Raw genomic sequence first — 72,089 nt, forward strand, 5'->3', positions numbered from 1 at the left:
CCAGACCAAAATAAGTACTTCAGAACACTGAAGAGGCTAATAACGCTGAAAATGAAATCATTAGGAAAACTGCAGGCTTTGACGGATGCTGTTTAAACACACTGTTTGTCACACCAGATGTTTGAAGTGGAAAGCAACAATTCACACAAGAAAGAATTTACACAGATTAACTTTATGTCCAAGTCTTATGAAGCAATGTTTTTTTTTTTTTTTTTCTTAAAAATAATAGCTTAAGAACTGAAATCACCAAGCGAAAAAAGGGAGGAAATGACTCAAATGAGAAGTTTATTTGTCACTTATTTTATCATTCAGTTATTTCAGTTTTATTTAGTTGCTAAAAATACATGTTTTGAATGTTTATCATTCAATTACCATAAAATACCCATCATCATAATAACACAAGCAAAACTCTCAAATGAAGTCACACTACATAAGTCTTTTAGGGTCAATTTTCTCAAGGTGCACCAGAGGTTTCAGCTGTTCTGCGAAGCTTCTCATGTCCTCAGACACAGTGTCCTGTCCCGCAGGAGCCAGTACACTCAGCTCAACAAGATACGACAGAGAGAGTGGCTCTGTGTTCTCCGTGTTTCCTGTCGCCAGGACACGTAACAGTTTGCTCACTACCACCTTCATGGCACCCTTCCGGAACATTTGACCCTTGGCCACAAACTCATGGTCCATGCGGAAACCCATCTCGTTGAGAAACTCCGGTAAGCTGTGCGAGGCAGCCACATCCACACAGTTGCGCACCAATGCATGACGGCTTTTGTCGCCCACCTCAGGCTGACCTAGATAGCGCAGATGCCAGGGGGCAGTGGGGTGAAGAAGCGAGCGGCGCGCACGCAACATGAACGGGTTGCCCTGTTGACCCTTCAGCAGATACACCAGCTCATGATCGGCAAAGCTCTCAGGCTCCATGTTATCACACAGACCTCTGAGTCGATGTAGGAGACTCTCCATAGACTGATCCAGTACACTGCCTGTGTCGAAAAAATCAACAAAACAGTAAAGTTAGAAGATATAACTTTACAAATCTTGAAAAAAAAAAAAACAGTGACACATTTATGGGAGTCTTTTATTGTCATGGAATTAATAAATAAGAAGGTAATTGCAGTTTATAACTCTGTTACAATTCTGTGTTATAAACTTACAAACAATTCTGACTTTTTTCCCCTCATAATTCCAAGTTTACATTTCACAGTTCTGAGTTTATATATCTCAAATAGTTTTCAACCATGATGGAATAAAAAAAAAAAAAAGCCAAGTTTTTTTTTTTCTTTTTGTGTGTGTGTGTGTGTGTGTGTGCAATTGCAAGTTTTTTCAAATCTGACTTATCTTCTCAGAATAAAGAGACTCAAAACTCAAAATTGTCAGAAAAAAAAACGTCTTGTAGGACTTTTTTGAAGGAAAAGAAAAAGAAATGAAAATGAGAAAAGAATTGTGAGATGAAAGTCGCAATAAGCTTTTTTTTTTATTATTATTTTTATTTCCATGCTGGAAACAGGCTTCCATACATGCTTCTGTTCAAATGTTTCTTTATCAAATTAAAATCAACAGAATGATTACCAGTAATCCCTGAAATTTGTGCAGGAGTTAAAGCAAAAAAATAACCTCACAAAATGTTTTTGCTTATAATTATTGTAATGAATTATTTACATTTCTTTATTTAGCAGACCATTTTAAACAAAATATTTAGAAATGCGAAATACAATACAATGAGTGATTTATCATAAGGAATTACACAAGAAATTCTCATACAACAAAGTTTCAAATACTCACCAGATAACTATAAACTAGATGGCTGAGGGATATAATAACAGTAGTGAGGTTATAATAAAGAACTGGTGTTTACCTTGCAGAAGATACTCCATCATATTAATGGCTCCACCCGTGACGGGCATCACAGTGACCGGAGGAGCCTCCATCACTCTGAAACTGACTCTTCTGGACACTTCAAGTCTTTTAACACTTTAACTACCTGAGCTTTAAACGAATCGTATATAAACACACACAACAAAAGATCTGGAGAAACAGTAAAATATTAACAACAAAACACCACCAGCCAGTATAAACCCTGAATAATAAATGCAAAATAACGTATGTTTTACTTGTTATATGAAAGCAAATTCCAAACAGTTTATGCGTTTGGCTCCTTCTTCTTCTTCTTCTTCTTCTTCTTCTTCTTCTTCTTCTTGATGGTGTTTAATGGCGGATGGCATACAACTTAATTAGGTGCATTACCGCCACCTACTGATCAGGACCTTTATCTCCACTAAATTATTATATGATATAATTCCGTGTTCTTTAAATAATTCATTCAAATTAGTTTTTCCGGTTTTATTCCCTAAAATATTAATGAAATTAAGTTTTTCTTTATTTTCCTTGAGAACATCAATCAGTATCTTTCTTTCCTTTCCGTATCTTTGACATTTAATCATATAATCTTCCTCCATTTTACAATATTCACATTTTCCAGTTTCACGTCTCCCCATTATGCTTTTGTCTAAAATGCCATCAACATCCTGTGGCTCAGTGGTAGAGCATTGCGTTTGGATTGGGTAAAAGCATCTGATAAATGCACAAATGTAAAATGTCACTCGGCTGCCCCAATGTGCAAAACGCGCACGCGCAGTGACGATTGACGGTTTTTCCCGTTCGTTTCGCGCCATCTATCGGACTTAAAGGGGTCTCTTTTTCATACTAACGTTTATAACATTTACGACTCAAATGTATGAAAACTGAAATTCCGCCAATAATAACTCAAATTATGAATTGAATGAAATTGCAATTCTAATTTTGGTAAATGTGTTTTGTTTATGTGAAATAATAATAATGTGTGACATCCCTATATATATATATATCCCTATATATATATATATATAATTACTGTAAACAGAACTGTGGAATGAACGCATAGATTAACTGCGACTTTTATTGTGAAAGACAATGACAGCGTTTAACGTGTAACGTTAGAGACTTTTATTTTGAAGGTACGTGCCATCTTAGGGATACATGACACCGCTTGGTGTTAAAAATGAGCCCAACGCTTCCTGTAGACATCTAATGAATGTAATTTGTTATTCTGTTTTCTGTTATTAATGTGTGGATACAGTAGTTTCTGAGTTCGAGGCATTCTGGTATCGTTAATAGTTCCAGAGGTGTCTCGTCGTGTGTAATGTTGTTCTGTCAGTTCTGTGTTTCAAACATGATCATAGTTACAGTTTCACTAATACCTGATTATATCAGACGGTTTTACAGTGTGTCGATTTAAAGATTGTCATGGTTCTTCTGTATGCCATAAACGACGTTAATTTACATGATAACACTAGACCCAATGTTAGCAGAGCTAATATTTTACTTATGATTACATTTAATTTCCTCTATTAATAATTATTTCTGGAGTCATTTAGACTAGAAGCTGTTTTCTCATTCTGAGATATGGTTTTCAAAACAGTAGAAAGTATTAAATAAAAAATATAAAAACGAATACATCAAATGTACAATTCGGACAACCCTAAACCTTTATTTTATAAAGTCATTTTCTAATCTCAAATGTTTCATCAGTAGTAAAAATAAATAAAAAAGTAGTGGAGTTCGTGAAAATTAAAGTGGTTAACTATAAAGCAAACACATTAGTGGAAAAATGAATATCAATTTTCAGAGATATTCCAGGTTTTTTTAGGTTACTTCCTGATGTTGTCTATGTTTGTCTGTTTCTGAACTGCTGAATCTCAGTTCCACCCATCTGATGTTAATCAGAGGAACAGATAGTGCCAGCCCAAACGCAGGTCACTAGTTGAGCCAATGCATTCATTAGGATTTTTACTTACATAAGACTTACTTTTAATTGTTTTCACAGTTGTAAATGTATTTCATAATATTCAAACACTTACTTAAAATCACTGAAGTTACTATCAGAACTGCTTGGTGTTATGAAATATTGAAGTTCTTTGTTCTAAACAGCTCAGAAACTGAATACATTGTATGTGTCACCTAGAGAGGTAATAATAATGGCAGATGACAAGGATGTCCTCCGAGATGTGTGGTTCGGCAGGATCCCGGCCTGTTTCACCCTGTCTCCAGAGGAAACCACAGAGAGAGAGGCTGAACCCTACTATGTCAGTTAAGAGTCCGACTTTCTTTCTTTCTTTCTGCTGTAGAGCGGTTAGTCTCATGTCACCTGACCTGTGCTGTTTCTCTCTGTCAATCTGTCAGCTGCTCCTCCCACGGGTCAGTTACCTGACGCTAGTCACTGATAAAGTCAAGAAACACTTCCTCCGAGTCATGAAGGCAGAAGACGTGGAGGAGATGTGGTTAGAATACGAGGGAACGCCTCTCAAATGGTATGTTGAGCTGAAAGTGTGTTTCCAAACCTCTTGTTTAATCTAAACAAACTCATTTTCACATTCATTCATTTTGCGGGTGATTTCATCCAAAGTCACTTGCACAGCTACTCAACTAAGTGAGGTCCAGAAACAATTAAGGCTGAATGCAGGTCACTTATACAAAATGCATATGGATATCATTATTCCAATAATATGTCTTGGGAAGAAGATATTTAAATACTTTGTTTTATGATCAGAACAGAAGTCTGTAGTTTCAAAACAAATAATGCAACGCAATACATTGCACCGACCATTACAAGACTAACAGATACAAAGTTGCCTGGATGTGAGAGTTTTAAAATCTATGAAATGTAATAAATCAGATCTAAGTACTAGTGCTGGATGTCAATAAACACATATATGCATCAGCTAAGAAACCACCCTAGTACAAATGTGTGTTCCTCAAAAGCGTGATGAATCATTCATATTTGATACAGTTCTTTTTATTATTTTTTCTAATGGATATGGATAATCAAGTAATTATACAAAAACATATATTATGCACGAAGTTTTTTTTCAGAAAGTGTTCATCATGTTGATCATTTAGAGGCTGTTTACAGTACTTTCTCGATGGCATTTTCTTAGCTGATGCATATATGTGGTTACTTATGTCCAACACTTGTACACAGATCTGATTTATTCCTTTTTATAGATGTTTTACACTCTTAAATCCAGGCAGCTAGTTTTAGTCCATTAATGGTGTGAGATATAGGTTTACTTTTGTCTTGTACCACTAGGTGGCAGGACAAAACAAGGCTTTTGGATGAGATCTCTGCTTGCTTGAGGAACGAGAGCTGTTAGATTTTTGCCACATTTTGAGTAATTCCCTGATTGGTTTTGCTAATGCCTTATGTTTTCTTGATGGACTATAAATGTGTTATTTTCATCGTTTTAAGGCACTATCCCATTGGCGTTTTGTTTGATCTCCACGCTTCAAACACAGCTCTGCCCTGGAATGTCACAGTGCACTTTAAGGTGCGTAGACTCAATCATTTATTTTTCATGAAGTTATTAATATCCTACAGTTGTAATTGCCTTTATTTTGTAGAACTTCCCAGAAGATGACTTGCTTCACTGCGCATCGAATTCTGTGATAGAAGCGCATTTCATGTCATGCATTAAAGAGGCAGATGCACTCAAACACAAAGGCCAAGTCATCAACGACATGCAGAAGAAAGACCATAAACAACTGTGGATGGGTCTGCAGAACGGTAAGAACTGCTGACATATTTGATACTCACATTTTTTTCTTTCTTTTTGTAAGTTAACCTACTACAACCCTCTAAAATGATGCATGGATAATAAAGTACTATACAAAAGCCTGCTAAAAAAACATGAATGGATAATTAACCCTAACCGTAACCCTAAGTTCAGTAAGTGTTCATCTTGAAATATTACTAACAATTTTAAGTTTATTCTTACGTTTAATATATAAAGATCAGTATAGATTTTACAAAAAAAAAAAAAAAAAAAAAAAAAAAACCCAAACAGTACCTAAACCTGTAGGTGGTACTAAAAAGCCATTTCTTTAAACAGTCAATCAAATGACAGAAAACATGTAGGACGTTCATATATCCGTTTTGCTTGCACTCTTCATGTGCATACTCTGTAAGGCAAGATAATACATGTGGGAATATTAAAATAAAATATAACTCTATACTTCCTTAGTTGGATAATCACTATAAATTAAAACAATTGATTTTTATGAAAAGTTTTCTAAAAAATGTTAGGTTTAAATAATAATAATAATGATAGACATTGTTTAATTTAATATTAGATTTTGGATAACTCTTTTATTGCTCCATAATTCAGGAAATACTGTCAACAGCTGGGAAATATTTAGAAACTAGCTGTGTCTTGCTTTAAATGGATAAGCTACCCCAAAATGAAAACTATCCTTTACTTGCCCTCAAGTTCTTTCAAACCTTTATGAATTTATATATTCTGTTGAACACAAAAAAGTTGGCCTATTATGAAGAAAGCGGGTAGCTCCCCATATTTTTTTCTTCCATACTATGGAAGTCAATGAAGACCAGCAACCGTTTGGTAACCCACATTCTTTAGAATATCTTCTTGTATGTTCAACAGAAGAAAGAAACTTTTGAGTGTGAGTAAATGATGACAGGATTTCCTTTTTTTGAGTGAACAACGCCTTTAAAGCTGGGATACACTACTCAACTTTTGCCCATGCATTTTGCCCCAGTTTCCCGACTGAATGAGTTGACGGTAACTGCAGAAACTTAGGCCATCCTTGAAAATATTTTGGTTTGCAGTAACAGTAATAAAAAAAAAAAGGGTCGTTAGGTCAGTCTATTTTTTTTTTTCAAGTTTCAATGTAAAAAAAAAAAAAGGAAAATTTTGGTGATGGTGATGACGTAGGTATGCATTTAAACAAATTAGTATCGTGACGTCACTGACTGGGTCTTCAACCCGTGCCTTTGGGTGCATAATTGCAAACCTCATTTTGATGCAGGCTATATAGACCACAAACGAAATAAATTTTTTTTGTCAAAAACATGTTTATTACATGAATATCAGTTGAGAAGAAAAAAAATGAGGTACTGTTTTACTAGCATCCACCACTAGGTATCAATGCAACCTACAAATGAGAGACTGTTTACTTTGCTTTCTTGGGTTGTCACTGTAGTGAAAAAAATCCTGTTTGATTTGAGTGACAAGTGTTCATTGAATCGATTGTAAAATCTAAATAAGTTATATACGGCAAATAACACCAAAAATAGGTAAATCAACGGACAACAGGCAGGACGAATGTAAAGACCAATATTTCTGATGATTTATTGGCATGAAGTTACGTGCACAATGACAAACAGGAGTGCAACATTTTCGAAAAACAATAAGCAGGGTGGACTGCCATAATGCAAAACATTTACTGTAGGCTTCAACGTGGCTGTGTTTTCGATTAGAAATGTCAACAACAACAAAAAATCATATAGGCGATTCTAGGACTGTCAAAAAAAACAAAACATCGAATTTCGAATTTAAAATAAAAATCCACATTCGAATTTTAGGTGTGCATTAAGGAAGCTGCATTATGAGCCTCGGTACTTCACAGTCCGTGTTCCATTCCATCTCGCCGCAGTAGCTGCTGTCTCATCTTTCACCTCGTGTACGCGCACCGTCCACTCTGTCTCAAAAAATGCCCGCATGTGGATGATGAAAAGGACATAATGCAGACAGTGTACGGATGGCCGAAGTATACTTGATCTTTATCAGTGGCGCACGAGATGCAATGACGATGTATGTGGCATTGCATTATAAGGTTATGTTAGCCTACCCAGTTGAAGCCACTACAAAAAAAAAAAAAAAAGAAGAAGAGAACATCAACGTGGAGAAGATCTTGTTCACATCAAAACTGAAACCAAGCCATTCACACAGAACGCATATTTCGTGAATTTTCTAGTGGGACACCGTTGGACTCGCGTCTCACACGAGATCCACATGTTTAGAAAGACATGTAAAATTAATGTATTTCATTTAATTTTTAAAAAATATCTTGAGACTTTATGTTAAGTTTTTGTTCCCCATCCCACTGCATTTCATGTTTTTTAAACAAAATACATTGCGCCAAAGCACTGAACAACATTCATTTGGAAAACAGTGTCTCAATAATGCAAAATGATAGTTATGATAGTTAAAGGCAGTTCATCATTGAATTCAGTTATGTCATCTCTGTTCAGTTGAAATAGTGTCTGTTTTAATTTGCAATCAAGTCAATGATATCGCTGTAGATGAAGTGACCCCAACTAAGCAAGCCAGAGGCGACAGCGGCAAGGAACCGAAACTCCATCGGTGACAGAATGGAGAAAAAAACCTTGGGAGAAACCAGGCTCAGTTGGGGGGCCAGTTCTCCTCTGACCAGACGAAACCAGTAGTTCAATTCCAGGCTGCAGCAAAGTCAGATTGTGCAGAAGAATCATCTGTTTCCTGTGGTCTTGTCCTGGTGGTCCTCTGAGACAAGGTCTTTACAGGGGATCTGTATCTGGGGCTCTAGTTGTCCTGGTCTCCGCTGTCTTTCAGGGATGTAGAGGTCCTTTCTAGTTGCTGATCCACCATCTGGTCTGGATACATACTGGATCCGGGTGACTGCAGTGACCCTCTGATCTGGACACAGACTGGATCTGGTGGCCACGGTGACCTCGGAACAAGAGAGAAACAGACAAATATTAGCGTAGATGCCATTCTTCATATTTAAGTAATCTAATGTACATCTAAAGACTCATCTTTTTCACCTGCACTTAACCTACTAACACCAGTACTTTTCCTTTTCTTGTCTTTTTCATTTAATAAAAAAAAAAAGAAAAAAAAATTATATACACCTGGCTATGCGTTCTATACTAGACTAACTGAGACTTGTCATGGCACTTGTATTCTGTTGTTGTTCTCTTGTTGACCTGACTGCTTCTATTGTTCTCATTTGTAAGTCGCTTTGGATAAAAGCGTCTGCTAAATGATTAAATGTAAATGTAAATGTAAGTAAAAAATTGGAATTTAGTTTTTCAGCTATTTTGATAGCCCTAGGCGATTCTAGCCCGAATCTGTATCTGTATGCATGAGACTGTCTGAATACCGGCAGAATTCACATTTCTGTTGTTAAAAAGAGCAACACTGTGTAGAAGTATTATTTGCTGTTATGAGTGTGTGTCCGAAGCTGTAGTTGCTGTGTGACGCGTGTTCCAAAACAAACAAAAAAACTGGACGCGCTCCAAAAAAAGGCAGAAGCTCTGAGAGAAGGTCGTTAAAATGAATTTCCTATTTTCGTTTTCAAAACTTGTGTTGGTTGGTCCAATCGATTCGTGCAATAGATTTTCGAACATAAAGTGACAGCCGATATGGTCAAGGTTTTAGACTAGACAGGAGAAGGATGGGAAAAGGTCTGGGCACAGTTTAGGGCTGCACGATGTGTCGTTTAAGCATCGATATGGCAATGTACGAATCCACGATAGTCACATCGCAGGATGTGCGATATAGGCTGTTGTAGTTGATCCGTTATTCATTAACTGTTTGGGCCAGCTGCTCCCGGGCCCTTGACGTATGTGATTCGCGGATTAATTGCACAGCTAAACCATCCTAGAGTGAAAGTTTATCATTTGCATGTGTTTTTAAGTCCTGTCAGTTTAACAGGGCAGAGAGAGAGAGCGCGCGCGAGAGAGAGAGAGGGCGGAAGAGAGAGAGAGAGTGAGAGAGAGCGAGCGAGCGAGCCCCGGCAACACGCTCACCGTCTTCAAACAACACAAGCGCTGTCTTGCTCTCTCTCCCTCGTGCATATTAATCAATTGACACGATGGTGTCGATGTTTAAATCATTTAAAATCAGAATGTAAGTGTGCTCACCCCATTTTTATTCATATCGCACCCCATTAGATTTCATATCGCAATATATAATGCAGAAAAATAAAATATCGCAATGTCATTTTTTCCCAATATTGTGCAGCCCCTAGCAGTTTTTCCAGAACTTTGTGCCAAGTTAAAGCGGTGTCGAGCTGTTTTAATGCAGTTTTTAGATGTACTATGGTGCCTGAACCCATATGACTTTGAACAGTGACCGCGAACATTTTGTTTACAGCATCCGCAGCCGTCATTACCAAGCACGAACCGTTGACTCTGACAATGAATGAGAATATGGGACGAAGCGAACGCACAGGCCATAGTGTGACATCCGTTAACCAATAGTGTAAACAGATGACATCAGAGGGTTTTTTTTAATCAAGGAAGATAGCCTTCGTTTTTATGTAGGCCTAGGAAATTTATATATTTACAATACTTACTTAAATATAATTAATATTATTTTATTGCTTTTGTATTAGTTGTTTGAAGAGTTCGGTTTTAACGCAAATTTACAATTGGCAAGTCGGTTGGACTAAAAGCAAAAAATAAAATAAAGGATTTTTTTTAAAGGAAATTTTTAAGGATGGCCTTATAGCCAGTTTAGAGATTTTTAGCTGTCATAGTTGACAGATTTCATAGAAAATTACATACTCTGATATTTAGACTATGATTCCATCCAGTCGGAGGACATAAAATATTTTGAGATGATTTTAGAGCAGATATTGTATTAAATTTTCATGTGTCTCCTAGCAATGAGGCGCATGCTTTTGCTTGAGTTTGTTGTGTTTGTGTGATCCCTTGTTGTTTAGTTTATGAAGTCCACTTTTTTCCTCTGTAACCGTTTAAGTTGGAACGTGTATGAATAATTAGAAAATCTGTTCAGATTTTGAAAAAATAGTTTTCCCAATTTTTTTTTTTTAAGTGTAAAAATGCTGAAAATGTACTCATCCTCAGGCCATCCAAGATGTAGATGAGTTTGTTTCTTCATTCAAACAGAATTGGAGAAATGTAGCATTATATCACATGCTCAACAGTGGATCCTCTGAAGTGAGCTCATGACGTAATGCTAATTTCCTATAAATCTGCCCAAAAAATCATGGATGTCCCGAGAAAGTTTTCAGCAAATTTTCATCTATGGGTGTAATAGTTTAAAAGTTGTGTGGTGCATTCTAGCTTTGAGCTTTAAAGATAATGTCTTCAGTAACTTCAAACCCACACTTTCATCTGAGAATAAGTGTGTGTGATGAAGGCAGTGCTTAGGCAGTGGTTTCAGTAGTTAATTTAAAGGTGAAAATGTGAAGCTCTGCAGATAAACTGAGAGAGGTGTAAGTTTCAGAAGCATAGATGTTTTGATAACACACTGTCACAGCTGTGTGAGCAGAGAAAGTAACAATTTCTAAGCGGATGTTGATTTTCACCTGCACATGTGAGAACGCAGCCAGCATGACAGAACACACATGGCTTAGCTCAGAACTCATGCCCGTTTATTCCAAAGTTATCAACTGTAACTATAACATTTTAATAATCATTATAATTCTATTAGAATAGGGAAATCCACAACTATAATTCACAGCTGTAATGATACTAACACAGAGGAATGGTATCAGTGGAATCACTTTCAGAAGGTTTTTTTCCAGCTGAATAACAGTAAATACATGTGCTGTATAAATGGCAGCCAGGTAGAATCTGTCCGACTTTAAAGTGCTCAAGCATTTTAAATGGCAGACAACAAAACAGCATCATGTGCTCATAATAAACAGAATGTTATTGGCCATTGCTGTGGATGCTAATATAGTATAGTATTTTGTTCTTGGTGTGAAATGCACCTTTATTTGAAATATGTAAATCTAAATTGTTTTCTTTCTTCTGTGAAGCACAATAAGAGATGCTAGACACATGTTAGGGACTGACTGCCGTAGCCACTATTCACTTTCATTGAATTTTTGTTCCATACATTGAAAGTAAATGGTTACTGAGGCTTCCCCATGGAAGAAAGAAATTCTAATTGTTGGTACAATACTGTGCTGCATAATTTGAGAAAGAATCATAATGAAAGATGAGTTATTGTCATTGATTAAAACAATTTCTTTCTTTTATCAGATAAATTCGACCAGTTCTGGGCCATGAATCGTAAGCTCATGGAGTATCCTACCGAAGAGGGAGGCTTCCGCTATATCCCCTTTAGAATATATCAGGTATTTCCTCATGCATTTACTTTCTGCAGTCATGTACTGTACTGTTAAAATGAGTTCCACAATAAATAAAAGTATATGAATAGAACAGTCTTAACGTAAACCATAAAAAAAACCTGCTTCTTGAAAATGAAAATGATTTAAACATTTACTTAAAATGAATTTAAGAGAGTTTAAAAATAGAAAATGATTTTACATAAAATACAGTGCAATACATAAAATATAGTGTAATCAGTTCGGACATCGCATAGTCCTCATTCAATAAATGCACAGCTAAACAATGAGCAATAGCTACATTTACTATAGAAGTAATTAATCTTTGTAAAAAAATACAAGTCTTAGTTCATGTTAGCTCATTAAATAACACAGTTGCAACTTTCAATTTTAACAATGTGTTATTAAATATTGGAATACAAAAGATTAATGAATGTTCAGAATTTTTTTTTCATTGGCAGTTTATGTTAACTAATGAAGCCATAATGTAAAGTGTGAATGAACAATAAAAGATCAAAACACTTTCAAACAATATCTAAGGCATTTGTAGTCCAGATAAAAAATAAATAAATAAAAAAAATGAATGTTTGAAGATAAATAGCCTATTAAGTCTAAATATTTCAGTAGTTGGCTCTGTAATAAACACCATAGGGAAAACACAAATCTGAATGGTTATGTAAGATTACCGTATTTTCCGGACTGTAAGTCGCACTTTTTTTCATAGTTTGGCTGGTTCTGCGACTTATAGTCAGGTGTGACTGACTCATTTATCAAAATTACTTTGACATGAACTGACAGAAATGGACCAAGAGAAAACATTACCGTGTACAGCCGCGAGAGGACGCTCTATGCTGCTCAGTGCTCCTCTGGTCTACACTGAGAACATAGAGCGCCCTCTCGAGGCTGTAGACGGTAATGTTTTCTATTGGTGCTTGGTTCTAAATAAATGCGACGTGTGCACCGAATGACCGAATGCAATATTTTGTGTGCGGAACATAGGTACATTTTCATGCAGCTGATTCTAAAGTTTTCAAAAGCTATCACGCAAGTGTGAACATTGCTACAACTAGGGAAAAAAACGGCCGTAATTCAAACGCAGCTCCCATCGGCATTTAAACAGACTTTTGCTCTTTATTCCAATCGGGCCAACAAAAATAACGAAATCTGAGCAGGTCTTAAAACTTAAAGTGTTGATGCTGCACTTTACACTTTGGAAAAGTTATATATATATTTTAAATATGAGCAGGCCTACAAGCTGGGATTGGTAATGCTGCACTGTAATCATAGTTCTTTATTTATATTTTTCATTATATTTTATTATGTGATATTGGTTTGAGACTTAGAGTATTTTATTAAGTGGAGAACTTTGCAGCAGTGTTTAAAAAAAAAAAAAAATGTAAACAAATTGTTAAAAAAAGTTTATAGTAATAAACAACCTGCAGTTTAATGTTTCATTTCTTTCCCTTACTGTACCGAAAATGAACCGAACCGTGACTTTAAAACCGAGGTACGTACCGAACCGTAATTTTTGCGTACCGTTACACCCCTAAGGGTAAGGGCTGCATTTAGCCATCTGCTGTCAGAGAGTGAATGTGCTTTCATTCAGCGCGTCTCTCACGTGTTACTTTATGTGCTTCTCATCTGTGCTTGTTTACATCAGAGCGCATGCTCTCTTTCAAGCAGCATACAGCGATGTTGTGCATTTTAAACAGCTGATGAGAATACTATTCTTAAAATGCATTCCAAATTATAAATAATTTGTAATGTATATTTATTCACGGTATTTAGAAGTGCCCACGATAACAATATCGTGCATATTAATGACGGCAATATATCGCATTACCGAATACCGGCACAAGTCTAATGGTACCTGAGCACATTACTGGCAAATCATCACCTACTGATCAATAAATATGACAAATAGTTTAAAACATCTGAATAGTTTGGGCTAAAATCATGATATTGAAACTTGCTAGGTGTCATCATGTTTTGAAAGTAGCTGAAACATTTGGGGCAGAACTACTTAATGATCAAAATGTTTCCAGATGCTTTGGTTATTGCTTTTGATCATCTAGTGTAATGCATCGATAAATATAATGGCATAATGTTAAAAAACCCTTCATGAATATAAAGCTCTAGGAATATAAACATTATTATTTTTTTATGAAATGCATAAATTATGTAGCTGTTTTTTTTTTTTTTTTCAGGTTGAGGTCTGTCCCTGTTAAAATAATTCCCATTTTCTAATTCCAAACTAATTAAAAAAAAAAAAAAATATATATATATATATATATATATATTTTATATATTTCTGTTGTTATAGCTGTTAGCTTTCTAAAATGATCCGCAGCACAGACTCTCTATTTTTATAAAAGCTCCCTAACAAAAATCATTAGGCTATTATATTTTGATGATAGGTTATGCTACGTGGAGCTAAACTCAGACAAGACGTCAGATAAAATATGTTACTGAATAAATACACAATTGTGATAGAGAATAAGAAGCTGACGTCTGATTTCTCCAAGTGGTTGCATTTACCATGTTTACTATGGTAACGTTAATGTTTAGCGTACATAGGCACGATCAAGCCCCGGACGTGACAGTGGAAACGCGACTGGCCCTGGCACGCATTAGCACACCCTGTTTAAGCTCGCCAGCAGTGGTGGACAGTAACGGAGTAGCTTTACTTCGTTACTGTACTTAAGTACATTTTTCAAGTATCTGTACTTCACTGGAGTAGTTTTATTTTGAGCAACTTTTACTTTTACTTCACTACATTCCAAAGCATAAAATCGTACTTTTTACTTCACTACATTTCATAAAACATATCGTTACTCCCTATATCACGTGCTCCGACACGCAGAAGCGGTGTCTGATTCATCATGAACGAACTGAGTCTTTTCAAAATAAACTTTTAAATCGGATCGCGAATCGCACCAAACGATTCGTTTACGAATTAGAATGATCCGATTGCAGCTGTTCTGGAGTCGACCACTCACTGATTCAAATGAACCGTTAAGTGCGAGTCTACAGAAGTAAGAACCGGGAGATCTTGTGAGCGCGCGTGCATCTGATGTTGCTAAAAGTAAGTTATGTCGAAATTTTGGATTAATTATTATAACATATTTAGGTCAAAACTGTCAGTTGTTTGGGAACTAAATCCGTTGTAAAGAGAGATCTATTTAAGCCCACTGAAATGCTCGAGTGCAGACGATGCAGACACATCAATTTTAGGTAAAAAAAACAACAACAACAAAAACCTTAAAACAACACAGATTAAATACAATAACTCATGCATGTTCAAATTCACCGCTGCCGTAATGTTAACAGTTTTATTAAAATGTCCTATGTGACGTCTGTTTTTATATTGTTTATCGACAGTAACGTTATACATATGTATATTGTTTGGATTAACTAGACGAGTAGACAGACATGAATGTTTATTCATAACCGTACTGAAAATAAGTAAATATTGTTAGCTGATGCTAACTGTCTAGCTAACAAGCTTGCTGGTGCTAAGTTGATGTAATTTTTATAAATGTCCAAATATTTTTATTCAGCCATATATATATATATATATATATATATATATATATATATATATATATATATATATATATATATATAGATAGATAGATAGATAGATAGATAGATAGATAGATAGATAGATAACATCTGGTTAGAAAAGAAAGGATGTGATGTTCAGAACATGGTAACTACAGTAATTATCAAAGTGGGAAGAGATGCACCCCATTTGGCCAGGGGTGTTTTTAAACCACAGACAAGATTTGAGAAGGAAAAAATCATTATGAATTTTTTTTTATTATTTTTTTCCTTAAAATGTTCTTCCTAACTTCAGGCCTTATTATCATGTCATATATACAGTACAGACCAAAAGTTTGGACACACCTTCTCATTCAAAGAGTTTTCTTTATTTTCATGACTATGAAAATTGTAGATTCACACTGAAGGCATCAAAACTATGAATTAACACATGTGGAATTATATACATAACAAAAAAGTGTGAAACAACTGAAAATATGTCATATTCTAGGTTCTTCAAAGTAGCCACCTTTTGCTTTGATTACTGCTTTGCACACTCTTGGCATTCTCTTGATGAGCTTCAAGAGGTAGTCACCTGAAATGGTCTTCCAACAGTCTTGAAGGAGTTCCCCGAGAGATGCTTAGCACTTGTTGGCCCTTTTGCCTTCTGTCTGCGGTCCAGCTCACCCCTAAACCATCTGGATTGGGTTCAGGTCCGGTGACTGTGGAGGCCAGGTCATCATCACTCTCCTTCTTGCTCAAATAGCCCTTGATGCCTTCAGTGTGACTCTACAATTTCATAGTCATGAAAATAAAGAAAACTCTTTGTATGAGTTTTCCAAACTTTTGGTCTGTACTGTAACTTTGATGTTCTGTAAAACAACAAACTTTAAAATACTTTTTTCTTACTGGTGAAAATCAGATGGTCATCTCTGTTTTCTCTCAGGTACATCACAGTGTAAGCTTCACAGTGAACATTACTCTAATCAGCGTAGTCCATATCAACAACAAAAATATATCTTGACTCCATATAGTGGTTATTTTGGAAAAAACCCCGGGTATTTTGAGCAGTAGGATTATAAAAAAATGTGCTAATATAAAATTAAATTAAGTAGCCTATGTAAAATTGCAAACATCTATCTTGCAGTACTTTTTTACTTAAGTACATAAAAAATTGAGTACTTTTGTACTTTCACTTGAGTAAAATTGAAAAAGGAGTACTTTTACTTTTACTGGAGTAATATTTTACCATATGTATCTGTACTTTTACTCAAGTACTTGATTTGTGTACTTCGTCCACCACTGCTCGCCAGTGAAAACGCGGCTATTGTAGTCCCTACCAGATGTAGTCCTTAAACAGCAATTCCTTTAAAAGAAAATATTTCCCTTTGCATTGAACTCTGAGCGTTGTAACTTTGCAGATACTTTATGCTCTAACAGCAACATTACACTAACATTAACTAAAGTTCGAAAAGTGAAATCAGTTAAATTAATTGGCCCAGAATGCTATTTTCAGCAATTTCCTTGCCTTAATTTTGCAGTCAGTTGTTTGAATGCTGGATTTGACAGCTCGAATGTCCAATTGGAGAATTCAGTATGCAAGTATTTGAATTGACAGTTTGAATGTTATAAATTCATATTGCAAATGTTTGTAATTTGAATGATTATTTGATTATTTTAATTCACCATTTGAATATTTGTTTGTTTGAACAGTTTGTATATAATATATATATATATATATATATATATATATATATATATATATATATATATATATATATATGTCTTTTTTAGCACGTTGGATTGTTATTTGACTTAATATTTTTCATTCATTCATTCATGGATGAATGAAATATTTTTCATTCATTGATTCATTTCATTTCATTCATTCATTCATTCATATTTTTTTTTTTTTTTTTTTTTTTTTTTTTTGTATATTCAAATGTTTCAGCAGTTGGATATTTTTAGACTGCACTAATATTGTTTGGACTTTGAATTGACAGTTTGAATATTCAAATGTCATGGATGTTTTAATTTACTATTACCACTCATGTCTTTAGGGGAAGGCTCAGGGGGTACCTGCTTCCCTTAATGACTTACTTTGTCTTTTAGACTCCAATTATTGCTTAAAGAACCTATAATCATCTGCATACTCTAAAGAACAGCCTAGCCTCTGATCATGAGCACTGAGACCGGAGAGCATCTCTTTTCTCTGGCCTCTTGCTTTTGGAGAAAGGCTAATGATGTCTGTTGTGTGGTTCATGTGCTGGTTTGCCAGCTAGGGTGTCAGGGGAGTTGAAAAGAAAGTGTCGGCACCAACAGTATCACACTTCTCATCAGTATCAGGAGCCTTTTGGATAATGCTGGGGTCAATAATTAATGCTGCCGTTTAAAAATGCAACGAAGTAGCTGTCACTTCTCACACTCTCTCTTCTCTGACTCTGGAGATGATCTTGGTCCAAGTGAGCAGTGAGTCAGTTTTTCTGGTAACCTGATCGAGGTCGTAGCATCCTGAGACACCTTCTCTTCCTGAGACCTGGGGGTGTCGGTGTCAGCTGGACTACCTGAGCCGTTGTGTCACCAGTTTCCTTTTCACAGTTCCAAGATTGACTCCTATTGTTTGTCAGGCCACTGTTTGTCACCACAGGTCCAGATCTTACAGAATGATACCCTCTATCACTGACCACATGCAAGCTGTGTGTGAAAACTGGATCCTGTTCAGCATTCGACACCTCGCTCACTCGCTCAAGGCCAAAGGAAAGACTAAGCCGTGACTGCCGGCTGTTAATCCCCTCAATATCTTATTCAGCAATTCACAACATTATACCCAACTATTGTGGGTTACAAAAACAGCTGCTAGGTGACAAGATATTAACAAATTAATTATTTGTTGTTAGCGCTCTATAATTGGTGTGAAAAGTGGGTACACTGAAATGACATAGATGCCATTTCTCCCAGCTGTAGTCATGTATGCTGACTGGGTAAAGATTACATAAACAGTGCCTTGTGAATGTGTTCATACCCTTTCATTTTTTTTTTTTTTTTTTTACGTTTTGTTTTGTTGCTGCCTTATGTTATTAAACTGCTTTAAATTTGCCCACCCCCACCAAAATCTACACTCCATACACCATAATAATAAAGCATAAAAAAAAAAAAATATATATATATATACAGTCTTGTTCAAAATAATAGCAGTACAATGTGACTAACCAGAATAATCAAGGTTTTTAGTATATTTTTTATTGCTACGTGGCAAACAAGTTACCAGTAGGTTCAGTAGATTGTCAGAAAACAAACAAGACCCAGCATTCATGATATGCACGCTCTTAAGGCTGTGCAATTGGGCAATTAGTTGAAAGGGGTGTGTTCAAAAAAATAGCAGTGTCTACCTTTGACTGTACAAACTCAAAACTATTTTGTACAAACATTTTTTTTTCTGGGATTTAGCAATCCTGTGAATCACTAAACTAATATTTAGTTGTATGACCACAGTTTTTTAAAACTGCTTGACATCTGTGTGGCATGGAGTCAACCAACTTGTGGCACCTCTCAGCTGTTATTCCACTCCATGATTCTTTAACAACATTCCACAATTCATTCACATTTCTTGGTTTTGCTTCAGAAACAGCATTTTTGATATCACCCCACAAGTTCTCAATTGGATTAAGGTCTGGAGATTGGGCTGGCCACTCCATAACATTAATTTTGTTGGTTTGGAACCGAGACTTTGCCCGTTTACTAGTGTGTTTTGGGTCATTGTCTTGTTGAAACAACCATTTCAAGGGCATGTCCTCTTCAGCATAGGGCAACATGACCTCTTCAAGTATTTTAACATATGCAAACTGATCCATGATCCCTGGTATGCGATAAATAGGCCCAACACCATAGTAGGAGAAACATGCCCATATCATGATGCTTGCACCTCCATGCTTCACTGTCTTCACTGTGTACTGTGGCTTGAATTCAGAGTTTGGGGGTCATCTCACAAACTGCCTGTGGCCCTTGGACCCAAAAAGAACAATTTTACTCTCATCAGTCCACAAAATGTTCCTCCATTTCTCTTTAGGCCAGTTGATGTGTTCTTTGGCAAATTGTAACCTCTTCTGCACATGCCTTTTTTTTAACAGAGGGACTTTGCGGGGGATTCTTGAAAATAGATTAGCTTCACACAGACGTCTTCTAACTGTCACAGTACTTACAGGTAACTCCAGACTGTCTTTGATCATCCTGGAGGTGATCATTGGCTGAGCCTTTGCCATTCTGGTTATTCTTCTATCCATTTTGATGGTTGTCTTCCGTTTTCTTCCACGTCTCAGAACAGCCTATCATTTTTTGCACCTCTTTATAGGTTTTCCCCTCTCTAATCAACTTTTTAATCAAAGTACGCTGTTCTTCTGAACAATGTCTTGAACGACCCATTTTCCTCAGCTTTCAAATGCATGTTCAACAAGTGTTGGCTTCATCCTTAAATAGGGGCCACCTGATTCACACCTGTTTCTTCACAAAATTAATGACCTCAGTGATTGAATGCCACACTGCTATTTTTTTGAACACACCCCTTTCAACTAATTCAACTAATTGCCCAATTGCACAGCCTTAAGAGCGTGCATATCATGAATGCTGGGTCTCATTTGTTTTCTGAGAATCTACTGAACCTACTGGTAACTTGTTTGCCACGTAGCAATAAAAAATATACTAAAAACCTTGATTATTCTGGTTAGTCACATTGTACTGCTATTATTTTGAACAAGACTGTATATATATATATATATATATATATATATATATATATATATATATATATATATATATATATATATATATTAAAAGATTTATTAAAAATTTAAAAAATACAATTTTTCCATTGCATAAGTATTCATACCCTTATCAGGGACAGTTCAAATTTATCTCAGGAGCATTCATTTCGCTAGTAGATGTTACTACATTTTAAGTGAAGTTAAGGCAAATTCAATTGAATGGGTATGATTTGGAAAGGCACACACATCTTAATAAAAGGTCTAACAGCTGATAATGCATATCAAAGAAAAATCCAACCACTGAGGTCAAAACAACGGCCTGTAGAGCTCAGAAACAGGTTTGTGTGAAGCCACACAGCTGTGGAAGAGTTCAGAAAAGCATTCTGCTTCATTGAAGATTCACTGAAGCATATAGTCTCTGTTACCCTTTATGGAAGAAGTTTGAAACAAGCAGAACTTTTTCTAGAGCTGGCCAAACTGAGCAACTGATGGAGAAGGGCTTTGGTTAGACTGGTGACCAAGAACTTGATGGTCACTCTAGTTGAGCAATTGAGCAACACCAATCCAGTCTTTATGGCGGTGTGGCCAAACTCAACCCTCCCTTCAGTTAAGACACATGAAAACTAGGGTTGGAAAACTAGGGTTTGAGATTGTCCATTGCTGATGGCTGATAGACATAACGATGTTGCACCAGCATCATGATCCCTCATCCCATCCCCTTTTTGAATGCATGATCGCTTTTTAGTTTCACTATCACTTTAGAGATTCGCGATCACACATACTCTATACTATGGAGCGGCAGTACTTCAACACATTTTGCAAGATTATATGTTTGTCAGTGGTACTGAGGATCTGCAAATCATTCACCATCATCCTCAGTCATCTCTTCTTACACAGTCTCTACATTGGACACGACAGTTGTTGTGTGGCGCCGCGCCACATCAGCTAAAGACTCTACACTGGACGTGACTAAGCGACGGTGGAAAATCATTTGAAAGCAATTTACTGTCAGGGATTTGTGGTGTCATGTCATGCCACACCCAATGTAGACAGCGGATTTTACTGAGTTGTGTTGACTGATCTATATATAATCAATCTCTATTATAGATCAGTGGTTCTATAGTGTTTTGTCACGTCGCATAGCACCGATTGCATCCGGTGTAGACACGGTGTTAGAAAAGTTTAGTTGTTTTCCCTTTTGAGGATTCACGCTTTTGGAATAATTGCCAAATGCTGATGAGCAAAGCTTGTTGCAGCAAACAAAAAAGACTTGAGAATGTAAAGGTGCTTCAGCTAAATATTTATTTATATATAATATAAAATACTTATGTAATGTACTTATTTCAGTTTTTTTATTTTAAATAAATGTACTAAGTTGTGACAATTCTGTTTTTGCTTTGTCAGTATGGTGTATAGAGTGAAGATTGATGTGGGGAAAAAAAAGTAATTTAAAGAAGTTTATCATAAGGCAGCAACAAAAATAAAATATGGAAAAAAATGAAGGGGTAAAGAATACATTTGCAAGGCACTGTAAAAGAAAAGAAAATCGAGAAAGCTCAAAGGAAAAGTGTACTCCCTTCAGTGTAGGTGGTTGGTGTATGTAGTCATTGTGTTAGGGTGTGCTGTATCTGCGTCACTGGACTTTGCTGGGGTTGTTGTTGTTTGGTGATTCTTAGCTTTCCAATATTCTAGTATATACTGTACATCCACCACACATGCATCTGTTTCATCATCTGAAATAACTCTTTTTTTAAAAGTTTTTTTTATTATTATTAATAATTTATTTTTATTAAATATTGTTAATATTCAACATGAAGTTCTCAAAAGAAACCCCATTCTCACTTTCTATTGTACAAAAAAAAAAAAGCTAAAATAATCGTATGTTAGTTTGCAGTAGGGCTTGCATAGACTAATCAAGTAGTCGAGTGATCAACTACTTCAATCACTAGTCGGTACTGTCAGAAACAATCGACTACTCGAGCATGCATTAACAATAATGCATGCACAGAGTTTGCAAGTACGATGTGAATTTTAGGATTACAATATTGCATGTAACTGTAACTTTCTATGACCTTATCTATGTTTAATGTAAAATTACAATGTGTAATTTAATAATTAGGAGTGTGTCCGAAGCATACCTTATTCGGAATGGCATGGATAATGGCTTCAAAAACGAATAACGGAACAGGAATAATTCTGCCTGAATACTCGGCTGAAGCTGTCAGGTGTTTGCTAGATAACAGTTGAGCCAGGGGATCAGCGCAATATGATACACAGACCTCTAAAGTCATTCAGTAGAGTGTGAAGTGAATGAAAGTAAACTTTATGAGTGAAAAGAGCGCAAATCAAACACTGCATTGCTGTTGCCTCTCCGTGCATCTCTCAGAAGTCAGAGCTTGGTAAGAGTAGTCACCTATAATAATACATCATACACATTCTATTATTTGTATATATTTAAAAGGCAATGATTTAAACCTTAGGCTACGATATGATAGGAATGAATGGAATAAGCACGGTGCGCTCACCAATCAAACAGCCGTGTTGCGCTTCTCAGTCTCAAGAGTACGCTAATAATCAACTTAGATACATTTTCTATTTGGCCTACTTGTTTGCATCTTTATCTTTTACTGGTTTGCGTTGCACACACACATTTGTTTAGGGAAGTTCACAGAAGGACTCGCTTATGTGCGCATTCAATTGATTCAGTCGAGTTCGAATGATCACTAAACGTTTGTCATGACATCTCTCTGCTTGCATGATAAATATTATTTTTTAGAAATTAAAAATTATTTTAGTTTAACATGGCATACTTGTTCAGTGATAACTATGAAAAAAAATAGAGTCATAGCGTACTTATAAAGTAACTGTACGATGCTGTATCCAAATGCAGATAAGAATTTTTTTTGTGATTGTTAAAGATACAAATACAGATGTAGCTGTTAAATAAAAAATTTAATATTTAATGTCATAATTATAAGGTTTTGACAATTTACATATGTAATAAGTGCTTATAATAAGTGTTTATTGAGAATACATATTTAATGTCTTTTAATTTACAGTAGCATGAACCACGAGTAGTCGAATAACTTGAGTGTTTTTTAAGTAAGAAATCAACTAGCAGAAATCAGTCGTTTGCAGTTGATCGTAAGAAAGTAGATGCATGGATGGATTATTAATTTGGGATCAGTGCATTTAGACAACAGAATTTTCACTTTTCACAAATGCGGACTAGGACCTTTCTGAACTTTTCACTTTCTATGGTTAAGGTTGTTATTTGTTTTGGAACTGCCAGAAACACAACTTTTGTAAAGTGACCTATCAAGCACAATCATGCAAAATCTTTATTTATTTATTTATTATTATAATTATTATATTAATGCTATCAGAATTTCAGCTTATGGAGCAAAGATACACACTCTGCTGTTATCTCAGTCTGCTGTTAAAAATAAATAATCCACCCTTCAATAATAATTTATATGACAGAGTGTACAAAACAGGAACAAATAGCTCAAAAGTCTGTTAATTCACGTTTGTTTACTTATCTGTCTATCTGAGATGTTGTTGCCATTACGCAACATTAGTTGCTGTGAGTTGCATGCTCATGTCCTGCTCAAACAAGCTCAAATTTCACCGTCAATGACAATGTGAAGTAGAGTGTTCATTTCCCAGTCTTGTTCATAAATTGGTTGACACTATGCAGACACTGTTTTACAAACTAAAATGGCTAAAACAGTAGCCGCATTCATTTAAAGTAGTGTTTAATTTACTGTTATTTACATACTTCATACTAAACATGGCGGAACCCACAATTTCCTGCAGTCGGAGTTCCTCTCCTAAAAGTAGGAGTAAAGGCCAAGTACTTGTTTTACCAACATAATTAATACCAGTATTATTCAGTGGAACTGTCGTAGAGCAAAGGCAAATTTTGCAGAACTTCAAAGACTAGTTATGATTCTCAACCCTTTTGCTTTTTGCCTCCAAGAAACTCATTTGTCACCAGACAGTCCTTTGTCTTTGAAAAAGTTTGTTAGCTTTAATGCATATGGTCCAAACATACATCGACCTTCTGGTGGCTCAACTATATTAGTTCAATTTTAAATCAAGACATGATCAAGTTGGCTTTACTAGGTGTAGACTGGGGCATTCAAGACTTACCCATGGGTTTTTATTAATAAGCGAAGTTCCTCCTTTATGTCTTTCATGTTAAGTTCCTTTGACTATCAAGCATATTTTGCTGAATTGTAATTTTTATGATGCTGCTAGAAAACGCTTTTATTCAGAAACATGCTTGCATGGAATATTTGAAAATGTACCACCCAAATGTATTTTAGATTTTCTATCTTATGTTAAGTTGAAATGTTTTATATAATGTAAATCTTATGGATGATACTGAACCTTTTTGCCATGTAAATAGCCATGATGCTAACATGGCGTAAAAAACTTAATAAACAAACAAACATACTTCATACTGATATACAGTTTACTGTCGACTATAAAGAAACTGTCATAGTCATTTAAATATAGACCAAGTGCCACCTACAGGATCTGTTATGTGAAGAGTAGGCTGTTAAATTTCTTTATCACATGAACACTTTTGATAATTATGCAGCAATAAATAATTGGGTTTTAAACAAGTTCACATGTTTGAGAACTTTACACTGTGATTCTACTAATATAATCAGTCAAATGGGTTTCATATTTGTCTCAATTTAGACGATGAGTGACAGACCGTTCATCCAAAAGCTCTTCCGACCAGTGTCTCCTGAAGGCCACACGCTTACGTTGGGAGACCTGCTGAAGGAGCTGTTTCCTGCTGCCATATGTGCGGAAGGTGAGCTGAAAAAATAATTCTCACACATATTGTTTGACAAAAACGTGTTTGCAGTTTAGACTTCTCTCTCACAGGAGGTTGGCATCAAAGATGAGAGGCAGAGACATTAGAGGAAAACAAATCTTTAACATCTCGAGATTTACAAAGGAGATGAGAAATAGGGAAAAGAAAGAAAAGGACAAATCAGGGTTGGATGAATGAAATCCACAGCCAAAACATGGGCGGTCTTGGTTTCTCCTGAGAGGAAGTAGATAAGCAGACAATAGCAGTGACAAACGGAGCACCTGCAGGCAGACATGCCTGCATGACGGAGCACATCTGTGCTGCTTCCAGCCCAATTCAAGACCTGCTTGCTTTGTCTGAAAGGCCTGGTGGTTTGGTTGAAGAGAAAGTGGCACTTTGTGCTTCTCTTTTTGTTATCGTTCGGTCTCTTCCAGATATGTGGGGTTTGCTTTGATAGCAGCGCAGAGCAAAGTGTTGAGATTACAAGGAAAAATGTGTCTACTTACTCAACCTGAAAAATACCTTTTCTGTGTCAGGATTTTTGTTTATCACCATGTCGGCTTGATTCATCTCAATTACACATGAGTGAAAATCTGCATTTTGTAACTTTAAACATGTTGTTTTATCAGCAGATGAGGTTTTCTGTTTTATGAAAGGCTTTGATGAGTTACAGTACTGTTATGTTTGCAGTGTAATGGGGATTCCCACAAATAAAAATAAAAAGCATATGCCAGACTGACATGTAATGTCCCTGCCATATTAAAGCCATCTGTATGTCTCGAACACCCAGCAGTATGGAATCTATCACTAGATATTCACCACTTCGGGGGTAAAAATGGAGACATGCTCAAACGGTGTGGTCTCTCCTACGCTTTTCACAATAAGATGAAGATTTGATATATCAAAATGGCAATACATGGTACTCTAAAAACTTTCCCATGTTCTGCTTAAGAAGTCGGTCAGAATCGTAAGAGGTTTTATAGTAAATAAGAGGTGTGTGGTGGTATTATTTCAAATAAATGAATTGCACAGAAAACCCCCGCCCAACAGCTCTTGATGTCAACCCACGCTGCGAGTGGGGAAACCTCCAGCTGGCCCTCCCACCTCCATCACCACCAGCACGTCTCACTACTCAACCTGTGGCAGGCACTGAAATATCACTTTTTGATCACTTTGTCTTCTAATGTGGTGAAAAAAAGGGTCATTGACTCTGTAGAGTCAAATGATGAACTCTGTAGACTGATTCATTTTAAAGTTAGAAATCAGGCTTTTAGACAGATAATGTCAACTGTGTTTCATATGTTGGATATAAAGGCTTCTGGGTAGTTTACCCAGTAGTTAGTGTTCATGCAATTTTTTTTTTTTTATAAACTATATATGAATGTATAAGGAAATGCATGTACATTAGGTCAGGTTTTGCAATAATTTTAAACTTTACTCTTGCTTTAAAGGGATACTTCATCCAAAATTTACTTACTCGTGTCATTCCAAACCAATAAAACATTTGTTCATCATTGAGACCCAAATGGAAATATTTTAATCAAACCTGAGAGATTTCTGTTTTTCCGTTAAAAGTCCATTCATCCAAAACTTTGTGTTCATAAAAACATTGTAAAGTAATCCATATAAAATTAGCCATTTAATCCAACTCTTCTGAGTAGTCATGATTGATTTATATTCTGAACAGACTCTGAGTGTTATCTGTAGCCCAGTTGGGCCATGTATAATCTTGCATAGGCACCAAGTGCAACCCTCTAGCTCAGGAATCTCCAACCATTTTTACACCACAAACTGGTTTTGTGTTACATTTTTTCTTGTGGACCAGCTGGAGGGTCCACGAGAAGAAATATTAGTGGTTCAACGGATGATATTGTGGTTTTTGAGACTTCACGGTTCATATGATTTTTCCTTTTCAGAAGTATTTAAAGCACAGAGAATGAGAATTTCAAGAAGGTTTTTTTGACATAATTTTATGTATCTCACATGCAAGGAAACGACACACATAGAGCAAGAATTCACATTTGAAACAAACATCCATTCCTTCTTAAAAGTCTGTGGTAAAAGAGAGCTGCCTGTTGTGCTATTTAATTAGGCCTATTTCTGTAGCCTATAGTTCTAGCTCCCTTTATTTTTAATTTGTATATATACTGTTTGAATGACAGCTTGGGAAATCTGTTGGCGATCAAATATTCAATATCGCTGTTCATAAACACTTGGTAAATTATCAGCCCGGCCGCTATGGGAGGCGTTCAGACTAATAGCACACATAATTTACGTCTCTATGATGATTGGTTGATATACCAGAAGGAAGGCAAGCCTCTTCTATGATGTTCCTTTTCCCAACACTCCTCAGCGCAAAAAGTGAACATTCAATGCTGATTGGCTCATGTTTTTTTTAACAACGGAGGCACGAGCACTCATCTCTCCCCTTCTTAAAGAGGGGAGAGATGTGGCTATATTTGTTCCTGTGGCTCAAGTGGTAGAGCATTGCGTTAGCAGCGCAAGGTTGTGGGTTCAATTCCCAGGTAACACACGTAAGGTAAAAAATGTTAGTCTGAATGCACTGTAAGTCACTTTGGATAAACGTGTTTGCAAAATGCATACATTTTATTTAATTTAAATTTACTTTAATTACATCAGCAGATTTGGCACATTCCCGATAGAAAAGCGCCACTTTCACGTAATGGTATTACAACTGTGAAATTACAAACAAAAATACTTAAATTCTAAGACATGAACTGAAATGAATTGTGAATTTTGGGGAAGCTGTGCCTCCCCCAACGAGCTGCCACTGGAAATCAACTCTGCATTCTGGCACTGTCTGAAACACATCTCTGTGAGTCAGAACAATCAGTAATTTGCTTATTAAACATTTCATTTAATTTACATGAAAATGCATCCAACAAATGAAAATTCATAATAATTAGAATAATCTTTCGTATGCAATAAATAACAGAGTGTCATATCTATACACATTTTTCCCAGAACATTCTTGCACTCTGGTATCAGCTCATCCACGGCCTGGTACTGGTTCGCAATCCGGTGGTTGGGGAACTCTGATCTAGTTCAGAGAGTAGAGTATGGCACTAGCAATGGTAAGGTCACAACAAAGGATATGAATAGTTTATTAGCAATCATGTAGTACAAATAATAATACAAGAATTGATTAAATATATAGTTTTTTGGGTTTTCATTAACAGCTTCTTTCAAATCTGGTAACGAAAACCCCAAAATTTATATTTTTTCAAAAGTTGGTCTTCTATCAAAGTTGGTCTTGGTTGAGTGAAACTCTCCAAGGTGGCAGAAGTCCAGAGCCGACCCATGCTAGGGCTTTGTGTGGGCGTTTGTCATAACTGCCGGAAGAATGCAATGTTGTGTTCAATTACTATATGAGTTTGTGTTGTTTGAATTCCCCTCGCATCATTCTGAGAGTTACACTGGGGACGCACCCACCTTACACCCTTACAAACTCCACGGGGGCAGACACACACACAGGACTTCAAGGAATGAGTTACTTCTTCTGCTCATCACGCTATTACTGTGTGACTTCAAAATCAGGGTCAGTTGATTGTTTAGTCCTCTTTCTGAGATGGTTTTTGTCCAGATTGACCGTTAACAATTAAAAAAAATCAAGGTCAGAGGTGTTCAGGGTTTTAGACGTCAAACTCTATTATGCAAAGGATTATACAGTTTTGTTCAAAATAATAGCAGTACAATGTGACTAACCAGAATAATCAAGGTTTTTAGTATATTTTTTATTGCTACGTGGCAAACAAGTTACCAGTAGGTTCAGTAGATTGTCAGAAAACAAACAAGACCCAGCATTCATGATATGCACGCTCTTAAGGCTGTGCAATTGGGCAATTAGTTGAAAGGGGTGTGTTCAAAAAAATAGCAGTGTCTACCTTTGACTGTACAAATTCAAAACTATTTTGTACAAACATTTTTTTTTCTGGGATTTAGCAATCCTGTGAATCACTAAACTAATATTTAGTTGTACGACCACAGTTTTTTAAAACTGCTTGACATCTGTGTGGCATGGAGTCAACCAACTTGTGGCACCTCTCAGCTGTTATTCCACTCCATGATTCTTTAACAACATTCCACAATTCATTCACATTTCTTGGTTTTGCTTCAGAAACAGCATTTTTGATATCACCCCACAAGTTCTCAATTGGATTAAGGTCTGGAGATTGGGCTGGCCACTCCATAACATTAATTTTGTTGGTTTGGAACCAAGACTTTGCCCGTTTACTAGTGTGTTTTGGGTCATTGTCTTGTTGAAACAACCATTTCAAGGGCATGTCCTCTTCAGCATAGGGCAACATGACCTCTTCAAGTATTTTAACATATGCAAACTGATCCATGATCCCTGGTATGCGATAAATAGGCCCAACACCATAGTAGGAGAAACATGCCCATATCATGATGCTTGCACCTCCATGCTTCACTGTCTTCACTGTGTACTGTGGCTTGAATTCAGAGTTTGGGGGTCGTCTCACAAACTGCCTGTGGCCCTTGGACCCAAAAAGAACAATTTTACTCTCATCAGTCCACAAAATGTTCCTCCATTTCTCTTTAGGCCAGTTGATGTGTTCTTTGGCTAATTGTAACCTCTTCTGCACATGCCTTTTTTTTAACAGAGGGACTTTGCGGGGGATTCTTGAAAATAGATTAGCTTCACACAGACGTCTTCTAACTGTCACAGTACTTACAGGTAACTCCAGACTGTCTTTGATCATCCTGGAGGTGATCATTGGCTGAGCCTTTGCCATTCTGGTTATTCTTCTATCCATTTTGATGGTTGTCTTCCGTTTTCTTCCACGTCTCTCTGGTTTTGCTCTCCATTTTAAGGCATTGGAGATCATTTTAGCTGAACAGCCTATCATTTTTTGCACCTCTTTATAGGTTTTCCCCTCTCTAATCAACTTTTTAATCAAAGTACGCTGTTCTTCTGAACAATGTCTTGAACGACCCATTTCCTCAGCTTTCAAATGCATGTTCAACAAGTGTTGGCTTCATCCTTAAATAGGGGCCACCTGATTCACACCTGTTTCTTCACAAAATTGATGACCTCAGTGATTGAATGCCACACTGCTATTTTTTTGAACACACCCCTTTCAACTAATTCAACTAATTGCCCAATTGCACAGCCTTAAGAGCGTGCATATCATGAATGCTGGGTCTCATTTGTTTTCTGAGAATCTACTGAACCTACTGGTAACTTGTTTGCCACGTAGCAATAAAAAAATATACGAAAAACCTTGATTATTCTGGTTAGTCACATTGTACTGCTATTATTTTGAACAATACTGTACGTGTGTGTGTATATATATATATATATATATAATTCCAATTGCCCAGTTCCGTTATTACGTGGCTGTTTTGTTCATGGAAGTGTTTGTGCTTGTGTTTGAAATGGTCATCATGTTTAGTCATATTAGCGTACCGAAGCTTCAACCCCGGTGTGCTTGTTGCTTCCATGTTCTTGGTATCTGTGGGAGGTACGGCTTCAACTTTTTCCTGCTGAGCAAAAGATAATTAACATCTAAATTAACATCTAACTGTCTCAAGTTATGAAGAACACGTACAATTTACACCTGCCAAATGCTCAGGTGTTTTTCATTTTGATGATTTTATTAAATGGGCTATTATTCACTAACAGGGTTCATGAAATCTTTGTTATAACAAGAATATTAATGACCACTAATTATCTTAAACAGACAATAGCAACATATTTATACAAATACCAAAAAAAAAACATACACAATGCAAAATAAAAAGAAGTCTTAGGTAATGTCGGAGCAAAAAATATGCCGCAGAAGAAAAAAAAAAGAAAAAGAAAAAATAACACTAGTAACAAAAAAAAATCCTATTGTGTTAGATGTGATTTTTTACTAGAAATATAATGTGATGATTTATATAGTGAATTTGGGTTTTTATATTTATTGGTCAAAGATCATAAATCATAATACAGATTGAATACATTTTTACCATGTTACAGAAGACATTCATTAAAATGTCATTTAGTGTAACAGTGGTTTATATACCAGAAAGTCTTGTCAGGCACATTTAGAACAAGAATCATTATATTACATCACAACACTAAAAGACTCTATTTAAGGACCACAGTGTAACCCCAAAAAGTAATTTACTGTAAATGAATCTTTATCAGTATTTGCCATTATCCTTTAAACCACTAGGTTTTTACCCGTTTATAGGGTTTGTGTGTGTGTGTATGTATATAGCGCTGCTTGAAAGTTTGTGAAACTTTTAGAATGTTCTATATTTCTGCATAAATTTGAAGCAAAACATGATCAGATTTTGAATTCACAAGTCCTGAAAATAAACAAAGATAACCCAGTCAAACAAATGAGACATTTTTCATTCATTTATTTGAGAAAAATGATCCAGTGTTACATATCTGTGTGGTGCAAAAGTATGTGAATCTCTAGGATCAGCAGTTAGTTTGAAGGTGAAATTAGAGTCGATCTGTTCAGAGGTGTTTTCATTCAGTGAAATGACTATCAGGTGTCATCGCCTGCCTTGTTTTATTTAAAGAACAGGGATCTATCAGTCTGATCAAGTTTGTGGAAGTGAATCATAGCACAAACAGAGGAGATCTCTTGGGACCTCAGAAAAAGAGTTGTTGTTGCTCATCAGGTTGTAGATTGGACCCCACACATCCAAAGTCAGATTGATGTAAAAATGGAGGAAATTCAAGATCATTGTCACCTTCCCCAGAAGTGGTCCACCAACAAAGATAACTCTAAAAGCAAGACAATGTAATAGTCCACAAGGTCGCAACGAAGGGCTGTCTCACATTGGCTAATGTTCATGAATCCACCATCAGGAGAACAATTAATACCCATGGTGTGAATGGTAGAGTTGCAAGGAGAAAGTTACTGCTGTCCAAAAAGAACATCTGATGCTGCCCGTCTGCAGTTTGCTAAAGTGGAGAAGCCAGAGGGCTATTAGAGAAATGTTATATGGATGAATGAGACCAAAATATATATTTTTTGGTTTAAATGAGAAGCGTTTTGTTTGGAGAAAATAACATACTGCATTCAAGCATAACAACCTTATCCCATCTGTGAAACATGGTGGTGGTAGTATCATATTTTGGGCCTGTTTTTCTGCATCTGGGCCAGAACAGCTTGCCATCATTGATGGAACAAGAATTCTGAATTATACCAGCGAATTCAATGAAATTCAGGAAAAAGTGGGCCATGCAGTAAGACAACAACGCCAAGAACACAAGTCATTTTACCAAAGAATGGTTAAAGAAGAACAATGTTAATGTTTTGTAATGACAGAGTCAAAGTCTGGACCTTAATCCAATTGACATTCTGTGGACTGAGCTGAAGCAAGCAGTTCAGGAGGAAACCCACCAACAACACAGAGTTGAAGTGGTTCTGTACTGAGGAAGGGGCTACAAATCCAAAATCCAAAATCTGATAATGTTTTGGGTCATATTTAAGGAGAAATATAGAAAATTACAAAGAGTTTACAAACATTCAAGCAGAGAGTCGGACTGAAGGTTGCGGGTTCGAGTCTCAGGTCCGGTGGGAATTGTCAATGGGGGGAGTGAATATATGTGTTAGTGTGTATTTATATATATGTATATATAAAACATGACAAAAATCCCCAAGTGACTGCAATCATGCAAAGTAATGAAGCTGCGGGTTTATAAGAAATAAATCAACAAGATATTTTTATATACAAAAAGTTACATACAAAATACTCAAATGTCATTAGATTTTTCTTATCTAATGACATTTGAGTATTTTGTATGTAACTTTTTGTATATAAAAATATCTTGTTGATTTATTTCTTATAAACCCGCAGCTTCATTACTTTGCATGATTGCAGTCACTTGGGGATTTTTGTTTTTCTTATCTATATATATATATATATATATATATATATATATATATATATATATATATATATATATATATATAATTCACCAGAAAATAGAGAATCTATCCAGTTAGGTTTAAGTGTTTCCATTAAAGTAAAGGTGGAGAGATGTAATTGTTTCACGCAGAAATAGGAAAATACTTGTATTTTTGCCCTTATTGACAGCTATGCCTAACGAAAGCGCAAATGATGCATGAATCTAGTTAAAGATCATTGAGCTGACAGCGGTCAGAGGGAAAGCTGAGGCCATGCCTTTTTGACCACTCATTTAAGAAACAAAAGAATGCATTAATGTGAGAAGTTCCTTCCTTCGCCCATGTTATCTGTGTCCCCAACCTCTCCAGCCCTGAGCTACAGCTCATCAGACTCATGATAAATGGAGTAAGTTGAGCAGGCATGATGAATTGCTTTTGTGTGAGTTTGAGAGAGAGTGTTTACTTGTGCCTTTTGGGTGCTACGGTGAAACTTTAGGATTCTTCATGGGGAGATTCATTCAGTGAGATTCGGTGCTGTTTATCTGAAAGTTTTTAAAGGCCAACCAGCAAATGCTTGCTGTATGTGCTTTTATGCAAATGATCTGGTAGGTCATGATGCAGTTCAGTAGTGTGAGAAGGTCATCCAGCGCACACGCTGATGCCTGAACCATCACTTGCTGTCAAACTGAAACTTCTTCCCTCCAACTGCATTAGCCATTTAACCTCCATGGGTCAACAGGGTAATGTTACTGCCTCTAGCGTTTCCTTCAATTTTCCACTCGTATGTAACTAGCTACGCAGCGTGAACTTGGTCAATTTGTTCTGTGCAGGAGATGATAAAGTAGTGGAGAACAGGACTAATTATCATGCTGTGCTTCCTAACAATAGAACCTCTCACATGATCTGGTCATGTATTTTACACAGTTCACGGAATAACAATTTTAAAATGTCAAAAAATAAAAAAGTAAAATAAACAAATAAATGCTTGGATATATTTATGAATGTGATTTTTTTATTTTATTTTTATTTACATTTAAATTTCAGTTTCTTTTGGTCATAAAGTTCACCCAAAAAATTAAAATTTGCTTAAACTTGGACACTCTCAGGCCATCCAAGATGTAGATGAGTTTTTTTCTTCATCTTAACAGTTTTGGAGAAGTTCACTTTCTCACCAGTGGATCCTCTGTAGTGAATGGGTGCCGTCAGAATGATAGTTCAAACAGCTAATAAAACATCACAATAATCCCCAAATAACCCTGAAAATATTCCATGATAATGCTTCTTTTATTGAAGATGACCATTCCTGTTTTTCCTCTCATAAATCCACCCACATATCTGTTTATAATTTTCAATTGTAAGCAGTGCTTTGTCTTTGCATAATTCTTTGCATGATTCAGACGAGACAACTTTCTCACTGGAGAAATTAGTAATTACTAATTACTAAAGTAATTATGGATAGAGGATTGTATATTAGCCAGAAGCAACAGTTTGAAATTAAGTTAATTTAGCTGATCAGACATTCTGACGGCACCCATTCACTGTTCCGATGTAGAAACGAACTCATCTACATCTTAGATAGCCTGAGAGTGAGTACATTTTCTGCAAATTTTTATTTTTGGCTGAACAATTACTTTAAAAACATTCAGACTTAAAAGTTTGTGCTTAAATTAGTATGGTCCTTTATGTGTGTGTTTATTTATTTAAAAAATGTTTCTGGTGATTCAGAACTGATTAAAAAATGAAGGGTTGGAGTGGATTGTGAAGAAAAAAAAAGTCAAGTGTTCAAAATAAATGGGAACTTTTTGATTGATAAAATGCCCAGAGTGTGAAGAGCCATTTTTCATGACTATCTAAAATTGTAAAAATAAAGTTTCAGTAGATGTGCCTTGACTGGTAATGAACATCTTAGGAACTAGGAATTCCTAATGCACCAGTTCCAAACCAAGATCATCTTGCACTTTCTGTGCAATTTTTAACATATATTTATATACATATATTTTGCTTGGCATGGCTTTGTAAAGTTCCTGGTGTATCCAATCATGTAATTAGTGCCAACAGCTGTTAGATGTTACACATTTCAGGGGTGTTTCTTGCCTTTGACCACTTCTTGGGCACAAGTCTCCCACCTACATGTTTTATGTTCATTTTCTAGGGGTTAATACAATTTATGATGACTGGGTTTCATTTTAAAGGGATAGTTCACTTAAAAATGAAAATTCCTCGCTTTCATCTCATTCTTAACCCATAAGACCTTTGTTCATCTTTAGTGTACAAATCAAGATGTTTTTGATGAATCCGAGAGCTTTCTGACCCTGCATAGACAGCAGCACAACTACCACGTTCAAGTCGCAGAAAAGTAGTGTCTGGCATGGAAGAGAACAAATTGTTCAATAAAGTCAATATTTTTGTTTCCTTTGCGCACAAAAAGTATTTTCTTAACTTCATAATATTATGGTTGAACCACTTATGTCACAAGGATTGTTTTAAAGGTGTCCTTACTACCTTTCTGAGTCTTGAATGTGGTAGTTGCTTTGCTGTCTATGGAGGGTCAGAAAGCTCTCGAATTTCATCGCAGTGTGGACTGTGAAAACAGAGGCTTTCAAAAATGATGATTTAATGTCACGCTGTCATGTGACCAATTCAGCTAAAATGGTGGACAACATTGTACAGCAGTTGTTTTGGATGCTCTCTGTTACTGTTCTTTGAAACGGTCCAATATTTCGGCACGTTTGTTTTGGCATGTCTCCCAGTCTATATTCTACTCATTTTTGCAACTTTATACTCCTGTGTTACTCGCAGCAACAACTCCACCTCACTGTCGGTCCATTTAAAAAAACTTGGTGCTTTTCCTCAATATATTGCGTTTCAAAGTAAATAAATAGAAGACGCAGGTCAAAGCGTCTACGTTTTACACATGCGCAGTACAGGGATGATACATCCACGCATACAGTGTGGATGACCAACTTTTGGGAAACGATTGAAAGCCATAGTGTGGATGCGGAGCATTTTTAAATGTATCCGCATTAGTGTAGACGTAGCCTCAGAAGCTATGTTGCTCTTTACAGCGCTGTGTGAAAAGCTTTAAGATGTACCATAATACACAAGTTTTTTTTTGTTAGTTTTTTTGACATAGCTTGAATAGTACTTCCCTTAATGCTCAGTTGTGACCTTTTCTCTCTTTCACACTCCTTCCAGACGAGCCAAAGAGATTCCAGGTTATGATTCACGGCATTGAACCACTGCTGGAAACACCCATCCAGTGGCTGAGCGAACACTTGAGCCACCCAGACAACTTTCTCCACATCAGCATCATCCCAGCGCCAAGTGACTGATTCCAGAGGATCCAGTCGTTCGAAGTAGGCCTAAAAGATCTGCAGAGACGTTCTGATGGCACACCATTTCTTCCTGTTTTCTCATTCTCATCCTTGCCAGTGGCCTTATCGAGCGACAGTCATCAAACAACAGAATCTTGTGCACTTCACATGAAGAAGACGCTCTCAGTTTATTTAGAGCTCTCAGATGGGTCCCATGTTCTTGCTGCCTTTAAAACTCTTACATTTGCACAAGCTTGATGTGATTGTACTCTTTGACACTCCCGTTCCCACTCTCTAATTTGTGAGTAACGTACACTTAGACTCTCAGATCTGGTAATTATTAGGAGGAATCCTGTTTGGTGTTTAATGAGGCCACTAAAGTGCTGTACGTACTAAATGACTGCCATGGGGCTTGATTATCAGCATGTTTTATGGATGCATCCAGGTCAGATGAGGTGTAAAATAAAGATGGAAATTCTTGCATAAAAACTAAAGCAGAAAAAAAGTTGACTTCGGGATTTGAGGGGAAAATATCGGTGACTTCATGCACTGGATAACATGTGTCAGTGTCTGGTTTTGGCAGCTGTGTAGGGGGTCACACAGCTCAGTGGAGGTGATGATGCCGCGAGCTGATTAGTCACAGTCCCAGAGAAATGTTGGTGGGATATAGCACAAATGAAGCTCCCCTTTCCCGGACACTCTTAAATATATGGTTTGCTTTATGTTTTTTTTGTTTTGTTTTTTTTTTGTTGGGGGGGTTCCATCTGCTTGGAAAAAGGTTTTCATTCATTTAGAGCAAATATTTGATCTCTGAAATGGGTATGTATTGTATAAAACATAAGTTAGAGGCCATACAAATACATTATTATATCACTGTTAATTAACCTTACAGTATTTTTCCCCCCTCCTTTATTTACAACCTGTAGGCAGACTGGCTGTCTGTGTTTAGGGGGATGTGGGGACTGTAGATCAGTGCTGCAGACGACACACAGCTGAGAGTGATTATTCGTTTAGAGGAATCGGTGAGTGTTTTACCCCAGACCGAGACAGAGAGACAGCGGGCAAAACCGCAGAGCATACGCCGCCACCAGGCCACTTCTCGGCAGACTGTTCTTGAGACAATGCTGTTTGTGTACAAACTTTCAGATGTTTATATCATTCCTTGAATGACTTGTATAAAGATGCTGCAACTCCTCACTACTAATAACACGGTTAAAATGATAATAACATGGTTCAAATGTGCATTTTCTTGCGTTATTTTAATTGCAGTGATTGCTTTTCTGTCTTTGCTAGATTAATTTACAATGCCTTTAATTAAAACAATATTTTATAGCTATGCAGTGTTTGGTTGTCCTTTCATTTTTCTGAATGAAATTCAAATTCACCCTATATATATGATAAAATGTGTATCATTGATCTGATTGTAAACAATTTCACTGTTCTTTTTTTTTTTACTTCATCATTTTAAATCAAAATGTGAAAATCGTCCGGTGATTAATCATTTAAACTGCTTAAATCCCAGCCGACAATCGACAGCCGATTCAAATCTGCCTCCGTCCAGATTATTATTTTATTATCTGTTTAACTCGCATGTTCGTTGAAATACACAAGAAAAGATCCGTTGCTGCTTCTGAAATGAGTCAAGAAGGAGATTCGAAAAAATTCAGAGAGGTCTGTTGTAGCTAAAAATCATTAACTCTCAGCATTTTCATTTCATGAAAAAAAAATATATATAGTGACCACAAATTATGAATTCGTTCAAACAGTTTATTAACTTGTGTCACTGTTTTAGTGCAATTTTGGCCATGTTCTGTCCATTGTTTTCATTCAGTTAAACTGTGTCCACAATCTAACTTAAATAAGTGAAGGAACGATTACACTGTGGCCATGATTAATCTAAAACTAGCAATTAAGTCATGGGAATAAAATGGCCACAATATCTTGTTTCCACCTACATCCGGTTCATTAGTCACAGTTAAAATGGACAGTTTGGCTGAGTGCCTTACACTGTGGGACGCTTGTATACTGTTGGATACTTCACCCTTTGGCAAATGTTGTAGGTATTCTTTGCATTTATAAAATCTACATGCTGTTATAAAGAGGTTGGATTCTTTTCATTCCAGATTTGTTTTTGATACTGATTCTGAAATTTGACCAAGATGTCTAATAATAATACTCAAGGTCTAAAGGGTTACATAACAATAGCTCTGATTGTATCATTTCTGTATTGTTCATAACCCCAAATAATCTCCAGTGTATCTAGTTTCTCCCATGTGTATTGTTTTTTTTTTTAACCTATAGTTCAGTCTCGTTGTGTGACGTGGTCTTCAGCTGGGGGCAGGGCTGAGTGCCATTAGTTTTCTCAGGCACAGGAAGAAGGCTGGGAAGCGGTCTCCTCTGTGTGGTGGTGCAGTGGACATCAAAGTGAAGCCGAGCACTCTTCATGTCTTCATTAAATAAAGAGCTATCCTAGACCCACTCGCTGATTCCAGTAAACCCCTCACTTAAAAGATCATAGGAGCCACTCTCCTCCTCTGCGTCTTCCTCTGTCATCTCTCCTTCAGACATTTGTTCCGATGCATGTCCTAAGAGCAGTAAAAACTACTGCTTCTTTTTTTTTTTTTACTAATTTCTTAATTTCCTTCATTTCAGAGCGTTTTAGGCAGTGAACCCTCTTTGAAGTTAATTTAATGAGGAAGCGGACAGGGTTCATGTCTCCTTCAGCTCTCTCATATGTGTTTTACAGACTTGATCCACATTACTCTTGTGTCGTCCACTCCCCTACACTTGCTGATTGGGATATAAAAGTAAAACTTGAAGACCATAACTCAGCCAGGCCCTGTTAAGTTATATGAGGTGTCAGAAGACAACTTTCCCCTCTGTCCGATCAGAAGGGCCTTCTCGTATTCAGAAATACACCTGGAACTGGGCTGCTGAGTGGAGGGAGGGGGGCGATCACTGAGGAACAAACAACAAAACTCTCTCTTCTCTAACGTGAGCTGCCCTCTAATTTTCTTCAGACCCCCTTCACCCTCTCGCTCACGAAGAGCCAACCTATCATTAACCTCGGCTCCTAATGGGCAGGTGCTGAGGGACCCCGAGGCGCTGTGATCGTTCAGAGGACAATGATGATGACCCCTTTCACACAATTATTTTATTTTCCTTTCTATACCTTAGTTTTGTTTCCATTTACTTTTAAAAAAATTTGGTACTTTTTCTGTTTTCTACCTTTTCCCCCTTTGTTGTTTTATTTAATTTTTCTTTCTCAGCAGTGTCATGCTATAGGCCCTGTATACGGCAGGCCTGATGTGTGGTTTTGTTCACACTGGTTATGTAAAGATGGTCATTTGTTTTATAAAAGACTTTCCTTAACATTTAGCGTCACTGAAACCACACTGACAAGAGCTAAATCCATTTGAAAACATCAATCAAATTTATTATAATACTACTTAAAATGGTGTATTGGGAAAACATGTCTACGATATGATGCTACATTGCTTCTTGTCGTTTTTGCGACACTTTCAAATTGAACAGTCCAGTGAGTGGCGCTAAAAGAATGTTCAGTTCAACATTTTATTACGTTAGTTGTATGTTCCGAGGCAGTTTGAAAATGAAATGTCTTAGTGAGCAACGCTAAATTACTAATATTCAATCATGTTTGAAAATAAGGAATCATTTTGTTGATAAATGCAATAAAACAATTACTGAAGATTTTAGCTTGCTTCTGCAAGTCTGAGCTTTTCTAATGTCACTCGTGTTTCATGGGATTCGCACCAGCGTGCTACACATCGCTGTGAGCTATAGCATGTTTACTACATCAGAAAAGCAACATATGCAGCTGGTTACGTGATGCAGACTTCAAAATGTATTCGTTTAAAAATTGTGCATGGTAAAAGTGTTTTGAGATCATATTGTGAAGGTTAGCAGGTTAAAGTCTTTACTAATTGATATTTTCTGCTCCCTGCCATAGGGATTTAACGATTCACTCAACTCATGATTCGATTCACAAATTTGATTTCATGGTTCGATTCAATTCACCATTTATTTATTTTTGTTTACAAAATTAGATTTAAGACAAAATATAAATTGAATTATAAATTGAATTATTATTATTATTGCTTGGACAAAATGCTGCACGTTTCTTTGTGAGATTGAAAAGTAACACTATACTAATATAGCACTTGCATATTATTGCTCTTTTGTTGGTTTTGATTGCTTCTTTTGTCCTCATTTATAAGTCGCTTTGGATAAAACAGTCTGCTAAATAACATAATTTAAATCTAATGTAAATGTAAAAAACAAAACTAAATAGAAATTTTAAAACAAGATCAAATAAATAAAAGAAATATCTTCATATAAACAAAGTAAGGCTTTGTCTGTGCTTTTTCCATTTAAAATTAGTGGCAACCAATGCATTTTAATCATTATCCAGACAAAGATGCTGCATACAGGAAACATCAGCCATTTTTTTTCCATCTAAATTACATCGTATAATTTTGAAATCTGGAGCAAAAACAGGATGGTTTGACTTTTGTGAAACTATGCATAAAAAAATATCTGCATGAAACAGAAACAGCAGACAAGCTGAACGAGATGCAGATTCACTCTCTGCCATCAGGTGGCGCATAAAGCGTTTCCTTGGTTTTCACTGTAAACAAAGCAATTTTTTTTTTTTAAATAGGCTCATTTTCCAACTCCCCAACAGTTAAACAGTTTGCATTCAGCTGATTTCTGGGTCTGACAGGAGCACTTTCAGCTTAGTTTAGCATAGATCATTGAATCTGATTAGACCGTTAGCATCTCGCTCAAAGAGTTACCATATTTTTTCCTATTTAAAATTTGACTCTATGTGCAGTGATATTTCGCAGTACCTGAAAATATTCCCTATTTGGACTATTTTCAGGCGCGGTGTAACATCATTGTGCTTGCTACACCCATGGTACGGCAGCAAAGTTCCTTGATTACTATGCCAGAATGAGAGTATAGTTCCTAGTCATATCCGCCTAGAAAATTGCAACTTCAATTTCCGTCTGTCTTAGTATACGATGTAACTACAGAAAAATCAAGTTTTAAATAGGAAAAATGTAGAAACTCTTTGGTCATTTTTTAGCTAGATGCTAACGGTCTAATCAGATTCAATGATTTATTCTAAGCTAAGCTAAAAGTGCTACTACCAGACACTGGAAGTCTGCTGAATGTTTTCGTAAACGGTAAAACTCAACTGCTTAACTCTAGGGTAGTTGGAAAATGAGTGTTCCTTTAAGAAGTTATACAGAGGCAAGAGGAAAGAAAAAATGCCATTGAAACTTCTGCTCAGACATGCATTCATATAAATTCCTACCCCTCACTGAATCGCGATTTGTTTAGCATCTCAACCGATTTGAATAGTCACATAGTTGAATCGATTTTCAACCGGCTCACGGTTAATTGTTACATCCTTACCCTGTGTGTTCATTTAAGCTGGAATCCAGTTATTTTTATGTATATATATGTTTTTTTTTGTTGTTGTTTTTTATATATTTAGGTAGAGGCTTATTTTTCCAATAAGCCTATTTACTTTATTTTTATACTCTGGTTTAAACAGTATGACCACATCATTAGATTCTGACTTGCCGTTCTGTCCATTCACTTTTGCCAATGTTCTGAAAACAAGCTTGTTTCTGTAACTGTGTGTTTCCCCTTTTAGCTTCAGTGATTCAGACATCATCTCACAGCGGGAAATGAAGAAAGCCAATTATCGTATAATTCACATGCTCACATGGGACCTATAAATGTAAAATTTGGGAAAAGCTGAAAGGGATTCCATTTGATATAGTCAGCGTTCTCAGAACTGGATTAGGAACACGCATGAGCCAAAACTGCATAAGCAACGTATTACCACACTTCTGCTTAACAAAGAAAACACACTGTAAACAGTCAGGTTTTACAGCCAAGATTCAGTTACATTTGAAGTACTCTCTGCATTTCTTTTGAAGTAATCATTTAGAGCAAAAGTTACGCTAGCAGGCTAAATATGGCTCTGGCAGAATTTCATTAAATAGAAAACATTTTGAAATGGACTCCTTGTTTTAATTTGCACGGTCATGCAGCTAGACATGATCATTTACACTGATAATAGATTTTGATCTCTTTTGAGAAAAGTACACTGCTGTACAGTACTTATATAATCATAAAAAAACATCTAAGACATGACACATTAACAGCCAATCAGAATCATTTTAAATTACTGATATTCATATGTGTTTCATTAGTGATATATTTATAGGGCTTTTTGTGGCTGGTATTACTAACAGTGTCATGATTTGTGCGGTGTGCAGCTTTACACTAGGTATTTGATAACAGCTTCTTTTTTCTGCCTAGTCATGGATCTAGTCAGCGGAAGTGCAAATGAAGCAACTTATAATTGCTGGGTTGCTGTGTTGCTAACTTTTACCCTGGAGCTACACGCAGACCCAGAGTTTTTAATGCACCGTAAAGGATAGTTTGTTGTATTTTTAAGTACCTAAAACTCTGAAGCAATACTGTATTTTCTAAATTAAATTTATTTGTGGCTGTTTTCTATTGCACGTAATTACAAATACATTTGAAAAATGTTTGCTTATTACTATATAAATTAATGTTTGTAAGTCGCTTTGGATAAAAGCGTCTGCTAAATGAATAAATGTAAATGTAAATGATAGATTGCCAAATATCCTTTTTTATACTTATAGCTTTTATACAAAACTGAAAATAATTTACAAGACCTTATCTGCAAAATATATTTTGTAGTTGTATCGATGTACATTTGCTATTAATCTATAACACTTAAATTAGGCCAAATTAGCACAGAATCATTTCTTTGATGATTCCTGCAATCACATCAAGAATCCACAAATATCCACATGGATTATGAATCTCAGATGTTTAGTAAAGTGCTTCGGTGAGTGTTTAGAGAAGAATGAATCCTGTTTTATTTTAATGAAAAAAACACACGTGACAAAAATGCTTTAGATCAGTGAAGATTTATATTATAATTTACATTTTGTCAAAGCTGTACTTAAATAGCTACGTAAACCAGTATGTAAACAAAGACAGTCTTTTTTTCTTTAATTTAAAGCTGAAGATGAGGTGTAGACTTTGGTCATACTTTAAGACAAAAGGTGTATGAGATACAGTACCACTACCTCACAGCACATGTTGCTGATAAACTGTCCTACTAATATTGCTGCGAAAAATCATATTAAAAACAAAGAAAAAAGTACAAACATAAGACAAAAGAAACAAGAACCAGTGCATACAAAGGCCAGAGTGATGTGGAGTGTCCATAAACATCATCACAGACCTGCAGAGCAGACAGTTGCAGCAGCTGACACTGCACTTGCACACATCTCTGAAAATAAACGAAAGAGTTCACTTTGGTTACCATTTCCACATTCTAATTTCTTTATCGTTTTGGTTTCAGTAATGTGCCACACATAAGTAAGAAAATGCAGAGTCAGTGTCAGTCTCAAAGCCTGTGTGTGACAGCTAGACAGACTGCTATTCTTTGGACCACATGTAGACCTGCACATTGGGACATTTGATTTCCTCTTCAAGTTGCAAAACAAACATCACATATGCCTCTGACGTCTCTCAGTTCAAGCACACACCACACACACACACACACACACACACACTGACATTTGAGGTAACAGTTGTTGGTAATATATAATATGATAATATGCCCTTTTGATTTTCATTAAGTTGTGTTACAACATTAAGAGAATAAATGTTATGTAAAACACGTACACATAGATATGTCACCTCTGACCTTTCCTATAGTTAAAAAATGCCTTCAACAAAAAGGTCTACCTCTGACTTCAAAGCCCACATTAAAAATAAACCTGAATGTGGGGAGCTCTTTGCAGTCACACATGAAATCACAGTCAACTGGAACACTATTTACAGTTACTATCCACAAAAGAATAAAGCAAAAGAAAATATACAAAACAGTAAATTACAATGATTTAACCAGTCATTGTAAACATTATTTCCACGTATTGGTTGTGAAGGATGACACATTTAACAATAAATTAAATAGTTTACGTAACAAACTAAATTAAACTCCAAGAAGAGCAAATAATATTAATAATTATAATATTAATAAAAGAATATGATTGTCTTTTTAATTTGTGTAGGACATACTGGACCACTGATGGACTGGAACGATGTCTGCTAGCCCTGAGTACTCAAGTCCCTGAACGTTAAGGTCATAGCCTGGATCTTTTTAGCAGAATTATGCATACTTGTGGCTGTCCATAACCTGGCTTAGAGAGCTAGTCAGGCAAATGGTCAGCAAGCCTCTAGTTGGCTAGGTTTCCATGGCCTCCTCTGTCTCCTTTTTAACCTTTACAGGTAGGAGCTGGATAGGGCTGCTGCAATGAACCTTGATGACAGAAGCCTCACTGCCATGCTCGTTCAAACGATATGTAGTTAATGCAGGTGGTGGGGGGTGCAGGTCTCCTCCAGTGCTACCTTTGTGATAAGACACCTTAAAATCCATCTCCTGCCAGAGCAGGCCAAAGATCTGTTTCTCTACCATGTTCTCCACATCAAACCCTTCCATTTCTTCCAGTCTATCCGCATTATCACTGATGTCAAAGCGTTCAATTTCCTCATTCACGCGGTTGAGTTCATCCAGGCTGCAGCTGGGAGAAGGAGAGATGGCTAAGCAGTAGCCCTTGAGGTGGAGCCGCAGGCTGCTAAGGTGAATGTAGTTGTGGTGGCAATGTGGGCATTGGTGTGGACGCTCTCGTGTGTGCAACCGTTTGTGCAGCTTGAGGTGGACAAACTGTGTAAACTTGGCTGGGCAGATCTTGCACTGGTAGGGCTTTTCACCAGAGTGCAGTCGCAAATGGGTCTTCAAGTTGCTAGTGCTGCTGAAACGCTTGTGACATACCTGCGAGGTGAAAGCAGAGTTTTAGGATCTCGTTCCTATTGGAGCAGAGACCTTACAAACGTACTCAGTAAAGGAAATGACTGGTAATGACTGAAATTGTTGGTATTATTTACCTGGCACTCATGGGGTTTCTCTCCTGTGTGGACCAAGTAGTGTTTCTGCAGGTGGGCCAGCTGAGTGAAACCTTTATTGCAGGTCTGACACTTAAAGGGTCTTTCACCACTATGGACACGCAGATGCACCTGAAAATAAAGACAGGTAAGCTAGTTACTACCAGGTGTGCTTCTAACAGATGTGTAGCACACATATGCTTTTCATCAAAAAGGAGGCACAATTCTCTCGCTTACCTTGAGATTGGAAAGTTGACCAAAAGTCTTGGTGCAGACATTGCACTCATACTTGATCTTCCCGTTCTGCTTCTTAAGTGGGTAATCTAGACTTTTGTAGCCTGCGGAACCTTGTTTCATCTTGCTAAGATTGATCGCCTTATCCTCCGAGCGGCTGGTACTCAGGATTGCTGAGGTAGGCTTGGTAGGAACACGTCCGGTAGGGGCTGCAGAGCCAACTGTTGGAGACCCACCAGCGTGAGCGTAGAGGTGCCCATGCCCATGGACTGGTTTGTCTTTCAGAGAGGTGGCTGCAGAAAAGGCACTGGTGGCCGCCGGGAGCAGGATGTCTCTGGGAGCCGGAGAGTCAGGTGGAAGAAGAAATTGTCGACTACCCTCAGACGGAAGCATACCAGGTGGGAAGGGTACATGAGGGGGTACCAAGCTGCTATAAAACGGGTACATGCGTGGAAATATACCGCCCAAAGTAGGTGGTCCACTCAGACTACTAAGAGGGTAGTGGGGCATGAGGTAGCGTGAGTAGTGCGGGTTAGGGTAGAATGGCATGGAGCCTGCTGGTGAGTAGCCTGGGTAGTGGTTCAGGCCACGACTGTAGAGTGCTGGAGAGAAGGAGAGAAGGGTGTCTCTTGGCTCAAGGGATGCTGGTGTGGGACTGCTTTCTGGACTTCTCTCCGGACTGCTGTGTGCTGAAGGGCTGGGTGTCACTGAACACTGTCTCTGGGAGCGGTTCGGGAGGCCAAATACTGTGGTAGTCTTTAAAAAGTCTTCGCTTAGGGAAGGGTGGAGCGGATAAACAGCACTGGGGTAAAGAGGTCGGTTTGGGCTTTTGGGGCAGCGGGGACGGGTGGGAAGTGGTCTGCTGGGTTCTTGCAGTACATCTTTCAAAATCTCTGAAACACTGTGCTCTCGTTTCACTGGGCGCTTGACTTCATTCACTTGCTGTGTGGCTTCAATCAGGCTCTGCTCTGTTTACACACAAAAATCATATGTTAAGAATTTTCTCACTCATTTACATTCACTGATACAGGTCTGATATGTTTCACATGGTCACAATCCCTATTCCAGTTACTGTTACTTTGAGGGACATGGCAGTTCCATTGTCCCAGAGGATAAAGTTCTTCTTAAAGTAGATTTCAACAAAGCACCCCAGTGGTACACTTAGTGTGACAGTTTGACAAATTATCCTGTGTTAGGGTCTACAGACAGGATGTGAGGCCTGACAGCCACCCCGGTCAGGGTGGGATGGATGCACTGATACTATCTAATGGGGTTCACTGAGTGGGTGTGGGGGGACTGATGGCGTCCTGCTAATAGGGATCTACATGCCTAGATTTCTCCCTTTTAGAGTCCACAGAGACCAGGGGTTGATTTTATTTAGAGACTGATCTTAAAAGCTTTCCCAAATTTCTTCCCAGTGCCAAACTTAAAAGCTTTTGCAGAATTCACAATAATAAAAATATGAATAATACATGCATATAGTAATATAATTAAAAAATGTCAGGCTAAATAGTGCCATTATAAACCACCCTGACCCTTCCACCCACTCACATTTGATGAAAGGTGGAAAGCTAATTAGAAAATTACTTTCCCATATATCTTAAATAGTTCACTGCTAATCTCCTTCAAAAGGATGTAAACAATTAAATAACTTCCTGCTTCCTGTTCACTGAACTTTCACAGGGTTAATTGTGTAGAATTCAAGTGTGAATATGAGTGTGTGCATGATAAGTGTCCCTTAAAAGATGTACCAGACTCTCTACTCCCCGATCCTTCTGTCTCGGCAGCTACTTGTAAACAAACCGAGAGGTTATCAGTTCTCCCCTCCCACCTCTCTTCCACAGATAGTACCAGTTCTGTTCCTCCCTAGAGAGCTTGCCAAAAACAAACAGCAGGCGATCACAGAGATATCAATCTGTCAGCACAGCCCTGCCGCCAGGAAGTTCAACTAGTCAATGGAAGGATTTTTTCCTCTCGTACGCGCTCTTACTAGCCTCCCCTTACTCTTAAAGTGGCAAACAAATGAAGAAGTTCCTCCCACACATCCTGGGGCAGGATGACAAAGGAATGAAGGGACTCAAGATACATGTTGGCTGAATGTGCTGTCATCTTATACCAGACAGGAGTAGTGAAATAGAAAGTTTGACGTGGGAGGCTGTGTCAGTCAGATCAGCCCATTCTATTAGATTGAGTCATACACCAGGTTTCTTTGGGGTTGCTACTGTTCCACTTTGAGATGCAGTGGCTATTATTCCTTCTTAAGGCTGCAGGTAGAGGGGCAGCAGACATGAGTAAGTAGGTGTAATTACAGACTTGTCTATGTGTGTGTGTTGAGCTCAAGGGGTTGGCTACATCCAGTGGCCCCAAGGTATGCGCATGACTCTGGGGAGAGGAGTCACACTGACTGGCCTGTTCACCTACCTATAATCTCCCCCTCTCCTCCGTATCAATCTTTCCCTCTGTCTGTGTTTTTTTTTTAAGCTTAGAAACTTTTATTGCTGGTTTAGTATGTTTGGCAAAACAAACTTTAGTCTGCACTTTCATGTTTTAAAAAGGTCCTCAAACTCCAATGGCTGCAACATTACACTCCTATTCTTTGTAATTAGTCTGAACAAAAACATCATAGAGTAAGAAAGGAGAGAAATAGAGTAGTTCAAAGAATTCCGATCTTAACAGAGATGAAAGGGAAGAAGCTTGAGTGTTTGCACTATGCTTACATGGTCTATCTTTATAGTGGGAAAGGCATGTTTTTCTTGACTTAAACTGAGATAACAAGGACATATATATGTCCAGGTCTATGGCAAATAGAGAGATTTCACATATATGCATTTTTTTGAGAACTTACTGAGTTTTTGCATCATAATCTCTCCAGAGGCAGGGTAGTTGAGACGACTGGCAAACTCAGGGCAGTACCACACCAGTAGTTCCTGATCAGCTGGAATGGCCTTCACGGTGTAGAAATAGATGTTCATGCCGTTTTGACAGGCAGCAAGGTTCTGTTCCTGCTGGGAATGTGCTGGATTCACATAACGCATCCAGTTACTCTTCTCCTCGTCCAGTCCGTCCACAAAATGATGGAACTCTCCATTTGAGTATATCTACAAAATACAATGAAGAAAATTAAGATCAGATATATTTTTTTTAAATTAGAATAACTTTCTTTGTCTTTATTACAATGTCCTATTCTCTAGTCCTCCAGTGTAGTTCTCATGTCTTTGAGACAGACCCCAGAGTGGGGTTTGCTCTTATAAAGTCTCACAGTGAGTCAGCAAACGCCCCCACACTAATATTCACAGTCTCAGAGTATCTCCATCCATTCTTACGTCTCGTCTGAAGTATGGTAGGGGGACGCCTGTCTCAGTATGTTGTATAAACTAAGCTTGCAAGTTCCAGGAACATTTTCAAGATGTCACAAAACAAGGTTTCCCTGAGAAACATCAACACTACACTTCCTGTAGCACTTTTTCTCAATGCTTGAAAAGCTAAGCAATGACTATGCAATCACCTGCCCTGCACCATATTGTAGAGGACAGACAGTAACACAGGAAACAATGATGTCAGTGCTGTGTCTAGTAGGTAAAGACCAGAGTTGTTCCACTTGGGGATCTTCGATCTGGCAACAATATGGAAGTGACAGAAAATAAGTCAACACAAAACCAGAGCGGGTTGACTTTGCACTTTCTCCGTGACGACAGCTGTAGACGACAGCTGCAAGTCAGAGAGGAGCGAGAGACATGCTTCGTTTGAATTGGTAGTGCCATTTAGTGGTAGTGGCAACTATGATGTTACAATGGGATTTCTTTTTTCACTGGTAAAACACTTTGAATAACTGCAATGACACATATGATCTGTAAAGCGGACATATTCTTAAGAAATATATGTTCACAGCGGCAGAACTGCAGAGTCATTCAGCACTTCCTGTCCCACACGCTCGGAGCGCTGCACAGTCAAATAAAGATTACACTACATGGAACGTATCAGTGCTCTCTCAGTCTCTCAACAGCAATGCAGTTCCCAAAACAGCAGATCTTTACTCAGCAGTTTCTGAGTGCTCTGAGTATATAAAAGCACTTCTTCTACATAATCATCTAGCCCATGATGTCACATAGGCAGTCAGTCAGTGGAACAGGAAGTGACCCACTATTTTTTTTACTCGTCCGCTCCTACTTTATTCAAAGATTCTGAAACAAAACAACTTACCCGCCAGAAGTACTTCCTGTTCGCATCTTTGGGGACATTTTCTGCAGTGTAACTTTCTCCCACAAGGGGGCCAAACCGTGTGCCTTTGGGGATGAATTCTCTGCTTACTACACCAATAACCTGGTTTTTAAAAAAGGAGGAAAATAGGTGGTTAAGAAAACGGTAGATGACGTTTAAAGTACAGCATCTTAGGTTCTCAATTTGACCATTTTCTAAAAAATAATTCATTAAATTAGCTTGACAGTATTAGCAAGACAGTGTGTGTGTGTGTGTGTGTGTGTGTGTGTGTGTGTGTGTGTGTGTGTGTGTGTGTGTAAGAGAGAGAGAGAGGGGTAATTAATTGACAGTCAGCCAGATGTGCGCACTTGAAAGACATGAAGCCATGCCTCTCTTCAGCCGTCACCTCTCCTGAGAGTCACAGGAAGCTAAAGGTCATCAAGGTTGTGTCCTAAGGCTGAGAGAGACTATTTGTTTGTCCCGTTTCACCTCTTATTATCCGCACAGACACTTCTGAGGAGGGGATCACCAAAGATTTCCTGACCCAAACTCCTACTTTCAACTTATTAAATGCTCTCCTCATCATAATCTTCCTCTGTGAAACACATGACTTCACTCACTCTCTTTCTGTTTGAACCTCAGGTGTTTCTTGAAAAAAGAGGGTTAACTCTTTATCACCTCATAAGTACATGCTCATAAAAGAGGCTCACTCTTTTCCTCACAGGAAGAGATAAGAGAGACAGAGCGACTGATGAAAAAATCTATAACCCTGTTCCTGCTGATCTATAAACACTTTCAAAATAAGAGAGCCTTAATCCCGTTCGAAGCCTCTGCCGTCATTAGCGCTAGAAAGGTGGAAAGTAGTGTGTTTGTGGATTGTCATGGACACAGACATGGCAGTCTGCTGCAGATTAAACAGGTTTGATAGATGGCACTCTGGAACTTTTGCACTCGGCCGCTTGAGGAGCTTGTCATGTGCTGCTCTGATGTATGGATGTTTGTGTTAGCTGAGTAACAATGTGAGCTAGAAATTATTGAGCGCACAGACATAGACAGGGACTTTTTTTTTGTTCAACAAAACAAGTTTAAAAACTGGCCTGACCGTGCTGATAAAGAAGATTAATGCCAGTTTTGTGATCAGTAGGTGCGGCTTTATGGAGATGATGTTTAAACAAGAATCACAACCATCTGAAGTTCTGTTTAAACCCACTTCTTGCAGTTTGATAGTGTGACACTCTTGAGGTGGGTTTTCTGCAGATTTACTGTCAGTACACTCATACAAGCAGACAACAATTATTAGCAGATGGCACTCAGGACTGCAGTTGTAATCCGATGAATCTTGTGGCACATTTCAAAAAGGAAGCCTCGAGGCCATGAGTACATTATGCGTAATGCCGTTGCATGTGTGATGGTGTGTGAGCGCTGTGTCATACCTCTTTAGAGTCTGCTGGGTGTTTGAAGGCCAGGTTTCTAGGTAAGGACACCTCGGCCCGGGTGAGTTCTGGGTTCTCCAGAGGACCCTCCCAGGTGTGGTCTTTTACGACGTACGTGCATTTCTCCTCAAACTCTTCCTCCGTCCATTTTGTCATGTCTACATCCTCTACATCCATCTTGAGCTCCTCATTGTCCACGGCGTAGGGTGCTCCCTCAGTAGTCAACATGGCCGAGCTGTGATGAGAAGCAGCCTGAAAAAGAAAAAGCATTAGAATTAAATGACTTATCAGATCAGAGATCTAGAGAACTAAACATTATTTTAGGAAAGATTAAAGGTTAAACTACTTCATTTATCTAGTTTCTTTAAAACTTTTGTGCTGTGCTTTTACAATTGTACTTTTACAATTTAAATATATTTGCCTAAATTAGAGCTTAATCGTTTACACGACATTAAAAAAGAAGAAGTTTATCTCTACACATAGAAGCTGAAGTGCTCTTAAAGTAAATAAAAGACAACAGCCGTACCGACCCTCTCCGTAAGCTCAGAACTGATCTCAGTCCTACTCTTCATTTCTGTCTATCAACATGCATCTTACCCTCTCCCTGTTTTCTTCCCTGAGTGAAAAAATAGCCACAAATGGAGGAAAACAGAGGAAGGAAGTCCTGTCTACATCTAAATGTAGCTAAAATTGGAATCAGGGTGGCAGAGCAACGGAACCATCAATCCATCCCAGAGAATGTGTGTGAGAAATAGAAACAAGAGAGGAAAAACTTTGACGCAAATTGATACAACCATTCTTCAACCAAAATTCAAAAGGCAAAATATGTAGTTATACCTGTTCAAGACTAAAACTAAACTTTTCTGAGAATGTTTTATTAAATCTCTTAAAACGATTAAAAGTACTTTTTAAAGAAAATTTACATTAAACTAAAAACTTCATTTAAAGTTATTTGTTCTTATAATTACAAGTGTTTGTAGTTCATTTTTATTTAAAGTTTACAAAATTAATAACATTTATGTTTTTAAAAACAGACAGTAATGTGAAATTTACAAAGCTGATTTGTGAAAAAGTTGATTTGTGATGAATACAAATTGTAGTTGAGCATTGTCTATTATACTAACATTATATATATATATATATATACATATATATATATATATATATATATATATATATGTAAACATCAGAAAATAGTTATGTTTTTTGTTAGAAAGAATTGTGTGCCTAGGACAGCTGTAGAACCAAAACTCATAATGAAACTGAAAAACTTCACATTAACAAACATGGAAATCAGATGTATGCAGACTAAATATGCACGCATAATATAAAACGATATATTATGTTAAAAAATATACTTTTAAGTGAAAACTTTACAAAAGAATGTTAAGTTTAAATTTTATAAAACTATCAACTATTATTAAATACATAAATTATTTTCTAAGAATTGTTTTAAATACTAAAATGAATAAAAATGGTTAAATTTTCACAGTCAATACTTTTAACGTAAAAAAAAATGACTCTATTTCTATACCGCAAAACAATCACACCACATAGAATTAACAACAACTAAATAACCGAATAACCACTACGTATTTTGTTTGTGAAATAAGAGAAACTATCATTTCCATTGTAAAACGCATTCTCTGCTTTAAACAGAAAGAAATTCAGAACTCACAAATTTAGAGAAATGTGACTTACCAGGACGCTCTGGTCCCAGCCACACATAGAGGCTGTGTGTGATCTCTCCCCTGAGTGTGTGTGTATATGTATGGCACAGGTGAAGCACACAGTTCTCCTGTCTTGTCCCACTGCTAGTCCAGATGGTAAGTGACTTCTCCTGCAAGTGCCTGAGATTGACTGACTGCCTGAGCATGTTTGTCTGACTTGTTGAAGGCACTTTGGCCCTGCCCACTATCTCCTCCCACCTTAGTGTCACTGACTCCGCCTCCAGAGTACATTATCTAACAATTACTCTACTGCTACAGACACATTATAGAAGACAAAATAATTAATAAATGATAATTAAAAAACTAACCATCCGAAATGGGTTTTTTTTCTTTTGACCTTTTTGTCTTAAAATATTCCTCTATTAAAAAGTTTATACTGTATTAAAATATACTTTCTAAATACTCATTATATAAAAATTAATTTTAATCTGTGTGCAACTGATTATTTTCATTCTATTATAGATTACATTTTTGAAAACCAAAAATCATAATACTATATTTTAATTCCATTTCAATTTATACTGTTTACATATATATATATATATATATATATATATATATATATATATATATATATATATATATATATATAAACACAGACTCTTACAAAAGAAAAAAGTGATCAAAATAGTCTTTGAGTTATTGAGACAAATAACACAAGACTGTTTTGACCCCACACCCCCAGGGTAAGGTCTTGTATTGAGAGGAAAGTGAACATGTTGATGCGTCTTCCCCTCGCTCTCATCCTGTGAAGGAAGGACGTCCTGTGACGGTGACTCGATGACTAATGCCGTTTACTGGGAGCTGACTGACGTCCCTGTTCCTCTTTCATCCCACATTTCACACTCTTTCCCACAATACTTACCTTCTCCGGTGCATTATTCATGCTTAAGAGCACGCCTACAAACTCACATTTTGGGTTCTTACGTCTTGATCATTCTTAAAATCAGAGAAACTTCTCTAGTAAACATGTAACTTTCATTAGGAGAATATGATGTAGTAATGAAGGATTCTTGCCTGCCCATCAACAGACATACTCAAAAACACTCATTACACACAAAAACACTCTCACCCACCCGAAATTCGGCTGGTGACAAAGAGCTGACCACATCAGTCGCAGCCTACTATTTCCTGGCAGCAGACTACCCAGAAGATTGTTGTAGCCCCAAGGGCTGCCCAGAACCCGCTCAGCCCACAACCCGCCCCAATCTGGTCCACAGCTGTTTACACTGAAACCCACTCAATAAGAAGTCCAGGAAGGACCAGCACCAAAAACAATGAAATTCACCTTCAAACGAAAACGCTGGATCCGAGAGAAGAGAGTTTGTCTCAGCCAAGGCCATTCCCAATAAGATCCAGTTTGAGAGACGTCAAACCCAAGAAAGGGCTTAACTCTCCAGGGCTTGACCAGACACCTTCTCTTTCTCTGGACAAGCTGAGGCCAGGAGGCAGGGAGGACTCTCTCTCTCTGTGGCCTGAAGAAAAGCAGCTAAACAATAGCGGGCAGAGGTACATCAACAGTGATGTTAGTGTTACAGACAGCTCACAACACAACAGAGGAAGATACGAAGTGCAAAAACTTCTTGCACCGTAAATAGAAATGTTCCGATTTGAATTAAGGAATCACAAATTTGTGCAGCGTAATTGCTTACATCCTTGAAGCTGCAAACATAGAAGTTGCTGCCGACCACATCCAATCTGCCGCAAGGCCTCAGCAGCCAGAGACTGATATGTGAAACCAATGTGTTTTAAAAAAAAATCGAATTTCCTTCTCTCAGCCTACGACACATCCCTTCTAAAACAGTGTAAACAGTGTTATCTTCTTTAAAATCGGTTAATCAGGGCTCTCTCTCTAAACAGAATGATTGCTAAAAGAAAGCTTATGTGCATTTCCTTTGCTTGTGTGTGTGGCTGTTATTCCAGGCAAATCCCACCACAACTGAAATATTAAGCAAAGCATATTGAGCCACGGCACCTGGATTGAACCGAGTCTGAAGGTTCGAGTGTGTGTGTGCGTGTACACACATGTGCTTAGAGAAGCTGATCTGCACGTGTGCCGCACGTTCTGCAGATGACACCCCTCCCAGCCCTTTTCATGTGGGGTAACGGGGCAACAGAGCTCTAATCCCTCCTTCAACTCCACTTCCTCAAAACAGCCATCTGGAGATATGTCTGTCTCCTTACAACATTCACCACAGAGGGGGCGGCGTGCTGATTAATACTGTGACCAAACACAGACTAGCTATACCAAAAGAGGACCATGTTAAATTTGGTGCATGTGTTATTAAACTATTTATATTACTGATTAAATTATCAGGATCCATCTATATTACATAAACCCTTTATAGTGACAGTGGCTTGAGGGTTTGCTTACATGACATTTATAAAGATCAGCTTGTTCATTCTATAAGGATTATTACACTTCATAGAAATCCAGTATATACATGGAAATTGTAATATTTTGTTTCATTGCAGTTGAGTCATTTATTTGACAGAATACAACAAATTTAAAGTGATATTTTAATTTTCTTCTTTTACTGAACATTTTTAACTGAACTGAAATTTGAAAGAAATCCCTAAAGCGAAACCAGGAACCGAAACATTACATTTTTAAGAATGAATTCTGTTTTCTAGACATCTTTATAAAGTAAAAGGAGGATTTAACAGTTTTAACAGTCGTTAAAATATATGTAACACATTAACAATCATTATAAAATTACGACTGCACATTCACTTTTTTAGTTACATTTAAATCTACATTTTCCAGCAAGAAATATAATAATGTATTAAATAATAATAAAGTATTAGAATTTTGTCTATACTTGTGAGAAACTTGTTATAGACACATCTTAAGTGATTAAAATATGAATTAAAGCATATAATAATTTTTAGGTGGAAACAAATCAAGAAAATAAAATGTGTCCATGACTAACTGACGATTAAATTGAATATGATTAGTTTCTTGACTAGAGACAATAATTCAATTAATTATAGATATATACATTTTAAGTACATTTATAATAAATGTAAATCTGTTTATTTTACCTGCTGGATTCCAGAAACGTCTGTGAATGATAGTAATGGTTTAATCCTACAGATATACACAGAGTTCAGAGATCTCTGTTCACACACACACACACACACACACACACACCTCCACCCAAACCAGCCTCATTAGGATTAACAGAAGACATTAAGAAAGCAAACAGTTCAGCAGGAGAACCGAATCTAAGGTAAAGCAAAAGTTGAAGGTATTTAACTTCCCATTCAGCTCCAGAGAAAACAGTTCTCAAAATCTCATCAGTACCTGGTTTAATGTATTAAAGATTAAATGTGATGCTAAATTTTTACATCAACTTTTGCATACAGTTTCAGTTTAATCGTTGTTATGTTGATGGCCTATTTAAATCTGACCAGATATTTGGGTTTGACTGTAGTTAACTGAAATGTGTTTGTTGTGGACACACAAACATTGGCACAGGCATTAACTGCAGCGTTATGCTGAGCTGATAATAGTGTCCATGTTGAATGAGTTTGCCCCACCGGCACACTTCCCCTCCTTTCTGTGTCTCAGATCTTTACACGAAACAGACATAGTGTTCCTGACCACCCCCTTACACACACACACACTCAAAAACTCAAACATCTTACCATCAAAGCAGCAGAGAAAAGTGTGTAGGATGAACAAAGTCAGACACACTGTAAGAACACATGCTCTTCTCTTTACTCTTCAGTGACTTCATCAGCGTTCAGGGGAAAACGCTTCAAGAAACCCATTTAACCTTTTAATAAGATCTGATTAGCAAAAGATGATCAGAAAAAGAACTGGCATTATCTTCGATCATTAATCTCCCCACACACATACAGAGAGTAGGGAAGCCCTTCGGCCCGTCGTCACGCTGTGAAGTGCTGTCAACGTGTGTGTGAATGTTAGGATGTGTTTAGTTTGGATCTCTGCCACAAAAGTACCGCAAAAAGCTGCAAGAAGTCTGCGCACCTCCACCTGCAACAAGCAGTAAGAGAGAGAGAGAGAGAGAGAGAGTGTGTGTGTGTGTGTGTGTGTGTGTGTTTTACAGTATGTGAAATAAATGAGCAAACAAATAATATATATACACACACACACAGTCAAAAACTCAAACATCTTACCATCAAAGCAGCAGAGAAAAGTGTGTAGGATGAACAAAGTCATATATTTATATGTAAATTGAACATTTGTAATCTATTACAAATAGCAATTAAGAATGACAGAATTAATCTAAAATAAATATAATAACATGTATTATAGCTTTGGAAGTATTATGAAGTGTTGGATATATGGAAACGAGAGCATCAGATAAGCCAGAACTATAATGAAGCTGTTTTGACTTTTAAAATATTCAGGGACACTGCCTGTTTAGTGTTTAGTGTAGGTGGAATGTGAGAAAACACATATCAGTTTTATTGGATCAGGCGCCTTGAGAGGATTTAAAGTGCTGCAGTGTTCATATGTATGATTATTTGAGTATTCCTGCATACCAGACAGTAGAAACAGTCACAGATATGTTGGCTAGTGCAAAATAGGTCTATATGTTCTGAATGAGACTCCTGGCAGTGTGTTCTGTTCAGCATCCTGACTGTTTAATGATATATGTCACATGTTTGGTATAACTCAATCAATCAATCAATCACCTTTATTTATATAGTGCTTTAAACAAAATACATTGCGCCAAAGCACTGAACAACATTCATTTGGAAAACAGTGTCTCAATAATGCAAAATGATAGTTAAAGGCAGTTCATCATTGAATTCATTGATGTCATCTCTGTTCAGTTGAAATAGTGTCTGTTTTAATTTGCAATCAAGTCAACGATATCGCTGTAGATGAAGTGACCCCAACTAAGCAAGCCAGAGGCGACAGCGGCAAGGAACCGAAACTCCATCGGTGACAGAATGGAGAAAAAAACCTTGGGAGAAACCAGGCTCAGTTGGGGTCAGTTCTCCTCTGACCAGACGAAACCAGTAGTTCAATTCCAGGCTGCAGCAAAGTCAGATTGTGCAGAAGAATCATCTGTTTCCTGTGGTCTTGTCCTGGTGCTCCTCTGAGACAAGGTCTTTACAGGGGATCTGTATCTGGGGCTCTAGTTGTCCTGGTCTCCGCTGTCTTTCAGGGACGTAGAGGTCCTTTCTAGGTGCTGATCCACCATCTGGTCTGGATACGTACTGGATCCGGGTGACTGCAGTGACCCTCTGATCTGGACACAGACTGGATCTGGTGGCCACGGTGACCTCGGAACAAGAGAGAAACAGACAAATATTAGCGTAGATGCCATTCTTCTAATGATGTAGAAAGTACGGTGTTATGTGAAGTGTTCCGGTTCCAGTTTACCTAATTAATGCAGCCTATAACTGTTACTCTCCTGGTGTAGATAGTAGTGTAGATAGCATTAATCACCTTAAAATGCCATATGGTGAATTTTTGGGATCAGAATTGTTTGTAAGATGGATCGAGTGATGGATATGACAGGTGTGTGTGTGTGTGTGTGTGTGTGTGTGTGTGTGTGTGTGTGTGTGTGTGTGTGTGTGTGTGTGTGTGTGTGTGTGTGTCTGTGCACTTAATCAGCATGCTCAGAACAATGAGTCTATTTAAGCCACTGCTGGCCCCTAATGAGAAATCACTCAAACACACACACAAACACACACACACACTGACAGTCACACACACTCATCAACTACATGTCAAATCACCAACTCAATGATTAAGGATTTATTCAATAACATAAAACAACTTAATTGGCCAATTGGCCAAAGGTATTTAACTTCCCATTCAGCTCCAGAGAAAACAGTTCTCAAAATCTCATCAGTACCTGGTTTAATGTATTAAAGATTAAATTAAGGTTTTATACTCATGACACAATCTTAATCCTAATCTTAATGTTTTATTTATTTTTATATTTTTTTTATATTTTTGTATAAGAACCATTTTGGGTTCCACAATGAACCAGTCAACTGCATAAAATGCATTTTTTTATAGTCTAAATAACCATTTTCTCTCTCTCTCTCTCACTCTCTCTCTCTCTCTTCATTATATATATATATAGAGAGAGAGAGAGAGAACGTCGTAGTTTTTACTATATATATATACTGCCTTTAACTATCATTTTGCATTATTGAGACACTGTTTTCCAAATGAATGTTGTTCAGTGCTTTGGCGCAATGTATTTTGTTTAAAGCACTATATAAATAAAGGTGATTGATTGATTGATATATATATATATATATAAAAAAAAAAAGATTTTATGTAGTTGGCTGGTATAAAACCTGCCAAAGGTGTCATTGTTCAGTACTTTGCAGAATAAAGTGTAAGGAAAGAAAGTTTGTAGGGACTATAAATAAATCTGGTTATTTTTAAATCTTGATTAGTTATTTTTTATTTTTATTTTTATTTTATTTTTACAAAAATTGCAGGCAGAGTTTGAATAAATATAATGCCCTTTGCGTGAAAGCATTTTATAACTATACCAAGCACTGAACTTTTTCCCAAATATATGTATAAGTTTGCCAACATCATTAAGAAGGGTTTCAGGGGTTGTAAAAGAGATTCCGGAGGAACCAAGTGTCCATTAATATGATATCACTGACCTGTGGATCCCCGAACAGACTCCATATCCTCTCTCTCTCTCTTTCTATGGGTACAATGAAGCTCTTGTGACATTGTCCTTTGATTGGCGCTGATGTAGTAAATATTTAGAGGGCATGCAAAGGAACTCTCGTGTCACCATAGAGACAGATAGCTGCTATCCATCAGCTGCTGATGCTGTCTGGTGTGGGTGGTCAGCGAGGGTCTCTCTAAGTGCTGCATGGAGCAGTGGGGTGTTGATTTACCTCTCCATCCACCTCTGGATGCCCTCTTTATGACCCGACAGGTCACCCGCAATCACGAGCATCTAGCGGGCAATGGCAGGAAAAGAGTTCATTGATACACACACACACACGACGCAATGGCGACAACCGTTTGTTGCCCACTTCTTTCTTTGTCCTTGATCTGAACCCATGTTTTGCAGAAATATAAAATGGGATTTGTGAAAGACTGCAGTTGAAGCGACCCTCATTCAGAGGATATTTGAACACTCTTTTGTGTAAAATCAAAGGACATGTTAGTCTCCTCACAAAAACTGTTTCCTGCAAACCTCTGTGGTGAACAAATGTGCCACAAATTAAATGGCAATACATCGTTTTTGCAAGGCTGTCCAGTGACAGCAAAAAACAAAACAAAAAACAAAACAGGGAAAATACCTTGGATTATTAGTGTAAAATTGGAAGACCCCCTAGAAATATACTTTCATGACTATGTTTTTAACACAGTGCACTTTGAAGAAGGTTTCAAATTAACATTTAAAATCATTGCTTTCATAAATAAACCTATATATATTTATATATATATATATATATATATATATATATATATATATATATATATATGCAACAAACATATTTAAATGACTTAACAAACACGTTTCAATAGAAATTACACTAAAGTATATTTAAGTTTACCATAAATGCTTATACTTTAAATGACACCATACAGTATATCAAATACAGCAGAAGTGGTTTTTTTTAAGTGTCAAAGTTAGTTTAAAGTTGAAATAATTGCATTTAATATAAATGTAAACGTTTAACTTTACATTTAGTTCACAATATTTCTATAATAGCTACTCTTTTTTTATGAATATGCTAAACTATATCTATCCTTCAAGGGTTGCTTTTAAAGGAAATTTCATAATATGAACACCTCAAGTCCCAAAGCCATAAAGAGCCTAGTAAGAGTCTACGTATTCAAGTAGCTAAAAATATCTGTTTGTGTGTGTGCATAAGCCTGTGTTGTAACGCATGCGTGACTATATGTGTGTATGTGTCAGAGAGAGCAACTGCTATCTCCATAATTTGTTGACAATTGACATGAGATCTGTAATTACAGAAGCGCTCGGGATCACAGTGTATGCCCTGCAGGAGGACACGCAGATGCTTCTATCACTGTCCCTTTAAAACTCAGTTAACCTGACAATCTCAGTAACAGTACAAGAGGACGAGTCAAGCACACGGCAAACACACGCACACCCAAAACTCAAAAACCTGAGGACAACAGTGCATGAACTCACAATCACAGCTAGAGGCCTGTAGTTAAAGAGGAAAATGAGTGTAAGTGTGTTTGAGTGTTGATTGCATTGTTGGAGGACAGCCTTTGACAAACACATGGAGACTGTTTGACGGGCCACTGGAGCTCCTCTGTGTTTAACACATCCTTCTACCTGACTCTCAATGAGTCACACCTCACCTGAACAGCTCAGTGACGCCACTCATCTGAGACAAAATGACGACTTACACACACACACACACAAACATGTCAATGGCTGGTGCCGATTTAGCCGCAACCTAATTACACAGGAAGTCAAAGGAGCAAAACCTGTAATCATTAATGCAACTCCTTACAACAAAGAACAGTCTGACCTCTGAGACAATAACACACACACACACAGATTCTGAACTTGCGACCAGGCGAAAACAAAAACACATGCACACCTACTTTATCTCCCGTGAGTCAGTGGCTCAGACCTACATCCACATGACTCACGAAAGCCGGATAAAATGAGCAAAGAAAGGCAGGTTTGTGGTCGCATACACACAAACACACGCTTACAAAGATCTCTTCACTGAAACAAAAAATACAAGGAATAAACAAACTAATACGCTCTGAAATAGAGTCACCTTTGACCTGACAGCTAAACTGAGTCCATATTGATGCACAGTGCATTTACTATTCAGATGAAGTTCTTATTTTCCCTCATAACACGAGAGATTTACTTTATTTGACCTCATTACAGCATACTGATAATGGATATAAGTTTGGGGTTAAATATCACCTATGTATACAGTATACAGGAACACTAACATTCAAAAATGGGGTCTGTAAGATTTTTTTTTTAAGTTTTAAAAATGTTAATACTGTGAAATATTATCACAACTGAATCCTTATTACAATACCTACTCACTGAGTCCGAAAATTATGTCCGAAATATTTGAACGTAAAAAAAATAAAAACGGCCTCAAGTTATGTCAATTACGTTTACACACTGCCTTTGAAATATTTGTCCGTCATAAAAAAAAAATCAGACCTGGTTCGATTGGTTTTGCAACTGATTAATTAATACGCATCGGACTCAGTGTGCAAGGTTTCTGTGCTTGACAAATTTTTACGATTTCGAATGCGAAAAAACGCATTCGAATATCGGACTCAGTGTGCAGAGACCTTAAGTTTACGGACATTTCCTTGAAATGCGTAACTCAAAATAAAGGTAAAAAACTTTTTTTTTTTTACATGGTACACTGCACTATATTTTTTACAGACCTTTCTTAAAGTGCAGTTGTTCTGCATCATAATTTTGTGACAACAAAAAGTAAAAAAAAAAAGTAGTACTTTCTTTAAAAAATACTTAGTGACCCAATACTTTTGAATGGTACTGCATATGTATTTAGCAATGTAAAGCATTTAACCAGGCAGGTGTAGCTAACTGAACCTGTGAAAGCAGAGAGAAAAGTGTCAGAAAGCAGCCCAAAACCCCACACACACAGACCACAACTGCCTCACACACTGAACAAAGTCATTACGTCCTAGAATAACAGCAGCCCGACACACTCCGGGAGACAGTCAGCGTGAGGGAGTGTGTATGATGGGTGGCAGAATGCCTCTGACAGCTGAATTTACAAATTGATTCTAATTGACAAACACAAAGAGGAACACACAAGTCAGTGCAAATGGTTACAGAGAACACACACAGAGATGATTCACAGACTAAAGATCACAAATACAGATATCTCATCAGTTTTCGGATCCGTGATATGGGTGTGCTGTCCGTAAGGGGCTTGAGAACATGACTCGCAGGCCACTAGACGAGATCCTTCAATGGACTAACTGATTAAAGAAAGACATAATATGATATACACCCTTAAAAGGTTCCTAATTGGCATCTGTGGTTCTGTGAGGAACCTTTAACACCCATAGAAACTTTCCATTCTACAAAAGGCTATTTATAGCGGAAAAGGGGTTTCCATTTTCATTTGTGGCATTGTGAAGGAAACCTTCTTTTAGAAACTTTAGTGTAGGTGTGGAGTTGGGGAAGTGGAGAAATTTGGAAAGGAACATCAGATGAATGAGGAACAGCTTCATAAATATCCTTGAGATATGAATGACAGCATACAAGCTTCTCTCAGACTTATTTTTGAATCGCCATATAAAACATAAAAAAGTGAAAAAACTGTTTATAGCCTAACCACGTTACACACTTATCTGTCATAATTTCCAAGAGTGAAACTCTCTGAGAATAGCGTGTAGGTGTGTCTCAACATGAACACACACACACACACACACAGATATAGTGGATTGGAGGCCCCTGCATGTTTTGGCATAATAAAACCTCATTCATCCGCTGGTTTTCCCTGCTGAGAGAAGCGCTAGACTTGTGATAATGTTATCACTAAACGCTGTAGTTATCACTGGACGACTGCCAAACAGTGCTGTGTCTGTGCTGAAAGTGAGTGTGATTTTGCCTTCCTCTCCAAAGGCCAGTGACGCATTAACACAGCATACATCTTCTTATGTGAACGTTTATATATTTAGCATGTGTTGCCTTGCTTTTAGAAAGTGTTTTACCGCATGTGTGTGTGTGAGCGGTGGCTCTGTCCTTGTGCGTGAATCTGTGTGAAATCTGAGTCACTCCAGCTATCCCAAACTGGCGAGTGTAAGCAGCGTCACCTGTCGCCCCGCGGCCCTCAGACAGCCAGCACCGCAGCAGCTGAGGGTCACCGGTTCAGCGGGCGTCTGCCACACACTTGCCACATTCCCTTTTAACGACCTCCATTGTTTTTCTTTTTCTTTTTCTTTTTTTCTTTCCTTGTGTGCTGTAACTCAACTCCTTCACAGCTCTCATCTTTTCATTTCAACCCTCTTTCTCTCCACTGCTATCCCTCACACACACTTTACTGGCAGTGAAAGCTGCACACACACACATCTTTTTCTCTTCCTTCCTGTCTTTCTCTCTTTAACCATTATCTGCCACAGTAAGGATCGACTTTCAATTTAGCACGTCCTCTAGTTATCACTAGAGAGCTCGGATTATAGACACACATGTAAATGCACAAATATACATTAATGTGGATAATATACAATATTATGTATCATAACAATGACCATTCTTACAGTAAAATATGTAATCTGACTGGAAGCGTGATTAGCAGACTGGCATATACTTAAAGTAAAGTTTTGCAATTCATTGACCTTATTACAGCAATTTTAATGTGCTCTCTTATGTTCTTTTTGAACAAAATGTCATTTTGAGTTGGCTTGCTCACTGATGTACCTGGGGTCTCATTTATAAAACTCTCCGTAGATTTCATCCTGAAACTGTAAGTAAGCACAAAAGCTAGATTTTGTGTACACCAGAATCTGCGTAAAAAAATCCATTATAAATCCCAGTCAGGGGAAGATTGTGCATATGTGCATTTCCACCTCGTCTCCTCCCCAAAATGACCATATATGTAACTTTCAACGCCTAGTTTTACTATGCATAACCTCATCTGCATATCATATACATGCCTGGTCCCATCCACGTGACACCAAGTTTAACACCGAGACATAAAGGAAATATGAGATGGGGACAATAATGCCATTTGTGCCACACACATTGATTTCTATTGCTCAAAAATTATCCAGTATCCTTGTTATGTTTTATAATAAATATTTGGAAATATCAATAAAATCCAAATGGTTTAAAGTTATTTTCAGATATATATTAGAATAAAGTTAAACTATTCAAATTAAATTAAATGTAAGTTATTTTTAGTGGAAACAGACAGGCCCATATTTATTGCAGTGTAAATACAATTGTCTGATCCGGCTCGTCACTGACAAAGTATTTTAAAAAGGAAACGTGCAAATCTTACTGTTTTCTTCTAGTTATATCCTTCAAACATAGTGGTGTTGTTTATTATGCTGTGGAGATGCCTTCACACGTCATCAACACCTCCGTGCAGCTGCGGTTGTACGGTAAGATATTATCATTGGTTCTTTACTGGACAGTGGACCGTTCGACCTCTGAATCCAGCAGTCCACCATAATATCGAAGTAAGTGCGCATCATTGATCATTGTTCTCGCTAAAATATTTTTCATAACATGTGATCTGTACTTTAGTTTAAAGATTAATTACTTTGCATAGCACTATTTGCTGTTATTAGAACACAGCATACCACAGGAAAATTATGTAGCCTATTGTTAATAAAATGATGTAATTATGTTTTTTTTTGTCAAATTGTGTTATTTTAGTGTTCATCTCCATTAATGTTGGAGTGGAGTATTTAATGTTAATTGTGTATAACGACATGAAAACAGAGTTTAAAGTTGTTGTTACTTTTCACACTCCAGGAAAGAGTTTGTTCGCATGGCCTAGAATGTCCGTACGGTGTGTATATATTTACGCCAAGTTTATTTCCATGATATGTGTGTGAAAAATTGTGTATGCATGTTTCTATGTTTCTATTATATATATATATATATATATATATATATATATATACACACCTAAAGGATTATTAGGAAGACCATACTAATACTGTGTTTGATCCCCTTTCGCCTTCAGAACTGCCTTAATTCTACGTGGCATTGATTCAAACAGATGCTGAAAGCATTCTTTAGAAATGTTGGCCTATATTGATAGGATAGCATCTTGCAGTTGATGGAGATTTGTGGGATGCACATCCAGGGCACGAAGCTCCCGTTCCACCACATACCAAAGATGCTCTATTGGGTTGAGATCTGGTGACTGTGGGGGCCATTTTAGTACAGTGAACTCATTGTCATGTTCAAGAAACCAATTTGAAATGATTCGTGCTTTGTGACATGGTGCATTATCCTGCTGGAAGTAGCCATCAGAAGATGGGTACATGGTAGTCATAAAGGGATGGACATGGTCAGAAACAATGCTCAGGTAGGCCGTGGCATTTAAAAGATGCCCAATTGACACTAAGGGGCCTAAAGTGTGCCAAGAAAACATCCCCACACCATTACACCACCAGCAGCAGCCTGCACAGTGGTAACAAGCATGATGGATCCATGTTCTCATTCGGTTTACGCCAAATTTTGACTCTAACATCTGAATGTCTCAACAGAAATCGAGACTCATCAGACCAGGCAACATTTTTCCAGTCTTCAACTGTCCAATTTTGGTGAGCTCGTGCAAATCGTAGCCTCCTTTTCCTAATTGTAGTGGAGATGAGTGGTACCCGGTGGGGTCTTCTGCTGGTTGTGCGTGTTGTGGCTTCACAAATGCTTTGCTGCATACCTCGTTTGTAACGAGTGGTTATTTCAGTCAAAGTTGCTCTTCTATCAGCTTGAATCAGTCAGCGCATTCTCCTCTGACCTCTAGCATCAACAAGGCATTTTCGCCCACAGGACTGCCACATACTGGATGTTTTTCCCTTTTCACACCATTCTTTGTAAACCCTAAAAATGGTTGTGTGTAAAAATCCCAAGAAATTGAGCAGATTGTGAAATACTCAGACCGGCCCGTCTGGCACCAACAACCATGCCACGCTCAAAAATGCTTAAATCAGCTTTCTTTCCCATCCTGACATTCAGAATGCATTGAAGCAACTGCCATGTGATTGGTTGATTAGATAATTGCATTAATGAGAAATTGAAGAGGTGTTCCTAAAAATCCTTTAGGTGAGTTTATATATATATAACACTTTAGCACATAGCATGTACATGCTAGTGTGTTGGCCTACCATACAGAGAGAAGCTCACAGGGACAATAGAGCTGCAATACCTGACCCCTGACAGACACTCTATTCCTACCTCATAGGTCAAAGGTCAGCAGCCCTTCACACCAATTTTAGAGTCAATAAAACTGAAACCAAATCCATGACTCAAGGTGAAACCGAAAAAGACCTAAGAAGAAGACAGAGATGAATGTTGACAGTTCAAAACTCTTCGGCTTAAACGTCTGTTGTCTTTTTAGTTGTGAATCACTGACACCTGTGCCAGCAACAACTGCTTGAGGAATCAATAGCTACAAGTTTTGATGGTATGTGTGGATGACACTGTGCACGTGTGTGTGTGAGTGTGTGACTCACCACATTGTTCTTCTGGTTGGTATTTCAGTCCTGAAAGAAGCTGCAAACTCTAAAGCAAGCCAAACAACGGCATGTTTGCGTTTCATACAGGGATTCATCATACTGAAGTGATGTGTGTGTTCATTGGCCCTCTCCCTGCTCCCCTTACAGAAACTCAGAAGCCATCATGATGGATGCAGGACATGATGAATGTTTCATCTGTATCCCAACTGTCAAGAGGAGGTCAGACACACACACACACACACACACACTGGCAGTAAAGAATTTGAGGAGGGGAGGTTTTGACACAACTAATATAATCTCTAATATAATCTTCTCACAGTAGCAATGTGTTATCCTGTCAGATTCTTCAGAAAATAATCCAGAGATCACACATATGTACACACAACACTGTACACATACACAAATACACACAACTTGGATACCAGTCCTTGCAATCTGACAGCTGTTAATTACTCCTAATTGATAAAGTCTCCTCACTGTCAGGGGGTCTGAAGTCTGATTAGCCTGCAACAGATGGGCTGCAGTTATCACGGCCGTATTGACTACTGTGTGTGTGTGTGTGTGTGTGATGCTGTATTGCTCCCCTTTATCAAGGCAAACATTGCACTCTGGGGAAATTTCTCTTCTCTTATTTTAATTTTGGGGGGGGTGTAAAGTAACCCTTTAATTGCACGATAAGCCTCAAACATGGGATTGTGCATTTAAGACTGGGAAATAAGTCTTAATAAGTTGCATTTCAGCAAAAGAAAGAAGAAATGATAGAAAGAGGAGAGAGGAGGATTGAGGAGAGGAAAGGAGAGGAGAGGAGAGAGTGATGGGGCGAGTCTTGTTGACCTTCAGTTGGAGTGAACCTTTTCATTAGTGCGAGAGACAACTCAAGGATGGAGTCTGAGAGATGAATTAGGACGAGGGGCCACAAATTTGTCCAGGACAAGGCCTTCCCTGATTAAAACTCATCTGAGTAACATCACCTCTGAAACACCCCAACCTTCCCAAGCGCCGATCTGTCTCCACACAACACATATGTGAGTTAGAGTGAGTGTGTCTGCGTGTTATGAAAGAGAAAGAGATGCACGAGAAGGGCACTACATTTGAACCACACTTTTAGGGACATGGACCTTGTGGGTGGATTCGTGTTGGAGAAAAACAATGATAAGGTTCGAGAGAGACAATCATCAGGTCGAAGGTCACATAGAGGTCACAGGACCAGATATTTAAGGTCATTTGCTGCACCAATCAGAAATGGAGATTAATCAGTTCAACTTGATAATAACTGTCCGTTGGGATTCTGATGTAATTAACATTCAAACTAGCCTGAAAATGCTATTAGAGCTTTACAATGACAAAATACATTGTGTACTACTTAAAGTCATACTAAATATTAGTAGAAATATGAAGAACCTGTGTTGCAGAATTAATCTTAATCACAAGAGACAAAAGAATGGATGAGTTATTACGTAAGAAGGCCCATATGCTCCGGCTGGCCCCATGTGGCCCTCATTGTCATGAGGGACGGCTGGATTGAAAAAAGAGATCTCCGCTAAGCTGCTAAGGGACTAAAGCTTACGGGGAGAATGGTGACTATGAGCCGTGTTAAAGCCAGTTACCCCGCAAAAACATACATTAGAACCTACTGACCTAAACACCCCCAGATTACAGCACGAAGTGTGTCTGTCAGTGTGTGTGTGTGTGTGTTTCTGCATTTGTGTATGACTGTGGATAAAATGCACTGAAAAATAATTAAAGTTGTAAATAAAACAAAGATTAATGGAGCAGGTTTTTACAATTTGGGTCTTTCTACTTTGAAAATTTTCATGTTTAATAGTTACTTGTTGCTTCTTTGTAAATAATTATTAAATCTACTAGCAATTTCTGAGTGGAGAATGTTTTATTATATGAATAAATCTCACAAAAACTGTCCATGAAAATGAGATATCTGGGCAGAAAGAAAAAAAAGACAAATTGTGCATATTTTTGTGCATATAGAAATTGTACACAATGTGTTTAGAATACTTTTTTTGGGTTGTTAGGACATTTTTGTTTTATTAATAATACATGTTTTTGTGAATATCCAAGTTTCACTTTACCAGTAAAAACTGTGTAGTAGTAAAATAAGTTGGATATATAACTATTTTTATGTTTATTTATTTGTATTTATTTTAATATGTTAATTTTATTAATACAATTAAAAGGGTACTGTAAAGTACCCTCCCCTCCTTTTGTAACAAACATAAACGAAAATCTTTCTGGATGTTTAGATTTTTTATTTTACTGTAAAGAAGAAAAGTGATTAACATGTTATTTGCAGTGTATCCTATTTAAAAGAAAGAAGAAAAAACGATTTTCTTTACTGTAATACTAAAGCAGCCTTATATATTTACCATAAATTATTATATGTTATTTAAAATGTATGGTTTGGAATGTAAAATATAATAAGATAAAAATAATCCTGAAATAGCCTTCATCTGCCTTTCTTTTTACAAATTTTATTCTTCTTTATAGGACTTGCCTGGACAGATTTGCTTAGTGTTATTTATGTAAAAATGTGGTTTATCTTCGAAAGAGAGAAGGATAATTTATTAAAGTGCACTCCTTTCATCTCTAATTTCAATAAATGAGATGTCATTTTGTTTGCATGGGGAAGGAAATGAACAGAGCCTGTTCTACAAACAAATCCCAAATAAATGGAGCAACTGGAGGAAGTAGAGGAGAGGAGAAACGGGGGTGGCGTGACAACTCGGATACATCAGATAAGGCGGTTGATCCAGCGGGGCCTGGAGGCGCACCTGAGGGCCCAGAGCCGGAGAGGTAGAGGGGGTGGGGTGGGAGGTAGAGGAGGAGGTTGGGGGTCAACAGGGGCAGCTTCATTGAAGACGCAGCGAAAAGTGAAGCTTGTTGGGAAAGGGTGTGCCAGGAATAAGTCCCCACCATTACCATAACTTTCTTTGAGGTTCCCACGCTTGTTGTTTGTGTCCTTTTGTGATCATATCTAGCACTTGTTACTTGTTCTGGCATTTCCTGTCCACATTGCATCGGACTGAGAGGTCAGAGGTGAAGAGTTGTGATTTCCTCCTTATATCTGCCTAATTATTATTAAATAATGTTTTATTTCATTATTTATGCAATTCCATGGCTTACGTTCTTCCACAAAACATAACGTTCTTAATTATTGATACGCTTTCCCTCCAGCTGTTATCGAGAACCAGAGCAATCCAGTTTGTGAAAGAATGGCAAGCTGTTTAAGGACCTGATAAACCAATTCACTGAAAAACTCAAATGAAAAGTTCAACACTTCTGCTCCTAGTGAGCTCAGGGTGAGATAGAGCGGAAGTCAAGACTTCCTGTGAACAAAACCTTACAGGAATAATAAGGTCATGATGAATTTAAGGTTATTATGAATTCTATCATCATTTACTGATCCTCATGTTGTTCCAAATCTGTATGAACCTCTTTCTTCTGTTGAGTACAAAAGAAGATATTTTGAAGAAAGTGGGTAACCAAACAGTTGAATGTACTCATTGACTTTTTTCTTTCTTTCTTATACTATGGAAGTAAATGGCTTTTCAGAATATAATATAATTTTCATAATTATATTATATTATATTATATTATATTATATTATATTATATTATATTATATTATATTATATTATATTATATTATATTATATTATATTATATTGTTGGAAGTGTATATTATTGCATTTAATTTATGTTGATTAAAAAAAAATTATGTAAGGGTTTAGAATTTACTTAACATAAATAAAAATAAAAATAAAAATTAAAACAAACTTAATGGTCCCAAAGATCAACTGTATGGAAAACAGGGACAAAAATAATTAAATAAATAAATATATATATATATATATATATATATATATATATATATATATATATATATATATATATATATATATATATATATATATATATATAATACTAAATAAAAAATAAAATTAAATAAATAAAAGGATATCAACAGGTCTGAGTAAATGATGACTGAATTTGGTTATACTTTGACATAGTGACATTTAAATTACACAAATTAGTATTATATAAAATTAACTGCAGGTAAAGGGTTAAAATTTGGTTCAGGATTAGTTACATGTGAGTTTGTATAATTTACAGTTTATATAATAAATACAATGTAAGGAATAAATACTTTTTTATGTAAAATGTCTATTAACTATAAAACAGAATACAATACAGCGTAAAATTCAAAATGCATGTAAAATGTAAATACAGAAAACTCCTTCAAATGAATGTATAGTACACTGTGTCCTAATTTTACAGGTTCTTTTTTTAAGAGTTTATCTTCTAAAGTCCTGATGGCCGCCGGAGCTCGGACAGACAGGATGTCTGTGCTTTGAAAGAGAAAACTCTAATTATCTATTTGTAGCACTGGACAAGCAAGATTTTCTATGTGAGTAGACCACTATGCAAAACATCCCACTTATGAAATGCCAGACAGAAAATTACAGTCTGTCTCTCCAGCGAGTGAGTGTGAGGAGCTGCAGTGATTGATTGCTGGATTACTCATTGATGGGTGTATCGATTGATGGATGAACGATGGACGGGTTACGTCTTCCACGGTTGATCGGAGCAGTAAAGTCTCTTCCTAATTAGTGACAGACAATCACAGGCCTGCGGGACAAGGTGGACACAGACTGGGGCAAGCTGTTGGCTCAGCGGGGCGCAGAGAAGCTCCCATAAATCCAAATGCCTGCCCTGAAGAGAGAAACAGTGAGAAAAAAAGAGAGCGAGAGACAGAAATGTTGAAATCAACGCTCAAACAAAGAGAGGGAAGATAAGAGGGGCGAGAGTGGCGAAGCGAACGGTGTGATTGCATTGAGTGGCTCCACTGTAAATACCACAGAAGTTGTAAAAGAGTAAAACACTGCGGCGAAGGCAGCTGCCCAGAGCGAGACAAACAAAGACAATGAACTCCACCCATTCAACAGCAGAAGTCTGGTGCAATTACACCCCAGAAGAATGAGTTAATATTCCACCGCTGCTGAGCCCAAACTGACCCTGCCGGCTTCCC

At 37.3% G+C, this 72,089-nt stretch overlaps 3 protein-coding genes across 6 annotated transcripts; 1 reads left to right on the forward strand and 2 right to left on the reverse strand.

The window, feature by feature from the left end:
• Nucleotides 1–256: 256 nt before the first annotated feature.
• On the reverse strand, nucleotides 257–2,261 carry med18 (mediator of RNA polymerase II transcription, subunit 18 homolog (yeast)). Of its 2 annotated transcripts, XM_052577528.1 has the most exons (3): nucleotides 2,109–2,261; nucleotides 1,853–1,983; nucleotides 257–980 (listed from the first exon to the last, which is right to left on the reverse strand). In XM_052577528.1, the coding sequence occupies exons 2-3, from the start codon at nucleotides 1,923–1,925 to the stop codon at nucleotides 427–429; spliced, it is 627 nt and encodes a 208-aa protein (XP_052433488.1). In that variant the 5' UTR covers nucleotides 1,926–1,983; nucleotides 2,109–2,261; the 3' UTR covers nucleotides 257–426. The 2 variants fall into 2 exon arrangements, with proteins under 2 accessions (XP_052433488.1, XP_052433487.1); XM_052577527.1 differs by having other exon boundaries at nucleotides 1,853–2,181.
• A 725-nt stretch (nucleotides 2,262–2,986) lies between these two features.
• Nucleotides 2,987–37,598, forward strand: atg5 (ATG5 autophagy related 5 homolog (S. cerevisiae)). Of its 3 annotated transcripts, none has more exons than XM_052578451.1 (8): nucleotides 2,987–3,069; nucleotides 3,964–4,118; nucleotides 4,216–4,343; nucleotides 5,282–5,360; nucleotides 5,434–5,596; nucleotides 11,831–11,925; nucleotides 24,930–25,047; nucleotides 36,144–37,598. In XM_052578451.1, the coding sequence occupies exons 2-8, from the start codon at nucleotides 4,011–4,013 to the stop codon at nucleotides 36,278–36,280; spliced, it is 828 nt and encodes a 275-aa protein (XP_052434411.1). In that variant the 5' UTR covers nucleotides 2,987–3,069; nucleotides 3,964–4,010; the 3' UTR covers nucleotides 36,281–37,598. The 3 variants fall into 3 exon arrangements, with proteins under 3 accessions (XP_052434411.1, XP_052434412.1, XP_052434413.1); XM_052578452.1 differs by having other exon boundaries at nucleotides 2,993–3,069; nucleotides 3,998–4,118; XM_052578453.1 differs by lacking the exons at nucleotides 2,987–3,069; nucleotides 36,144–37,598 and adding exons at nucleotides 3,770–3,788; nucleotides 25,122–26,727.
• A 5,649-nt stretch (nucleotides 37,599–43,247) lies between these two features.
• Nucleotides 43,248–53,004, reverse strand: prdm1a (PR domain containing 1a, with ZNF domain). The gene is made up of 7 exons (XM_052578450.1): nucleotides 52,855–53,004; nucleotides 51,154–51,405; nucleotides 49,724–49,843; nucleotides 48,369–48,621; nucleotides 45,527–46,491; nucleotides 45,293–45,421; nucleotides 43,248–45,179 (listed from the first exon to the last, which is right to left on the reverse strand). The coding sequence occupies exons 1-7, from the start codon at nucleotides 52,879–52,881 to the stop codon at nucleotides 44,592–44,594; spliced, it is 2,334 nt and encodes a 777-aa protein (XP_052434410.1). The 5' UTR covers nucleotides 52,882–53,004; the 3' UTR covers nucleotides 43,248–44,591.
• Between the last annotated feature and the right edge of the window lie 19,085 nt (nucleotides 53,005–72,089).

Source organism: Carassius gibelio, chromosome B16 (assembly GCF_023724105.1).
Source record: "Carassius gibelio isolate Cgi1373 ecotype wild population from Czech Republic chromosome B16, carGib1.2-hapl.c, whole genome shotgun sequence".
NCBI lineage: Eukaryota > Metazoa > Chordata > Actinopteri > Cypriniformes > Cyprinidae > Carassius > Carassius gibelio.

Bases quoted from the DNA above. Each gene is read 5' to 3' on its own strand.
- med18 (XM_052577528.1), bottom strand. From the start codon at position 1,925: ATGGAGGCTCCTCCGGTCACTGTGATGCCCGTCACGGGTGGAGCCATT. The intron at 981-1,852 runs GTAAACACCAGT...TTTTCGACACAG, and splicing joins GATGGAGTATCTTCTGCAAG to GCAGTGTACTGGATCAGTCT.
- prdm1a (XM_052578450.1), bottom strand. From the start codon at position 52,881: ATGTGTGGCTGGGACCAGAGCGTCCTG. The intron at 51,406-52,854 runs GTAAGTCACATT...TTTCTTTTTCAG, and splicing joins GCTGGGACCAGAGCGTCCTG to GCTGCTTCTCATCACAGCTC. The intron at 46,492-48,368 runs GTAAGTTCTCAA...GTGTGTAAACAG, and splicing joins GATTATGATGCAAAAACTCA to AGCAGAGCCTGATTGAAGCC.
- atg5 (XM_052578451.1), top strand. From the start codon at position 4,011: ATGGCAGATGACAAGGATGTCCTCCGAGATGTGTGGTTCGGCAGGATC. The intron at 5,597-11,830 runs GTAAGAACTGCT...TTCTTTTATCAG, and splicing joins GTGGATGGGTCTGCAGAACG to ATAAATTCGACCAGTTCTGG. The intron at 25,048-36,143 runs GTGAGCTGAAAA...CACTCCTTCCAG, and splicing joins TGCTGCCATATGTGCGGAAG to ACGAGCCAAAGAGATTCCAG.